A 72,089-nucleotide genomic window follows, 5' to 3' on the forward strand; every position below is an offset into this window, starting at 1 on the left:
GCCGTGTGAAGGTGGCGAAGAGGGAATAGAGGAAACAGAGGGAGGACAGTCCTTTACTGATCCGACTTCAGAAGAAAAATCAATGAACTCCAACAGGCCCAAAATAAAATGAAATAAAGTGGATACAGTAAAATGAAACAGTAGACTCCAATCCTCGATAATTCAAAACCGCTGAAGAGGCCTTCTTCAAAATTAATTTCAAAAGTTCAGCTCGGAGGAAAATCCCCCCCCCTTTTTTTTTTTTTAAAGACGACAGTGAAATCTTACAGCAGCATTAACGCACTTTAAGCGTGAAGTCGTGAAATTCATCGTTCCCCTTCTCAAATAATAAAACCCGCGGCCTGTTGGATTAACATTTACGCGCTATCCTGTCAATAAAAAAATTAATGTGCCAATAATTTGAATTCATCATTCATACAGGTAAAAAAAAAATCCGGCATTTAAACTATTCTGTCGGCGGTTATTTTATTTCCTGGCATGTAAAAATCATGATTATAATAATAACTTAACGTTCATTGATTTTTTTAATTCAAGTAAACTAATCAACCGTTTGAATGCGATTATTGAGCATTGAATTGCAATGCGTTGTGTTGTAGGCCTATTCATGGAAAGCGCAGATCAATAATGAGCCCTCTTCTTTTAATATTTCATTTAATTAAACATGAAATAAAAATAAAATACATGTGGACTCGTGTCGCGTTTTAAGCTCGGCATGCTGCGCGCGCAATGGGAATAAATTAAGAAGAAGACGAGGAAGGACAGTTAGAATAAAAGATAATCGAATATATACATGTATTTTTTGAATGTGAATATCTGGAATAAATAAAATGCATTTCCAACTGAATCCAGCTGAATGAATCGAGGCTTACCTGACAGTAGAGGCCGAGCCGCGGCGCGTCAGACTTCACGGGCTGTGCGTCGCCGAGGCAGGTGTCCACAGACTCACACTGACTGACTGACTGACTGCCAAGTCCAATAAATGGTCTAACACCCCCAAACGTGTCCGAGGTGTCTTTGAACCATGTGCGATTTACTGAAAACGTCCAGACAATAAAAAGGGACGCGGAGAGCAAATGGTGTCGTGCAGGAGGCCTCTCATCGTCACCATGAAGACCTGTACGTGACGCGCGACAACAGTAGCCTATAATATCAGAACATAACATCATTGTGTCATTGTGTTAGCACGGCTCTGATAATGTGAATGCATGTTAGATATTTTTAATTTAGAAAAAGGAAGACTGCATTTAAGTCCAGAAAAAGCAGATGGAGCACAAATCGTCAATTTTTTACAGATTATATCTGGTGTTTTTTTTCTTAATTATCTAAAAGTTTTATTAGTTTAATCAATATTTAACTTTGAGGCCTACTTTTGCCACACTGCAGGGGAACAATCAACTGTAACACAAGTAGTTTACACATATGTGAGACCAGTCTGAGGCCAATTAATAAATAAGTGTCCTAAAGGATTACCTCGACACAAACACAGAGTGGTTCAAACTCTACTTTCAACTTTCACTGAGAAACTATGTAAACCTGCTCACACCAGCGCCCATTTCTGTTTTATTGTATCTTTGTCTGACACCATTGTCCCTCAAACACACCTCGAGTGTGTGTCTGCGCGTGTGTACTTTGTGTAAGTTGTTCATAAAAGTCCCCGCTGTTCACTTTTATTTCAGAGTGTTTAATTTATTAAGGGTTAATGAAACGGAAATAACATCAGCATCAGGATTATTCATCAGCTATAATATACATCAACGGTGTGTGTGTGTGTGTGTGTGTTGTGTGTGTGTGTGTGTGTGTGTGTGTGTGAGGGAGAGAGAGAGGGAGAGAGAGGGAGAGAGAGGAGGGTAAAAAGAGAGTTTTATTAGGCCCATAACTCTTCAGACTCGAGAGGAAGCTGTAAGCATTAAAGCTGAAGGCCAAATCTCTGCAGCCTAATGTGAAACAGCTCAGCTGGGAGTTGAGAAAATGCTGCTGAATATTGGACAGATTCCACCGCTTCTCCTCATTTTATACAACGTGATAACAGTGGAAACACTACAGGAACACGCGGCTGGGTCTGAGGAGCTGCGATGGGGCCCCTGGTTTATTTTGGCCGCACAGGCCGGAGTGACTTTTTCTCCAAGGAGCACTGAAATTATTCATTTAATATTGTGGATGTTTATCTGAGCTTCTGCTACCTGAACCATGTGAAGATGTTCTCAGCAGCTGCTGTTACCTGCTGAGAGGAAGCGGGAGCGTAATAACCGCATGTCCTGCTGGAAAGGAAATTAAATACATTGCAAAAATGCCCTGTAACAAGTCTGATGACAAGATGAGGGCCTGCAATTAGCTGTTTAATTAAAGACTTAATATCATCACAGCTAGTGATCACCCAATAAAAATATATTATTGTCAGTCCCGCTCACTTTGAATGCCGCAGTGGATAATGAAGGCCCACGTGAAATAATAAAATTGCGACATCTAGTGGCGTAAACTTGATTTACAGCTATAAATTGCAGTATTAGAGAAATATATTGTATTTTTTCTCCCATTTATCTTTTCTTACCAAAGAACGTGGATTTCAAGAAATTTTCAATTTTAGTTCTCTTAATAACTCGTTTAAGATCAGGCGGATTATTACATTGTAAAAAAGGATTTTACCTGGAATATCTTCACCAGTTTGGCTACCTGTTTGAATAAGTGGGAAGCAAATTTTCTACGAAAATGTGACTTTTAATCACCTGTTAATAAAATCCCTAATAGGTAAAGGCAAGCACTGCAATAAAGACACAAGACATAAGAATTTCCGACTTTTGACCAATTAATTAATCAAACTGGTTGTTTGTTATATTAAAATAAATGTCTTCCTTTGCCCTTTTAATTTTAAACACTGTGCAGAAAATATTTATATGAATGGAGCAAATATATTTAAAGAGAAGTGCACCAACAACAATATTGGGAACACATTCAGTTATGTTGCTCTCCCTTCATGTAGGCTCGATGTTTTTAGTTGTCCTTATTCAAGGATATAAACTACAATAGATTAATACCTTATTGTGTCACTAACAAGCTTATAGGAGGCATCTTTGAAGATATTACATAGTGTGTGCTTGAGTTAGAAAGATTAAAAATGGATGTTGATTACAAGTTTCTGTGGACTACAACCTTTGTATTTGTTATTGTCTTTAACTGCATATAAATGTATGTTGCATAAGTTTTTCTAACTAATAATTTAGTTGATTTGATACACAAACCTGCCAAATTGTGTCTAAATGTACTCCTCATCTTGATATTAACACTTAAACACTCCCAGCATAGTGAAAATGCACAAAAACTCAAAAAGACTACAACGCAAAGGGTTCTGGGAATCAATTCGCCTCGCTGTTCCCGGGTTACGTCATTTTTAGGTTACGTCGGTTACGTCTGTTACGTCTCCACGCCGCGCCAACTCTCGCTTGGTGGCAGTTGAGATGTCAGTTCAGGGAGCAGCAAAAGTCTGCTTGTGTTCTTGTTCCTGCGCTAACTTCTGGACCAAATGACCCGCTAACAGAAACATTTCATCACCACCTGACGTAAGTACCGATGTGAATTAAAAGCTTATTGAAAATTAGCCCTGTTGAGAGGGTTTCTGTGTGTTACCGTCGGTGCTAGTCTGATAACTGTTATTGTTATTGATGTAGTAGCTACGTTAGCTAGGTCCAATAGTCAACACACACTTTTTAGCGTTATTGTGTTGAATTCACATTAAAGGTACACGTTAAGGAGAAGGTTTGGGTAACCAACGGCCACTCTCTCTGGTTCTACACCGCCATTGTTTCTTGCTAGCAGCTGCGTCAGGTGCCCAGTGTTTTGATGGAGCAGCTAACGTTAGCAATAACTCCATTAGCTGCGAGCGTGAAATTATATTACCGTTTTACTCGTTTCATGTGATTGAAAGAGCAATGCTTAATATTTGAATTGCTTACGTGCCTTCAAATAGATATGTGTTATAAGAGAGAGGTCTGAAGAGAAGTTAGTGAACGATAGCGTTGTAATGTTACTTGTAATATGTCTGGTCATCCCTATAAGGTGACACACAGGTTACACAGGTTACACAGGTTACACATATGTTATGCTGAAAATGTTGTTACCAGGAGTTTAAAGCATGCAGATGCGGTCCAGGATGTGTGTGCTATGCTATCAACTCTTTATTTTTCATGATACAGAACACACACAAGACTTCTTTATGGTTTCCTACTGTCCTTAAACGCACTGCTTGAATGACAGCATGATTTCACAACAGCTGCCACATGTGGACTTAAATCATGTGTAAAAGAAATGACTGAGTCATGTTCTGTGAGGTCATACCTGGTCAAAAGGTAAAGCATTGCAGGGTGACATCATAACTTTGGAGCAGATGTAAACGTTTATCCAGAGAGCTGTTTATAGTGAGTGTAGGAGCCATGTAGAGTGAACAGCTTTCAGTGATGGATCTTGCTATTTGATATGAACTATTTGACAGATTTCAGCAACAGAAATGTAGTGAGATCAGTATCATGCACCACCATGCTTGTTGTGCTCTTTAAGTTATATAAGGAGCCACAAGCAGAGACTTTCTTTATAAATCCACATTAACAATGGTGACCATTGTGTCCATATAGTCTATAGGCAGCTTGCTAAATCCTGTGATGACTTGAAATGTTATATAAATGTAGCACCAGGGCTTAAAAGTGGTATTTAACATAAGCAGCATGAAATGCGCAGCTATACCAGGAAGGATTACATGCTTTACTTCCCTCAGACATGTTGTTTTACAGAGACTTTCTGTTTCAGAGTGAACCAAAGGAATCAAAGAGGAGACGACTGTAACTTACAGATATGGGGGGCCTGATATCCCGGTGGAAGGTAAGTGCAACATGAGTGAAGAGGAAGAGCTGAGCCATAAAAGTGCTGGGAAGTTAAGTAAAATAGAGACATTAAGACACAACAAAAACAGCAAGACTAAAGAAGTATGACAGAAGACCAAAACAGGTTTCATGAAAGCTTAATAAAATTCCTTTTTAAGAAGAGATTTGGCAGATCAGATCTTGGCTTTGGCTCCTTAGGGAGAGAGCTGGGACTGACATCTCAAAGGTCACCTGTCATCACAGGGATTTAGGAGGTCTGGCGGATATGTAACACAGGGCCAAGTCATGCAGTACTTGGACCAGTGTTGGCAAAATCCAAAAACCGCTTCCAAAACATACAGGCAATGATTGTAGATAGACAGAAAAATCCATAAGACTGACCCTCTACCCTGACCAGTCAAGTTTTTGAAACAGGATCATTCAAACGTGTTGGTTCCATTCAGTGTTTGGTGTTATCACACTCCTGAAAATGTGCTTAACAAACAACCCATTCTTAGAGTTTCATTCAGCATTGAACAGAGGTGAGATTACTTATTTCTATACTATTTTGTTTTAATTATTTTGACAACTTAATCATTTTATGTCAAGTCTTGAACAGTGAGCCAAACAGTTACTTCTGAACCCTGCAGATAGCAGATATTGTCTTGTATTCTTCATATCTAATGACAGTGTTTTGAGACAATTTGAAACAACACACTGAACCCTGCACCTGAGCTAGATGAAATTCATATTTATAGAAACGCTATTTTTAAACATACTAGAGGAGTCAAAGGGAAAGAGAGAGAGACGGAAAGAGGGACTGAGCAATAGAAAGAAAGTGCCAGCCTTGATGTTTGCATTTATTAATTTTTCCAAGAGATAAACATAGGTACAGATGTCAAGAAGTGTGAAATAGCACATCATATGTAGCAGAGATATTTCAGTTAACCAGGAACTGGCCCTTTGATAAGTCAGAGGAACGGGGTTGATAGTTTACAGAGGATCCAATCAGTATTTAATGTGTTGGCTGTGTGTGACACTGAAAAGCTGTATGTTCATGTTCTTGATGAAGCTCATGATAATTCTCTGATCTTTATTCTCAATCCAGACAAAGCAAACCACAGTTGAGCAGCTGGAGAGCCTTGACAAGGTGTGTACTAAATATTGTATGAGATTTGCTGAGCTCTAATAATGCTTATAGCACAGAACATTTATTTCTAGTCACAGTTTGCATTTTAGTTTTTTATTATGGAGATATTAAGGACGACCAACTGGGGCCTGTCTCAAAGCAGGATGGAGTTGTGTGCCGATAACACTGAACATGGGGCGTGAAATCCACCTTAAACTCGACAAAAGATATCCAGCTAACACCATTAATCCTGCAACTATTATACTGAAGATGAGATGTGGAGTTTACTTGTTTCAACCTGAAATAATAACTGATACTTCAGTATTTTAAACAAGATCGAAGAGCAAGTAGAACATAAGTTAAAGCCCCAGTACAGACTTTTCATTTAGTGTTGATTTTGGCGGCCCCGCTGGACGAAAGCGGTAGTGTATGGAGACTGCATTTCCCATGAGCTCTGGCGCCCACTGTCGTGAAGACGTTTGTCTGGCCGGCGCGTGTAGATTTGTTTTGGAAACGTCGGAAAGACGACGGGACTTGCTTTGAAAGCTTTTTTTTTATTATTATTATTTTTTAGCAGCTACCTGCAGCGTGCATATGGACGAGGTAATGTGTCTATTTGTATTTCTACTTAATATAATATGCCGCCGGTGAAACAAAGTAATGCTGCTGTTGCACTGCAATTTCCCAGCTATATATATTACCCACGGTGCTTGTTGTCGTTTTCACGAGTGTAGTATCTAGAGCTAATCTAGTGGTAACGTTAGCCAGCTTTGTTGTAACAACATAAATTCATGTATTGCTGTAAACTACGTCCCGCATTACATTTCATAAATGAAATAAAATGTACAAACCTGTCTAGGAGGAATCGGGCAAATTCTGGATCCGACCCTCCCTTCAAGCCCCGCAACTCTCTCCATCTCTGGAAGGAATCGCCAATGTTTATCCGTGTTTTAGCCCTAGCTCGATCGGATTCCCGCTTGGCCTTTCGTTGGTCTTCGGTTCGAATTCTTTTTCTTTTCTTTGTCTCATTATCAGCCATGACAAAAGTTTTAGCTCGGTTAGTACTGGCTAGCGTAGCAACAAAACAGCTATGCCGTATCCTGAATGTCGTCAGTTCCGTCTGACTGCCGTAAATCGTTTCGTCAGTGGTCCGACCCGACCAAGGCCTTTCAGAGGTATAGAATTAGACTACTTAGAAAAAGCGTATCTTCACGCTGATGGGCTCATTTGCTGTTATAGGTAACAGAGACACATCAGCAGAAACCAGAGACTTTTCTATATCCAGTTAAAAACTCCGTACAGGGGCTTTAACATTAGGGAAATGGTTTTCCTGGAGATTTCACATGTGATTAGTTGAGATTCTTTGCACTGTCTGTTTAAATAACCTTTCATGTCTATGCTTCTATGTTGTAGGAGATTAAAGAGCTGGAAGAGTTTAGAGCCAAAAACCAACGACTCCAAAAGGTCAGCAGGATATCCAAGAAGTGGAATAATACTGTTGAAGTGTGATTTCTTTATCCTCATCCATCTCTGTGTGTTTGTGTCTGCAGCTGTGGGTCGGTCGGTTGCTTCTCTACTCGTCAGTCCTTTACCTGCTGACCTCTCTGATCGTGTATTGTCTGTACCTACCTGAAGAATGGTTGCACAGACTAGCCATGGCTCTGCCTTTCTTCATATACCCTGTGTTGTGAGTGCTCACGTTGTTCTACAATATGTCCTTTGCAAACCCTCTGCAAAGTTCAGACGTATCATTTTTAATCTGCTTTATAGCATCTTACATTTGTCATGTCATGCGTCTGCTGTACAGTAAGCATGAACAAGTGCTTTTGTTAGCTGAGGTTAAATCAGAAGTTGATAATCCAGAAAAACTGCATCTCTTGGCTTCTCTTTCTTATCATCAGGGTTTGGTTCATCAGGAAATTGTTGATCTTCCTTTTTTCCAAACGTACTGAGAGAAACGGTAAGTTGTCCATCAGTCTCTCCCTGTCCATTCAGCTAACAAAAAACACATCATATTTATTTTTGTTGATTTAAGGACTATTATTATTGTCACACTTTTACTGTCATACATTTTTACAGTGGTAAATTATTCATATACATGGAATAGTAACATATGAAACTGCATTTATTTTATAGCCTGCTCTTTAGAGGCAAACGGCTGCAAGAATGTTGTGTTCTAAACATCAAAAATCAATCAGAATGAGATATTTTGAAGTGCAAAACTACAACAACAAAAGCAGCCAAATAATATTTTAATCAGTTTTACTAAGTTATTTCTGCTTCTTTGTTTAGGTGAGAAACTTGAAGATTTAAAGGCTGCCAAGAAAAAGATTGTAAGTGTCCAATTCTTTTCTTTTATGTATCTTTTACTGACTCAAGGAGAGTTTAGGGAGAGTGTGACTGTCCTTTTCCTCAAACTCAAAGTCAAAATATCTTCTTCTCTACACTAAAATGAGTGTTTCCTGCCATCAACACAATGACTCATCAAACAAGAATTGCTGCTCATTAATTTCAGCTGCCTCCTCACATTCAATTTTCTTTGATTCATCTCAACAAACTTGCGTCAAACGGCGTCTTTTTTTGGTCTTTTCTCTGGTCGTAATTTAAAGTTTGTACTGAGAGAAAATCATTCTGGCCAAGTTTATTCCCAGTGCTCCTTTTGTGTTTTGACCAAAAGACTGTGATTAATTCTGCATGAAAGAATCAAATTCTCCCTGTTTTGTGTCTCCAGCTAGAGGAAGTGATGGAGACAGAAACATACAAAAATGCCAAACTAATCCTGGAGCGCTTCGATCCTGAAGCTAAGAAGAAAGCTGTGAGTGATGATATCTGTTTTTGCTTTACTTTGTGTTTGTTCAGTGTGACCTTTTATTGTATCTTTGTCTAATTGTTGTCTTTGCTGTCACGGTGTAGGAGCTGGAGTCTACTCCAGTGCGTCCTCAGATGACTCCCAGACCAGGACAAGGTACAGCACACATATTACTGACTGATTTATCGGCAGGCCAAAATTAGGCATTTTCCAAACTGTTGGTATCGGCATTTATAATGGCCGATAAATAAATATTGAAAAAATAAGATAAAAACGGACGAAACACCCTTCAACCATGTTCTGAGTGTTGCCGTTGCATAGTTTGTCCAGCAGAGGACACTCTACAACGTCCCCGTTGGCAACACTCATGTTTTTTGTTGTTATTGTGTTTTTGTTCAAAGGACTTTGAGTTTCATATCTTAAGTTTGTATTTTTATACATTTTATTTATCAGAACTTTGATATATTTTGATGTTTCTCTGTTCTGTTGCGACAATAAAACAAACAAGTTTATTTTTAAACTGCATTATCATATTATTTCAGTGAGGACTCATAAATAACAACTGTTACGGAAGTCTGTTTATGTTTCGTTGCGCGTTTCTGGATTTTTATATATCTGCCGATATATGGGAATATCTGTTTTTTAAATCACCAAATATTTGTATCGGTATCGGCCTTAAAAATCCTTTATCGGTCGGGCTGTAATATCAATACACAAAAAAGAGATAAGGCATCACAGTTTCAGGTAGTTGAATTGTATTTGATGGAGCTTGAGTCAGAGTTATGCAGAGACTAGAGCCAGAGCTCCAGAAGTGATTCCTTGTCAGTATAATACGATGATTAATGGATAGTTTTGTGATTTCTCTCCTCTGCAGAGATTCGACAGAGAGGCATGCCAATGAGACCCATGCCGATGGGCACCCCGGGTGCAATGACAATGACTCCTGTGGGAGCCCGGCCCCCTATGGGACCTGGGGGCACACCTGTGGGTAAGGGGTCACAGAGATACTGAAGATTAAGAATGATCAAGACACACAGTTTGTAAGTGCATCAGCTTTGATGCTGGGTCCACACAGGTTTGTCAGATGTGTTGTTCAGACAAGTCAAATCTCCTCTAGTCTGTCTGAGCAGACTCTGAGAACTCCAGGTCATGGGCGAAGTCTTATGCAACTGGAACGAACATAAAGTCCAGCTGCCTTTGACTGAGTTCTTTTTAGACATCTGTGTGTGTCTTTTTGCCATGTTGCTCTCCCTACAGAACCTGTCCCTCTCTCAGCTCCAGGAGGACCACCGGAGAGATCTGCTCTGTCTGCCTCTGTCCTCCACGGGTCGGTACCCAGGACCCCCTGCTCCCCCATACCAGGTGTAGGTAGGTTGTGAAGCCGGTGAATGCATCTTGAAGTAAATGCTGCTATATGTGTCTATCAGTCTTGTGTGTGTTTGAGTGTGTGTGTTCATTTCCATGTTTGTGGTCTGTCTTTACAGGCCTACACCCACCAGGTCCTCCATTAGCCAGACCAATCCTACCCAAAGACCGGGGAGCTGTTGACCGAGTCATTGAGTACCTTGTCGGAGATGGACCACAGAACAGGTGAAGACTAATTTTTTAAAATGTAAAGTCCTGTGTGGAAGTAGTTTCTGACTTCATCCCAGACTTGCAGTCATTCAGATTGTAGATTTTCTTCTGGGAAAAGGAAAAAAGCTGCAGTTGTAACACTCATTTACCACCTGCAGCACCAGTGTTAGAATAGCAGAAGCATTAAATGTCCTCTCCTGCAGATGGCACACATCATCTTCATTTGCAGATCTGCTGCTCCTGCAACTTTCCCTGTTTACAGGACTATTGTGGAGCCCGTAGTGCCCTTGATTACAAACCTCCTCTGCCATATGTTAAGCCTTGATTGAAAAGTAACGTACATTCTTTGGGGTAAAAATGTCTCATGGGATTATCAGAAATCCTATAGTAATCAAGCAACCATTGGTGGAAGTCGACAAGGAGCTTTTACCACATACCTTATGGAATATAAACTGCATATTATTAAAGTATGATACCAAACTGTCTCTCCTCCATCTGTTTCTCCTTCCTTCTTATAGATACGCTCTGATCTGCCAACAGTGTTTTTCTCATAACGGCATGGCTCTGAAGGAAGAGTTTGAATATCTAGGTAAGAACATAAACACACCACTGCATGTAATGAGAAGGACTGTCCTAAAAAAGATGAGTTTTGGAGATCATAAACTCCAGAGTCATAGTTTATGAAATGGCACAGTCTCTGATCTAAGCTCTCTCTCTTTCTATCTCCATTCCTCAGCGTTCCGTTGTGCCTATTGCTACTTCCTGAATCCTGCCAGAAAGACACGTCCTCAGGCTCCCAGGCTTCCAGAGTTCAGCTACGAGAGGAGGCTGAGAGCAGAGTCTCGTTCCCCTGGACCGACACCTCGTTCTGGGACTGAAACAGAGGAGAGTGCACCCCCTTCTGGAGGTACTGAAAAACACAGATACACACACACACACACAAGCAAGTATCCAAGATTGGGTCTCCTTGGGTCTGAATTTAGACTTGACACCTCATCCCTGATGGAGACGTACACACACACACAATCTCATTCTCCCACCGCTCTGTGCATCTTTATGTTACTTACTTCATGTTCTAACCGGCCGTGTTCAGTGTTTTTTTTTAGTACCGTGCTGCTGTTGACCTTGTTTATGTGTTTAATGTTTGATTCTTTCCCAAACTTCAATGATGTCAGCTTGTATCCTGTTGTAGTTGTTAGTGAGCAGTGAGCCAGCAGAGGTGAGACATCACCACCAGAAATATCACCATCTTTGCAACAGGAGGAAACTGAGTGTTTAGGACAATATTATTTTAAAACTGAGAAACTAGTGGATGTTTTGCCAGATGAAATCAGTTGAAAAACTGGATCCTGACAACCTCCTAGTTTGTTGTCACGGTGGTGCTACACAACCCACCTAGTAAACAAATCAAGTGCAGGAAAAAAATGTAAACTAATGTCTTTACTTAATCTCTTTTGAACGGATGCAGTTAAAATGCTAGTTGGTTGTCATCATTTCCTATGTCAGCCCTGTGAGCACACGACCGTGTTGCGTTAAAGTGACCAGTGGGTTTAACGGTGTGATCTTGCCTCTAGCCAAGGCTCCGGCTCCGTGGAATTTGGTCCACAGTTTCCGGATCCAGCAGAGTCCAAAGAACCCTCAGAACCGACCTCTGCAGAGTCCAGGTTCTCATCCTCTCCCTGCACTGTCTGATCTGGTTTAATTTGAACGATTTGATTACCTCAGAATGGGTCGATTTTCTTCGCTGTAGAATCCATAACATTGTAGAACGCAGACAATTGCCTATCACAAAATTGCTAACTCTAATCACACTAAAGCATCAATGGGTTTTAACAGTTACTGGATGTCTATGCCAGACCTGGGTGGAATGGTGTTTAGAAATATTAGATCATTAAAATTCATCCCGCTATTTAGAAAATAACATTGTCCTGACGATTAATCCTTAACATTTGGTGCCCCGATAAATTTAAGCAAATTCTAAATAAAAGTATAATAATAAATACATTTGTTTGACCCAGATCTGGTGTTCACTGTGTGTACAAAATATTTAGACAAGTTTTTTTTTTTATGAATGATTGATATTTGTCTCCAATCTACATTGTTAAATTGTCTCTTATGTCCTCACATCTTCACACCATCGTCACCTACACCTACATTAAGTCAGAAAGAGACCCAAGTTTGTGTCCGGTCAAATCATTTCATTTAAAAAAACAAAAGGCAAATATTTTGTGCATAAAGTGTCATTTTGTATGTAGATGTTGAGCCCCCATTCGGACAAGATGTGTGTCTTCTATGGGATTTTCAATCAGTTGTATTAATCCTACCCATAGCACATTTTTTACCAAATCTCAGTTGTAATTTTGGTGTCCAGTGCCTCCTTTTTTGCGCACATGCTCTTCATTCCATGCTTGAAGTCCCATATGTTCAGACACCTTGAATTTTTAAGTATTAATCAGAGTTGGTAACTGTTGATCATCCTGTCCGAACAGGGCTCAAATCTTCCTTTTTGCCACGGTGTGGATTTATGATCATTTTCTATCAAACAGAATGAATCTTAAAGTGTGCAAATAATGATGCATTTAGACACTTTGTCTGTGAATCTTGACTTTTAGGTTCACAGTGAATCATACTAAGCATTACATTCAGAAATAATGTTTGGAAAAACGTAGTTCCTGTAACACCAGATCCTCTGGCATTGATTTTCATGTTGACGGGTGTTTTAATTATCCTCTTGAACTTGTGTTGTTGGATTGGGAGTAGGAGATTTTAAAAGCCACTTATGTTCTCTGCATTCTCCCTTCTCTGTTGTTCATCAACTTTTGTTTTAATTATGTTCCCCCTAACTAAAGGAATGCTGCTGATTCTCTTTCAATGACCTCTGATTTTTAACTCCAAACACCCAATCATTTCTTGTATTGCAAACTATTCACATTATCTCAGATGCTCCCTTTATCTTTCAACCTTCCCTTCAATCATTCCCTCTCTTTGTTTTGTACGCATCTTATTTACTTGTCTTCTCCTCAGATGAGAAAGAGATGGGGGATGACGAAGGGACCACTCAGGAAGTCGAGAGTGAGACCCAATCAGAGGAGCAGCAGCAGCAGGAGGAGGAGGAAGAGGAAGTAGAAGCGGAAGTAGAAGCAGAAGAAGTGGTTCAGGAGGAGGAAGAGATGGAGACGGAGCAGGGTCACGGTGCGCCAGTCGAGACGGAACCGCAGCCATCGTAGTTGCAAAGCGTCCAGAAGAGGACCGGTGATGTCGGATCATTCTGTCCAAACAAACGGTGTTGGCCATGATAGACAGGTAGCATTTTATAGCAATATAGGTGGACAAGAATTTCACCAACATTAGTTCAATATGTTTCTTCCTTTCAACCAAAAACATCAGTCTCGGCTTTTAGATATTTGTCACGTTCATCATGCTAAGACAAAGGAGTTTATATCCTTAATGCGCTTGGTAAATGGTGTGAATTGTCAATTAAAAAACAATAAATTGTCCAGTTATACTGCCTAAAATGACGCCAGCATATCATGGCCTTATCAGTTTGATTGGTCGACTATGAAGGTGTCAGATTGATGATTGTAGTTTTAATCCTGAGGCTGTTTCTCGATAGAGTAGTTGGCTGCTGACGATGCTCTCTGCGTGGTTATTGATATGGTGATAATTTTTCAGTATTCTAATGTATGATTTAGACTTTAAGGTTCTTTTGGGTTTGAAGTAGTCGGCTGCTGTTTAAGGGTGAATGATTTTAGGCAGGACGGCTGGTTTACAAATGGTTTGTTCTCAGATGCAGCAAAAATGAAAACATGCTCAGAAGTAAATTGGTACATTTTGCTAAATATAAGTGTATTATGGTGCAAATTTGAGTAAAGTGCATACATACTATCTATTATTTTGCTGGGAAGTGTACAAAAAGTTCTCACTTATGCTTTGTGAGCAAACATTACATTTAAGAAAGTGCATCTGAAGACAAACGTGCTGTGGATCGGGACACCATCAACCGTGTTTACAGTTTATACAAGAATGCCATAAAGTTTCAGGGTCCCTGCTTTGGCTTTCATCAGCTCCTGATCTTCATGTGTACTGATGACTGATTTCATATGAAGACTTTTACATTTACACTGATGCATGCAAACATTTTATCCTGCTGAGATTTTTAAGTTTTCTTTTTAAAAGTATTTATCAGCTTGTCCCAGACAGGTGGTATCTGAGATAAGAGAGGTTTCCCAGAAAACTACAGTATGTTTTTGAACAAAACTAATGTTTTACTTGTCAGCTGCACTCAAATCTGCAGGTAGCAAAATGTTCTGAAGGGCCAATATGAAGGAATAGACGTACCAGTGCTTTAATCTCCGGTAAATGGAAGACGTGAACCAGAGAAAGCAGCAGCTGTTAAGTGGATACACCGACTGTTGTTGACCGTCCATGCCTTTGTTTCCTCCTTGTAGGCAGTCTGTCAGTAGCAAATTATTGTCACTAATGTCAAACATCGCACTTGTTACTGCAGTTACCATGGATCCTGTGTGTAGCAACGAGTTACTGAACTCAGATCAGCCATCAGTAACGCAGCAGAACATGTGTGTTTCAAGGATAGGTGTGTGTGTGTTTGTGACTCTTGTCACCGTTCATTATAAGTCTGCAGATTTTGTCTGCTCTCCCTGACAAAAGTCTGAAAAAGACGGATATACAGAAATGATCTGGGTTATTATTTTCCTAACCAAGCTTTTTTTTTGCCATATGGGAAAAGTAAACCTCTACGATGACATTTTTAGTTGTTAATTTTAGACATAAATTTTAAACATCTTTTCTCTTCTCGACAACCTTGGCTAACTTATTAGCTTGAGGACAACATTAGTGTTGATGAGCAATGCTAACAAAAACACAACCGAGCCTTTAAACATGTTCGCAAGTGTAGTGGAGCTAAAACTGCCAAATTCTCTATCTGGTCTTTTCTAATCATAATTGTCAGTAGGATTATCATTTGCCAAATGCACTGTTGTTTTATCTGTATTATTTGACTCCATTTGCACTGAGTTTCTCTGAATTTATTTATTTGGCCTTTTTGTGTTTTGATCTGTTCATGTATCGCTGCACTATTTGTTTTTTAAACAACTAGAGGTGTAATCTATAAATGCCATCGTACAGTCACAACTGTTTAAAAGTCTAGGCCTGGTTTGGGCTCTGTAGCCTTCAGGTTGCTGCAGATTTGGCGTTTATTGAGATTTTATGAGCTTACATTCATTTTAAGTGTATTAAATGTGGGCGCTCACAGTAGGAACCTGGTGCCATCATAATGCCTGCTTTGGATGCTGTCGTCATAATTAGTTTACTGTGTCTAACTCCTGTGGAAACATGAAAAGTGTCACATGGTTCATTTGGCCAGCACCAGAACAAAAACAGTTCATTCTGTTGTTAAATGGAACCAGATAAAATAGTGTCTATGCAAAATGTAAATATGTTTCACCGGCTGTGTTGCACAGGTCCGACCCTCCTCAAAACTTCACAACATCCCAGAACCATTTGGCGGGAGTTGGGTGTAAAGGTTTGGGACTCGCCTTCTGAATGTGCACATGGCAGCAAAAGTGCTTTTGGACGAAGCTCTGTTGAATGTTGAGGAGAGACTATGTCATGAATTTAAAGTAGCCTGACTCTTCGATTGCAGCTTGACATTTGGATTTTGTCCTGTTACTTCCCTCCACCAGGCATCATGGTACCTCTACCTGCTCACTGACTTGTGATTGGTGGTACCGGTGTTAACAAGCTTTGTGTCCACCGGTGATGAAATATAAAGTTTTGTCTGTAATATTTAAAAACTTCCTCCTCAACAAGTTCTCTTTTAACTGTTTGTTTTTCATTTGTTGCCTAGTTTTTTTTCCTGCTAGATTCATTAGTTAAGTTTTTGCCAGTGCTGGCTGTCGTTACATGTGCGCATGGCACGCCGAATAAAATTTTTCAACAAAGGAAAGCAGAAGTTCTGTTCTTGTTCTACCATGTTGCCCGTGCTTCATAGATTAATTTAGCTATCTACAAGGATAGAAACTACTGACGATGAGAGAACAAATCTTTGCTTATTGTGATTTGGTTGAACTTTTAAATTACTCAATCCACAACACCCACCTTTAACACATGTGGACCATCCCTGCGTACTAAGAAGCTACAGTGTTTTTAGCGGAAAAAAGTGATATGACCCCCTAAAAAATGAAATCACTACTTGATTAAAAGGACTCTATTTAACAACTTGTAGCAATTTAAATGTATTAATCGCTTTTTTTATTGGCAAAATGTGAGCTGATTGTAACGTGGCATGAGAAATTAGACATTCCTCGTCTCTGTTGCCTATACAAGCATGTGGACCATTTCTTTAAATTGTTTAATGCTGCTGGATTTCTTTGGAAAGGACTCGGGTCAGAATTCCTGCAACAGTCTAAAGTGTCTGTCTCCACTCCGCTAACAACAAGACAACACACACAACAAAAGCTCCACAGAATGGAACTTAATGCAATAATCATCAATAAACAACAAGAAATAAATAAAATGTCATTAAACAAAGGATCAATGACCTTTATTCTTCACTCCATTTCACATCTACACAACTGCAAATATAAAAAAAACTCACTCTTTCTTCATCAGGAATCACAGTTGCAAAATAAATCAAGTTGCCCTCAGCTGGTTGCTGTTGACCAGGTCGGCAACACCGCACCTGTGATATTATTGCCATGTAAATGTCATGGAATTTTTTTCACATCCATTGCTTAACAAAGTTCCTCTCTATGCCACTGTTCGCATTAATAAATCTACATAAAACACACAATCCTTTTCAGCTTTAATCCCGCGACACCGAAACGATCAACATTTGTTTGTTGCCTTTGTCGTCTCTACATTCACTGGTAACTTTACCTTCAACGCACCTGTTGTTTATAGGTTTTTTTTTTTTTACACATTTTCACTGAAAAATACACAGATTATTTTGAAAAGCAGCAAATAATTCAAAACTTTTTAACCACAGTCCTTCAGTGTGGTTGAAAATAATTTAACAACAGAGTTAAGAGGAATATAAACATCTCCGCTAACCCACGAACGTTTGCAGAATTCACAACCATAAAAAATAATCGAGACTTTGAGAAGATAAACGAGTGTCAGGCAAAACAAAGCAATAAAACTTCCGGGCGGGGGGGAAAAACATCTTGCCTGCACTCCAAGTCAACTTAAGCTCAGCCAATGGAACTGCTAATTAAATTGCATTAAATTGTGTTTGCATTAAAAATACAACTAAATTAGTTGGTCTTGTTTTGAGCTAGCTGAACTAATCGCCCTCCCTCACCTGTAACACCCATGATGGGTTTTCTACACAGACATTCACTCTGAGCTGAAGCCCTCGACTGACCTACAGTAATGGGATTTTCTGTTAATATAAAATATTTTTTCTAATAATGTAGCATTCACTCTCAGCACAGTGGACATGCAAACCTTCTCAGGGTTTTTTTTTTCTGTTTTAATATTTAATCAAGCTGCCAAAAGACAAAAACAAATCAATTATTACTGTCACGGTGTTCCACGCGGTAGGACTAAAAATACACTCATCGAGCCCACCGGAGTGAATTACAGCAATAAAAACCTGTAGAAAAACAACTACAACAATAGAAAACATTGTTAGTGACAACAGTAGCTTCAAGTATGACCCGTCAAGATCACAAATGCACAAACTTCACAGCGTTTACAAGTCGAACTGCGTCTGTTTGCGCGTGAGAGACCGAGGGAGGAGAGAGCGAACACAACCTGAACCAGTCCGGTGATGAAACTCCTCTGACGCATCTCCCCAAGTGAGAGAAAAAACCACAACGACTCCCTCGTGGGTCGGGCCTCTACAGCGTGTTGAGCTCGATGAGTCTCCCAGCGAAGACGGCGAGCGTCCCGATGATGCACACGGCCATGAACACGCAGAGCAGGATGTGGTCCAGAACCATGGCGACGAACTTCCACTCCTCCGCTGCCTGGAACACGATGAGACGAGAGAGCGGGAAGGTCACCTTTAAGCACCTGTTACTTTGGATGTACATCAATGGTTCAACGCTGATGTCATGAGTCATTCTGTCTCTCCTCTCCTTAATAAAGTCACGGTTGATTTATATTTGATTTTGCTGCTTTATATTACTTCAAGCAGACACACAATGCTTGACATTATGGTGAATTATCAATGGATAGAACTGCCAACACCGAAGAGGTTCTGCTTTTGGTCCCATTTGAGCGTCTCGTTAGCGTGATATTTTAGTTATTAGCCGATGGGACTCTGCTTTCACCGCAAACTTGCATGCAAACTCAACACTGTTGTTGCCTCAAAGTCTGTTGATAATGTAAGTTAATTTTTGAAGTTTTTGAAGCTAAAATTCTGGCAAAATCTTACATACTGCTCCTCTAAAGGAATAGTTTGAGGTTTGGGGAAATATGGTTACGAGAAGATCGTTCCTACACTTCCAAATACATTTAAGATGTAGCTGGTTATCTTAGCTTAGCACAAGGACTAAAGGTTTAAAAGAATCTCCCTTTCAGCACCTCTAAAGCTAATTCACACGTTATTTTGTTAGTTTATTCTTTACTGAAATCAAATATTCTGTACAAGTTGCAGTTGTATCGTAGATTATGTGCTGGATTATTTTTTCACTGGATGGAGTGACTTCCTGGATTTGCGGCTGACAGGAAACTTCACTGCTGCTCATCAGAAAGTCACTGACAAATTTTGCTATTATGATCACTTAAACACAGTAAAAAGAAAAGAACTTTTAACTCATGATTTGATGAATTATTCTCATTTTCTGATGCAGATAGCGAAGCATCTGAGAGCAGATCCAGAAGATCCAGATGAAGATGAATTTTGGATTTAATATTCATATCCATGCAGGTGTTTGTGTCTTACATTGTTGGATTCCTCGTCTGACTTCATGGTCTCTGCGATGTACTTCACCCCTTCAATGGCGCTGCGGACGTCAGGGTTTTTAGCGATGGGAGACTGGTAGGTGACGCTGGTGGGGTTGGGGTTACCTGCAGAGGAGAGAGAGAGCAGGGACAGGCTGTAGTCGTGGAGATGCGACATCCATCCTCTTTTCTTTCTGGGCTCACTTGGTATCATCTCTGTGACCGACTGCTGACATTAACTCTTTCTACCCAGAACGTGCACCACTTATTCCTGCTATGTCAAGATGTTTGTCGTTTAGCTGGAGCCTTGCCTGAGATGTCAGAGATGTCCATGTCAGTGGGGAACAACCTCTTCTGCCGGATCTCCTGACTGGGCCGCTTCATTGTCGAGAAGAACATCATGTTGGGAATGGTTTCGATGAAGACCTGAGAGGCAGACAGACGCAGATATTGATGTTTTTCACGAGTGATATGTATATATAAATGGTCACAGGCAGATAACACAAGCAAAACACGAACCTTGCGGATCCAGGGGGGCATGGTGTGCGTGCTGGGCGAGCGGTGGTGCGTGTTGATGACGATGACGGTGATGATGATGGACGCGATGACAAACACCATGGTGAAGAGCATGTATTTCCCAATGAGAGGAACAGCGCTGGAGGTGGAGGGGATCAGCTCCACAATAACCAGCAGGAAGACGGTGAGGGACAGCAGGACGGAGATGGAGAGAGTCATCTTTTCCCCTGGAGACACGGAGACGGACAGAGACGGACGTATTTACACCAAAAGTCTTGTTGCCAAACTTCAAATGTCTCCTTATATTGGTGTCACGTGGGGACAAATTAGCCCACAGGGATCTACGTACCGGAGTCAGTAGGCAGATAGAAGACCAGCCCGGTGAGAAAAGAGAACAGCATGCAGGGAATGATGACGTTGACGATGAAGTAGAGGGGCAGCCGCAGCATCAGGAAGTGATAGGTGATGTCCAGGTACGGCGTGTCGGGGCAGCAGGTGTAGTAAACCCAGTGTTTCCAGCTCCTGTAGTCCTTCAACACCCATTCGCCGGACTCCATGAAGTTACTGAGGTCAGGCCGGTCACTGTCCTAGACGACAGAAGAGAAGGAAATGATCCCTGCGATAGAAACGGGGTACCACAAAGGGGATAGAAGTGTTATAATCATCGACACTCACTGGGTTGATGACGACCAGCAGCCCATCGTACGTCCAGGTTCCCAGTTTCATGCTACAGTTCTGCAGGTCAAAGGGGAAATGGAGGACGATAATCTCACAGTAGCTCTTAAAGATGGCCGGAGGGTTCCACGTTATCATCCCCGTGTGCTCCAGCAGGACTTTAGTTTCATGGATGATGGCAAAGTCGCCGTCAGCACTGCAGAAGAGGAGGAGGAGGAGGAGGAGGAGGGACAGAGGAGAGGGTGACTGTGACAGCAACAGTGAGATGTTTGAGGACACACGAAGGAGACAGAAGACGTTTGTTTACTTGTTGTAGAGCACCAGGTCAGGTTTCCATATGTCGGTCGAAGGGACTCGGATCTTCCTGATGCCTCCGTAATCATCCGGATTCCACTTCAGGTTCACATCCAACCATTGCTGAGGGAAAGACAGGAAAACTTAAGATCAATGTTCTGCAAATGTACTGATACAACACGATGCAGTTGTTTCATTTCCATCTGAAAGAGGCTGATTTTAACTGCGTTAGTTGGCAGAACAAATACAAATAAGCATCCAACACGTGATTTCAAGATCTCAGTTAAATCACCGTCTCTTCATGAACAAATCAAGGCAGATGTTTAAAGGAGGAGCATTTATTCATGGTCGAATTTATGAGATATATCCCAGGTAATTGCACAGAATTTACTTAATGTATAACGAGAATACACACAACAGAATAATTGTGACAATCCAGGTAGTTGCAGGTGTCACAGGCCAAAACTTTGATGGCATTTAAAACGAGAAAATTAAGTTACATGAGCAGAAACTGTTTGGTGATAAAATCATCGACTGATACAAGCAAAGTTAAGCATATCTATAGAATTATTTACAGTAAAAAAAACACTGCATTTTAGTTTAAATTGTGTCACCTATTACTATTGTTATCAGGATTTCTATATAATTTACATGTTTTATTGTCTTTATGAATTCACCACACAACACTTACCTGTCTGAGACGGACGTTGCTGGTCACAATCTGGTTGACTTCATCCTGAGAGAAGACAGAAGACGGATAATTCACAGCAACATATCAAAAGTTCCTGTTACCCTTTAAAAAACAATATTTAAACCCCCTTTACTCGCCATTGACTTTTTAAATTCATTTTTTCGAACTTAAAATTAAAGGCTGGTGGATCAAAGGAACTTGTAGAAAAAAGTTTTCTGCGCCACATATATGGAGGCAACAAAGTTTTTGGAGACGAACACATTGGCCCTTAAATTTTAGGATAAAGGAATGTCTTCTTTAATCCAGCTTTGTTGTGTTCACTGTCGACAGCTTGTGCAAAACTCTGGATACTGAGCTCATTGACAGATTGTGGCTGAGTTCATAACAGTTTCTGCTTTTTGTCTTCACATTCACCCAAATTCTACCTGTTCTACATCAGGTTTGGATTATTTGGGCTGCCATGACATCACATTGGGGTTTACAAGCTTGTGACTTGCTGTCAGTATGTGACAGGTTCATAGAGGTAAACCTTGTTTGTTGAGTGAATTGCAGGTTAGCTGAGAGGTGTTGAACATTATCTTTCTCTTCACTTGGTCAGTAAATAGACGTTTTGATTGTCAGACTTGCCTTCTTTGTTTCAGTACCAAGGACAGTGACACTAGCTTTAGATTTGTTGATCCAAAGATCGATATGATTTTGTCTCTGATAAATAAATGTGATATATCTTACATGTATATTACTTATGACTTGTTAGCAGCCAGGTTGTTGCTAACCCACTGCTGCGCTGCTGCCTGGTGATTGCTACAGTCTGGCATGGAGAGTAATTTTTACTTTTTAGTCAACAACTTGTCTGCTGGATGGTTTATTTTGGACCACATAACGCAAATAGGATATTTCTTTAAGTTAGAATATTCATGAGAAATGGTTGTCTTTTTTCTTCATGTTAAAGGTGCATTATGTAAGATTTTTAGTTTACTACATTTATCAGCATAATGTGCTTCTAACAGCTTTGATGTGATGTCTAGCCGGCTCGTCCGTCCTGTAAAGTCGTCCGATTGAATAGTTCCTCCCTGTTCCACTTCCCGTCTCACCAATCTCTGCCCGAACCCACCGTGTCTTCACCCATTTCTTGCTAGATTCTCCGCCTGAAAACCTCCTCCAGCCGGCAATCCAAAGCTGCTGTGCGAGCAGCGTAAACCACACCAACACTCAGCGGGTGCTCTGAGCTCTCAGTCCGGGCAGAATCCGGCTAACTGAGCTAACACGGTTCCCCTGGTGATATGTTGCCCTCTTCTGTTTCCGGCATGAATTCAACAGTTGCCCGATTCTTACATATTGCACCTTTAAATGCAGAGAAAGCTCGATACTGTGAAGAACTTTTCAGGTTGTCTTCGTCGGACGCTCAATCGTGGCCATTTTTACAAATCGCCCAGTGAAGCGAGGTGAAGGCCCAGAGGGAGAGCTACAAACAGTGAGAGCATTTTTTTTTTAATTTGAAATGTGTTTTGTGTTGTGCTGCTTGTGTGTTTGGCCGCCGTGCCATCGAGCAACATACGGCCGCCGAGGAGATGTTTATGCCCCTGTTAGCTTGTTGCATTATGTGCTCATCGAGAGACAGTAGTTGAATCCAGGCGAGTTGTTGCTTCAGTCCTGCCTGTTTTGCAGTATGTTTGCATCATTTCGGCTGCCGTGCCATCACATGTTAGGAAGCCTTGTGACTTGCTGTCTGTGTGTGACAGGTGCGTTGCAATTAGATGAGAGATGTTGTAGAATCTGTTGTTATTTCACATTACTCGCGTTAGTGCGCAACACGTCACCCTTTCTGATTTGCCTGACATCGTTTTCAGACCTTCCTCACCTGCTTCAGTACCAAGGACAGTGACGGATGCAAAGCAGATTTATAGTTCTTGATGCACGTGTTGCTTTGTCTTGTTCTCTGATTGATTTGACTGTTTGCATGCATGTTTTGATGATGTCATTTGCTCCAACCTCAATTTGATTATTTGATATATTAAGCTTCAGATATGTGGGCAGCTTGGTGTCACACTCATGGTTGTTGCTGACCCTGTGATGTTGTGTTGGTTGGAGAGAAATCGAATTGCAACTGCCTCCAGGCTAAGAATCAACGGCTTACCACACTGATCAGCTGTATCAGTTGCAGTCCCACGGTGACCACTACCGCCTCGCTGAAGTGGTTAACAGGACGAACCACCTTGTTGTAACCAGTAAACAGAGTTTTCACCAGACTAGTCTCATCCGCCGAGCTGGATACTGGACCTGGGGCACACAGATCAACACAGAGAATCAGACTTTATTTTGTCAGACAGTCTCTGCTTGACGAGTCTCATCCTCCAAACACAAGCATGTCAGAGATCAGTCGGAGTGGGTGATTGATAGAAGAGGGAAGTAAATACTTGGGCTGTGTAGTTGGTGTGGAGTAATGAAAATATATGCTGTACACAAACTCGGGTTCACATTTTCATAACACATTTTATTTCAAGCTCACTTCGGCTGACGTACGCGGTCAGTGTGACACGTCTCCGTACCCAGCTGACGCCCATGTCCCCACAAATGTTATCGTACTGGAACTGAAATCACAGCTGAAGCGAGTGGGGAACTGTGATTCACGCGCCAAACATTTCCCTGGCTTACAACCAGCAACCCGAAACCCTTCAGAGCGACACAGGAAGAGAGGACGACAGGAAGGGGTTGGGAATTATCTCGATGAGAGAGAGGCAGGGACAGGCAGACAGAGAGACAGATCAACAGCAGCGAGTCGAGTGACTGGAATTCCATATTGGTGAAAAGCCGCTGCACTGAATGCCCCATGAGCTGTCTAAGCGCCGCGATCAAACCTGTTTCTCTATAAGTCCTTGGATCGAACCTAATCTGAGCGCTAAGAGGGAGTCGGGGAAAACCACCTTCCAGGCAATCCACTTGACATTAAGTCTGGATCACCCAGAGTTCAGAACAGTTAACCTGCAGTTAACACCCCCTCACAGCGAAGGTGTTTCCAGTTAACAGGCTTACTGGGTTTTTTTTAGACCGTGTCTTTATGAAGCCATAAATTATGATATATACAGATGGGATGCACAACATAGAAATATACCACAGCTTGAAGAAAAATCTAATAATTCAGTGATTCATTCTCTATTATTTTATGGAGGGACAAGAGAGGAGCTTTTGCTTGTCGGTTACATTCTGGCAGTTTGACAATCTTTGTTTATAAAGAAAAAGTTGGTGTTTTGTGTGGCGAGGATGGTTACTAACAAGGTGCCGACCACAATTAAGATGTTAAATTGAATATATTAAAAACAGAAGTAGATGACGGATGCATAAATAGTTGAAGTTTTAATTGCTTGTAGCGAATATTCATGATAATGCTCATAGAGTTGATGGTAAGATCAACTTCTTGATATAATTTTGACTCAGATATTTTCTCTGGCCTCTTTTTTTAAGTTTGCATACAATATTATGTCTTATCATCTCAATGTAATGTACTTAAATAAACGTATAAGTGGCACAAACTCTTTGGCTGGTAAAAAAAAAAAAATGCTTTGTTGGTGGATTTTGTTTTGGCCAGAGAGTCAAAAAGTTAATTTTGGAGGAGTTGGAAATGCAAGACTTTGAAAATTTTGATGAGTATCAGTCCAATCTTGATCCTGCCGTCATTACACTACAAGTGGACCGCTGCATCACCTTTTGTTCCCGTAATCGCAGTAAACACATCATGTAGTTTTGTCACAATATGACTCAGCAGATTAGCTTCGTGCTGCTAGCCAGGTTGTGACCCGTGTTGCATCCTTTGCATGTTATTTCTGGCATCCTGCTGGCGATCCACACTCAGCCTGAACTGAGCAGGCGAGGATCCTGTTTCATTTAGCCAGCAAGAGCAGAGGACACACACACACACACACACACACACACACACACACACACACACACACACACACACACAGAGTTTATCTTGGTTCCCTTTCAGGCCTTTTTTGGGATCTTTCTCAAACACGTTGAGGCTCAGTGTGGTGTTGTTGTGTACAGTGCCGATGTTCATTTCCCTGGCTGTCAGCCATTGTCTCTATCTGTCACTGGCTTCCTGCTCCCTGTCTGTTGTCCTGCGAGCACGCTTTGATCTGGCCACATACAAAAATAGAAAGGGAGAAGCGAGGCTGGCCACTTGGAGCTGTCAGTCACTGCCCACTGGACTCTAATTTCCGCATAAACCGCCACTGCGAAATAAAACAGCTGAACCGCTCTCCATTTTCCGCCACTTGCGAGCTGAAATGTAACAAAAGTGTGGCTGCGATGATTGTATCGAGTTCATGTCCATGAGGATGCGGGCGTGTGTCAGCTATTGTTCCGATGCCACTGGTATGACTCACATGACAGGCTGGAAAAAATGTTGTTGGGGAAAATGAAATGCTCCGGCTGAAGACGCATGTGAGCAGGGCTTTAAAAGGAAAAAAAATAGGTAGCCTGTCACCTTCAAATTGCCTCCTCTGTCTACTTTCCCAGTGACTCTTTGTAACCGTCAGAAAATGGGCACGAATTGTTGCATTTGAGTCAAAGTTGGCTGAATGGATACGATTGTTAGTTAGCTTACTCTGATCACAGTTTGTATCTGTGGTGACAGCCACACCTCATAATCAGAACACAAAACATCTTTGTCTGTTAAGGTTATCGTTAGTGAATAGATTAATTCCTCCTCCGACTCAATTAAAGGGCAGCTCCATCAATTTCATACATTTAAGTGAATTTACAGATTTGATGAAGTACTCCTGCATATGTAGGGGGAAACAAAAATGTATAAAACCGTTTCTGGCTCCAGAGAAGCTACATGCAATCTGATAAATTGTCTCCAGTGATGTCACTCAGAAGCTAAATAGCATTGTGGGTAATGTAGGCATCAGATTTCGTAAAAAGAAAGAAGAGAAGATTGTGTGAAATAAAGAACTGTCCAACAGTTTTATAGGAGTGCACTGTTAGACCAGTGGCTTTTCAAAACCTGGCATCTACATTACCCACAATGCAACTATCATGTCACTGAGTGACATCACTGGGCGATATTTATCAAATTATATGCCGCTTTCTCTTCAATCACAAAAGGCTTTATACTACTTTTTTCACATGTAAGCTAATACTCCCCATGACCTGAACACACAGTTAACTTTTTGTTTATACTTTGTAAAACAGGTAAAATTACCCTTTTAAATTCTCGTGTCTGTGTGATAATTAAACATTGGTGCAAAACAGAAAGCCACAAAATGAATCATGGCATGTTATTGTGTTTTGCAATGACACCAAGCCTGTATTTTTCTTGATTTCCCAGCTGCCGTTTCTGCAAGATTTAGTTTTATAGTGTTATCATCAATAGATTTAACCGGAGACAAAACAATCATGTTTTGACTGTTGAATAACCCGTTTGATATACTGACATACAAGATCCAAGCTAGTAAATATTTTTCAAAGAGGATGTGTAGCGACCGGCAATAAAGACCTTCAGATGATTTACCGAGCACCATTTTTATTGCACATCTGCAGTGATGCAGATAATGTCCAACTGGTGGCTCACAGGCCGCATCCATTCATCCTGACACACCACCTCTATCTGGCCATCTCATCAATTTGTCGCCACTATGTTGCATTTGCCAGCAACCAGATAGATCAGTGAATTAGAAAGGAAAAATAAAAGTAAATACGTGTGTTTCTTGTGCAGAATGCAGGATGTAGGAAGAACTAAATGATAAACACGAAACATTTGATGTGTTGAACATCAAAACCTGATCTGAAATCTAACAATTCAAACTCTGATCACAACTGCATGATATATCAGATAGAGTTCACTAAATCTGTTCTACCCTTATATCCTGGAACACAGTAAATCCTGCATATGAGCATAATATCCCTGCAAATATAATATTCTTAGGTTAAAGCCCTCTTAAGTGTACTAAAGTGCAGTGTGATCGACTAAGAGGACGCTGGGAAACCACACTGTCCTTGTTCCTTCTGCCTGATTTCATTTAAAGTTAATCTCAAGTCATATGTTCTCTTTGAGAGTCTGCCAAAAACCCTAATTCTTCACAGCGGGTATGAGTAGATCATGTAATTTGATGCGATTTAGGTGTTTTCAGTAATTGAAGTCCTCGTCTCTTTATTAGCTTTTTCGCCGCTCGCCAGATAAACCAGTCATGTTACGGTGTAATTACTGTCCTCCGTTTCAAAGCCGGAGTCTGAAAAACACGCGGTTACGAGCATTTAATTAATGTGTGAAGTGTGTTCATTTGCAGGAGTAAGTGGATGAGGATAAGACCACACACACTTTACGGGCAAAACATTTATTCAGATGATATAGAATATAATTGAAGAGAAGATAAAGAGAAGAAATATGGTTGTTAAAACCTGTAAACTGCTTCTCATTTTGACGAGGCAGCGGAGGCCTCTGGGTGTTAGGCTGCCCAATACTTTAAAGTTCAAAGGTTTAATCCTCCCAGGAGACGGCGTGTGCACCGTCAACCATGTGTACTGTCCAAGTGTCCTTGAACAAAGACCAACACACCCGCACCTACTCACCGATACACATAAATCACTCCTGAAGTGGACATCAGCGACGGTAAATGACTAAAATGTGAATGTGAATGTGGAGGAATGCTAACAATGCGGAGCCGCTTCTTTTAGGCTTCCTAAAGGACAAATACTAACAACACTGTCATCACCAGAGCTGATCACACAGAAGTCAACTGGATATTGATACAAACCCTTCATATCCGCGTATGTATAGATTTATCTGCCTGCTAATATTGTTTATACCATAGTAAGAATCCCTTTAATATCTCTGGTTGTGTGAGGACATTGAGCAGCTTTGATCAAAGGCTGTATTGGATTTTTGTGAGTTTTGTATCAGTGTGATGGAGCACTTTGATTTGCCAGGTATTGAATCTACTGAATTGGCCAGAAATAGACTCCTGTCTAGTTATTTTCTCCACAAACTGTTTCACAGTGTCTTTTTCTCTCCAGCAGATACTAAATAACAGCATTAATACAACAAAGTAAACATACGTCTACGATGATAGAGGATTCTAGTGTTCTCTGTGTCTTGTGTTGTGTCTCAGGCCATGTGTCTGGAAGCGTTCTCCTGTTTCTGAGCATGGCCACTTGACACATGAGTACAGTCTCTGGAGAGATCAGCACTTTATCCACACAGAACATGTATTTAGCAACAAGCAAAGTACTCTGCCTGAGTACTTGTACACAATCTTCACTGAAAATGCACCTGACAAGATAATGGATTTCCTCAAAAGCCCACTTTTATAGCTGTGTGTTAAATCTGGCATCTTTCTTCAGCCTTGTTTGCAGCTGTTTGTCTTTTTTTTCTATCCTCTTGGAGCTGTCTATAAGTACTTTACATCTAATGCAACTAAAAAAGTCAATACCGTGTTCGTGTGCACAGTTGAGAAGTTGTTATCTAAATAGTTGAAGTTGCTGGGATTGGATTTAGACTTGTAGAAACAGCAGGTGAATCCCCCTTTAAAAATGTTTTCGTCGAATCCCTGAAAAACACTTCTAACTGAACTTTATTGAGACATTTTCTCACGCTGCGCTGCTGCAGCAAGTTCCGAAAACGTAACCGAGATGGTTGAAATATCAAGACTCTCAAATTCACACACACAAATTGAACACACACGCACACGGAAGACTTACCGGCAAATACACAGAGAATCCATGCCAGCACGATCTGGACCATAGAGAGGTTCATATCTCCACCAGACGTTTATGAAAAAAAAACCCCACCCCTTAAATTTACAGCATCCGTTTAATAATGTGTTGTTAACCAGTTAACGGGCCGCGAGATAACTCATTCACTGACTTCACACAGAAGCAGACAGATGCACGAAAAGCTGCACCAGTCACTGTGGAGGTAAAGTGAGCGGTGGGAAGGTGGATCGGCCAGTAAGTGAGCTCTGGTTTCTTCTTTCCTCCTCCCCCAACCAACAACATCCCAACCTCTCAGCACACTTCAAGGCACAGCAGACAGCTGGTAGAGTGTGTGTGTGTGTGTGTGTGTGTGTGTGTGTGTGTTGAATATACACAAATCAACACTGCCATCATTTCTCACACACGTGGAAGTTTTTCTTGCGGTGATGACTCCAGTATAGCATGTTCTATCAGTGAGACAGAGAAGCTGAGGGCGGTGAACGGCATTGAGACACACCGCAAAGGGGACAAGAAGAAAGACAGGCAGGCAGACAGATGGGGGACAGCGTAGAGACAGACACAGGGAGGCAGACAGCTGAGAGCTGTCACTGACGGAATGAAAAGCATGTGCACACATGGTCCTTCCCTGCCACACACACACACACTGTGCCCACAGCCCTGCCAGCATGCGTCCCAGGACAGGAAAGCGTCCAGTGTGCATGTCGGTGTCGGACCGAACAGCTGACCAGTTATACATCTTCCAAAGACAACAAAGGTTTAAAGTTTCACCGAGGTTTTATGTATCACTTGTTTATTTTGTTCTCAGTCACACATTCACAATTTGTTGTTTTGAATATGCAGTTAAGAACGAAGTTAAAGGGAGACTGCACAACAAATGGAAACAACAACAAAAAACCCTACAATATGTCCTGATGCAATATCCTTTTATTAGTTTGTCATGCACATTTTTGAAAACAATGGTTGGTGATAGTTTATACAAATTGATTGACTGATCAAAAGACAAGTCGAGTTCAGTAGTAATAATAGATCCCTGCTGATCCCAACTGGCTCAGAATTGGATATACTGTCTTTGACGCTGTTCGGCTTGTCATGGCCGCTGATGCATAAAATCATCTCAGTCTGGACTCTGGCTGATTGATCGGTGCATTTCTATTTCTCAGTGCTTTAACTTTATGAGACATCCATGTCTAGTGAACTTTGTGTTGGCGAGCCTCCTTTTTTCTCTACATCCATTTAAATTCTTCTGCTTTTACTTGACATTAAACTGAAAATACTGTGGTTTTGACCCAGTTTAGGCTTTTGCAGCAGTTCTGAAATAGGTTACATTACCGGACGCTGACATGTTGTGGTTAGTTTGTAGTAAGTCACTCAGTTAAATCAGTTATTTGAATCAGCTGCTGCTTCCACTAGATGGCAGTACAAGACTGAGAACCAGCAGCGGTCACAGGGTTTGACGGCACTGTGGCCTATTCCAGGGTGGCTACGTTCATGGAATTTGTGTGTCTTTTGATCTGTTTGCCCTTTTTCTTCCTGTCAGTCTGGTGCTGTAAGGTTTACTTCTCTCTGCCGGTCTGTTTGCCACCAGTTGGTATCTCTTCCTCTCGGGTCTGCCTCCCTGCTCCCTTTCCTGGTTCTCTGTCGCTGTTCAGGGGGGGGACGCACACATCGACCTCCATTTTCGTCGTCTTTTCCCCCATCGTACAAGGAGCCAAAACCGAGACGGAGTAATAATAATAATAATAATAATAATAATAAGGAAATATGAAAGAAAGTCTTTGAGAAGAACGGTGTAAACTCATAACTCAAAATGTAATGGCACACAGAGATTTCATTATTTCCTTTCTCTGTTCTAAAATAATCCACGTTTCATCTGTATAACAAAAAAATATTGAAGATAATCCAGTGCACTGAGGTGCTGTCAATCAAAGACCTTGAATTACCAAATGTCCTTTTAAAAAAAAAAATCATTTCCTCACGGTGAGTGTCACATCTTTGAAATTGAAGATATCACACTCTGGCATAAAATTTAATTTTGTTGTTGATGAAAAATCTTATTCCGTCGAGGAAGGAAGCTTTTCCTGCATTCAGACATTCTGTTTTTGATCTGCTGGAGGTGCAGTTCAGAGATTACGCGTTCTGTACTTTTCTGTGTACGTCTTTAACTGCTAATCCTACTTGCAAATGAACAGACATGATTTAATATGTGACTGTATGCTTATTGAAATGTATTGAACGAGAGAATCCGATCCGCACGTTGGGCTCTAATTGGCAAAGACAAGATATAGGTTGGTGTGGAAAGAAGTTGGAAAGAAGTTGCAAAGTGTTGGTGTATCACAAGGGATTAATTTGCTCGTGCCGTGAGAGGAAGTGTCAGTGCAGGAGCTGTTCTGTGAGGATGACTCAAAGCAAGGTAAAGAAAACTTACTTTGTGCTTTGCTCCAAAGTATCATTGTGTTCTCGAGATGTTTCGGCCATGATTCGGGAGGTTTTGCTCTGTAAAAGATATACTTTGTGATTGCACGGTTGATACTTTGGGAAATCTTCCACATAAAGCAAATTTAAACCTCGTATTAACATCTGCTTTCAGCCCATCATGCAACTCTGCCCAAATATTGAAGAATATGTTGTAGACACTTAATTGAGGCAGACAACAAAGAAGTTTCCTGTATTGGACATTTTTAAACTGTATTTGTAATATTTGACATGTTTACTGTGAATCAGATGTCGTCTACTTACCAAAATTTGGTGTAATTTGTGAAATCAGATCCTTTAGACATGCTGGTACAAATGCCAAATTTACAAGAAGGCAAGAATGAGTTGAAACTTGCTGTAGCTGTTTTGCAAAATGTGCTTCTCGTCACCCAACAACTCTTAAAATCACAGGATTTGTAACGGAGTCCGTGGATGTTGGGGTTACGAGTTCGGTGCTTAGTTGAACCTGACAAACATCTGTTGCTAACGTTGGCAGGTGAAGAAAAAGGCCAAACGTTTACATTACAGTCGCTCACATGGAAGACAGACAGCGTGTGATCCATTCTTCTTCTTCTTCTTCTTCTTCTTCTTCTTCTTCTTTGTAGGACGTCAGTTGAGGAAGCGGTCCTTCAATGTGGACCTGACCACCGCTGAGTGATCAGATCAGGGCCATGGTGATACCAATGCCAGAACAGGGCCATACTCACATAGAAAAAAAGAGGATTGTCAGCCTTAAAGGGTTTAAAAACGTACTTTTATCTCTTTTAATTTACTTTCAGAAATGCAACGACTGCAAGGACGAAGGCGGCTTTTCACAGAGCAGAATGTGGCGGTACAGTTTAAGCCTTCGCTAGTCTGAACTGACAGTTATCCTTTATAAATACAGCTAACTGTCAAGGAAAAGGAACAGCCAAAGTAAATGAAGGATTTTATTTGGGCTGCATACAATTCTTACTTGAATGTTATACACTGGAGTCAAACTGCTACACTTTAATGTCTGCAATCTGATTACTGCCATCAGACTACTCATCTGAAAACACCTGAAAAGATTATCTTGGTTGAGATTGATTTGTTTTTTTGCTCTTAGGTACTATATTTACACTTGAAGCTGTAATCCAAGGACCCAAAAGAGTTCAATGACTACCTTGAAACTGATTTTTAATTGATTTGTAATATATCGAGATATAGGTTAGAAACCCAGTCTGGAACTCTGCAGAGGGAATAAGTGTAATATTTAACCCCATGCAGGATACCGAGAGATAAACTCTGAATGTTTTCAGATTTAAGAAAGAGCAGATTTCACCAGCTGGTTGAAAGATGTCTGGTAAAACGCTCACATTCCAGTGGGTGGAATCTGCGAAGACCAGACAGAAAGATGTTTAACACGTGTTCGCTGGAGATCTTCCCAGTTTGAAGTGTTTCGCGATGATTTATAGTGAAGTGTATGAGAAGGAATTAATTACTACGTGAATATGGAAAGTTAATAAAACACAGAAAGCAAAGAGAAAGGAGGAAAAAGGCTGACGTACGACGTACGATTTAAACCAAAAAGTAGCCTTTGGATCAAGTGAACGGCCTGCGTCCCCCTCAAATGATACTACATGTGGATATGTCCTCTTGAGAATTGAACGATGCATAGTTAAAGTGCAATAGAGAGCGCAAAAAAAGATGGAAGACAGATTACAGCGTCTTCCACGGAGTGTCTGTGAAGCCAGGAGAAATCTAAAGGCAAACGCTGTCTTGCTGATGGACACTTGAGCAGCAGCAGGTCGAACTCATGCTGTCAGGAGGAAATGGTGGGCTGCAGGGAGTGAAAGGAGCAGAGAAAGCTCGCTGGTGAAATGGAAACCGTTGTCATTGAGAGCAGCCAGCCCTGCTGTAGTGTCTTTGAGCAAAGCTTTGTATCTCTATCTCCCTCGGTGGTGTTAAGGACCTCTTTCTCCTCAATTCTAGGCCTATAAAAGTCTTAAATACGTCCATATTGTGCATATAGGTCTTAAATTACATTTAGTTAGGTCTTAAATATGTACGTTCATTTAACGCTGCCGTCGACGCCTTTTTTTTGTTGTTGTTTTTCTGTGTTTCGGAGAAATGTGTTGATGAGATTCACAGTCAGCTCCATGTGTTGTTCTTCTTTCTGAAGTATCCAGGAACGTAAGTGGCATTTTGTCAACAGCCCGGTCGGAATTTATCGCCGCACGCTTCACCAGTTCCGGAAAGACTTCGACAGCGGAATCTGCGACAATTATGGAAAAGTTTAAATTCAACAAGTGTTGGCTTGAACAACCGGAATTCAGTTGGTTACAAGCCGAACCTCATAATGAATTTGAAGCGCAGTGTACGCTCTGCAAGACGACCCTCAACTTGGGCACACTCGGTGTGAAAGCGCTGGTGTCACACACAAAATCGGAAAAAACACCAGTTGGCTTCTAAAAGTCTCCAGCGAAGTCACGCTATCACACACTTCTTAGTTATTTTTGAAAGTATTTCTAGGACTTTATTTTTCCTTACTTTTCGTACTTCGCGTAGGTCTTAATTTATATTCAAAAAGGTCTTAAAAAGTCTTAAATTTGACTTGTTCAAACCTGCAGAAACCCTGTTATAGTCACTCATGCTTGGAACAAACAGACAAAAATGGATATCTTCATGTATAACATTTGCTGAACTCAGAAGAGGGCTGTAATGTTTAAGAATATGTTGTAGGTAGTGTTTCCAAAAGTTTCTCCTAACCCAGTGAATCACATAATTGAGCAATTTCTTAAGGGAGTCTGGTGACTTTCTCCACAGGCAACAAAGAAGCTACCTGTATATCGGTTTCTGTTTACTGTGAATCAAATTTGTGAAATCAGACACTTTAGACGCAGAAGTAGACAGGCTGGTACAGCGATGATGAAATGATTACATTCATGACGACAGCATCCAGATTAGGTAGAAATGAAGTATTCAGATAAGATGTACGACTTTTCTGTTTAACATCTGCATTTATCTTCTGGCGTTAATGCCTCCACATGTGTATGAACTGCTTCCAAAGGTTTCCTGCTTGGTTTATTGGATATCAGATGTTCCCTAGCTTTTGTATTGTTTTGATTTACTCATGTCATCCGCACAATCACAAATACTTTATCACAAATACTTAACATTGAAAGTTTGTTGCCACATCTGGAAGAGAACTGCAATCTCTGGCACAGTAAGTCCTCTCTGTACTGTTACCGGCAGCTTGTTACAAGTGCGGGAAGAACGTCAAGGTTAGCCAAGGTGTAAAATATATAAAAGTGCCAATGGCGTTTAGACAGAACGCAGATGTGTGTGTTTTTTTCCCAGTCTGACATACGCAAGTATTCTTTTTCAAGACGAATGTTTTAACACTGTTTTAATAATCATCATCCGTGAGAACTCTAACTTGGACTGAACTCATTTGGGTTTTTACCAAGTGGATTAAACTTGATTGAACAAGTCTTTCACGTGCCTACACTCACACTGAACCAATTAAGCGCCGACTTAAATGCAAAACACCTCGAGTATGTCATTCCATTTAAAAAAAAAAAAAAGAAGTAACTGCTTAATATCTGTTAATGGGTGTCTGCTCGTCGAAAGCAACATTAACTGAAACTGACATCCCTTTTCTGAACTCCAGGTGAGACTGAACAAAATGGATTTCAGCGCGGGGTATTGAATACAGCACAGTTTGAAAGGAGGAGGAGAGCGAAGGACAGACGGGAGGAGAAATTTAATTTGTCGCTGTTTTCGGGGCATCTCCCTCGTCTTCGTCTCCCCATTGCGAGTTCTGTGCTGACGATTCTCTGATGTATAGCAGAAAGCCTGACCTGCTCTTCTGTTCGAGAGAAAGTGTTTGAGAGAAGGGAGTTTAAAAGACAAATGTCCCCTCGAACACGCCCCAGGTGAGAGATGATTACTTAGTATAAGTCCCTAAATGATAAGAGTCCTACTATATTTTAATTAGCCTGGATTCGTGGTTGAGATACTATATTTACTCGCATTAGGTCCTTGTAAGACGAGAGCACTGATGTGTTTTTAATTTCCCTACATTTATGTTTTGGTCCCTGATGGACAAAAAGGTAATACGACCGGGTCCCAGGAAGCAGAGCACACATTCAAACATGAAGGTTGTTTGTTAAGATTCAAACGGTTGGATATTAAGCACAGTATGCAAACAAGAGCCACATGAAGTGTTAGAAGTGTTATTGCCGGAATTAGTTTTTTTGCAGCGTGGAGAGAGAAATAAAATCACGTTTTACACGTTCAGACTTGAACTGAGCATTTTGTTTTTGTAGTTGACTCTGTCTGGTGTTCTGAGCAGCTCATACAATGTAGTCAGCAGAGAGTCTTGAGTCTTTGTTGAGTGGATGTTAACATGAAGAGTCGACGGCAGCTCATCACAAGTGCAGCAAAACGGCTTTTAGAGACCGGCCTCAATGACGAACTTTCACCGAGAGGCAAGTGCGTCCCGGACCTTTTGTCATGCATGTAAATGAGTTTAGACAATTTGTTTTATAAAGGAGGGTGTCAATGGCCATGATCTGATAAACCAACTGACTACCTTTTCCAACTCATCCTCACACCTTTTATTATTAATTATGTTGTTTGTCAGCGTCTCCTAAAACAACATATTTCACCATTCTCAAAAAACATCTTCGTTGTATAGTAATTTGTTGAGGTTTTTGGGAAGAGAAGAGAAGCTCCAAATGTTCCTACGTCACCTAAGTTGTTTTGGAGGATTTCACCGTTGACCTCCCCCTTTATGTCATTTGTCACTCTTTATACTGCTTCTCTTCACTTCCTCCTCCACCCTGTAATGAAACTACAGCCACTAGAGGTCGCCACCTAACAACAAAGGTGAATATGAGTAGATGTTTTCGAACTTTGTTTTTCCGAGAACAGGATCAAGTTGACAAAGTGACTCGCTGATGATGAAAGTCAGAAAGAAATGCAGGGAGCGGAAAATGAAATTAGACTGAATATTTGACTTCAGTTCGACAGAAATAGAAGTCCACTCGGATGACAAAGAGTTCTTTCTCAAAACCTTTAATCCATTAAAAAGAGCACATGACGAAACAGAAAGTTCCCTTTTATATTTTATCATATCCTGTATCTGCTTTGGATCATGCACCACATTCCCGTTCACATGAGAGAGGATGGATCCTCGGCTGATGTGCACCAGCTGTAAAACTGTCCTGACTGAGTGACATGGTGCTGAAATGTATAATCAGTGTGTCTTGGACCGACACAAAGGGATTCCATTAACTCAATTTGGATACCCCGACATAAAAACAGTTAATGAGTTCATCAGAAAGTTCTGTCAGGCACTATTGTTCACTAACTCTTTTATCTCCATCTCTGTGTTTCATTTTAGAAAAAAAAAACTGGAGGAACAGAAAACTGTAAATTTGCCACTGCACTTCAAATTGTCACGTGAATTAGATGAAACTAATTAAATGTCGCTGATGTTCAACTAAAATTCTAATCTTTATTTTCTCTCTTTCTCTTCACCTTCTCACATTTACGCTCACACACACACACACACACACACACACACACACACACACACACACACACAAGTTGTGTCATCCACAAAGTGCACAATCAGACCACACCACTCCTATCAACTCTCACACGGCGGGGCCAGTGTGTGTGACCTGTGTATAATGGGGTCGTGACCCCTGCAGCCACTGTGGAGAACCCATCAATGGGCTCTGAGCTAACTACACCTGACAGCTCTGGTATTGCTTGACACACACACACATGCACGCACACACACAAACTTACAGCCTATGATAACACACACATATGGACAAACACATCAAATACTTTCACAGTTTGTTGCATAATCAAACACACGTAGGGACAACACAGAGTACGCTCCAGATACCAGCAGTCCTCTGGCGAAGATGCATCCTGTGTGTGTGTGTGTGTGTGTGTGTGTGATTGGGATTATCAGTGCTGCTTGATGCGTGTGCTTTGATAGAGAAGGGCAAATCAATCTCTCACCCTCCTCTAAGAGACGATCATTCGCCTGGAAACTGCTTAAGCTTTGCGGCAGACATCTTATAGTATCAGACATCTTATATTATAGGATCACGGTGCGGTGAAGAGGCAGCCGCAAGATACGATCTTAGACACCAAAGAATCCATTGTGTAAATTCCAGCCAGTGCAAGAATGAGCTTTTGATATGTGTAATAGAGAGCGAGGCTGTGGTATTTATAAAAGCTCCGGCTGAAATAATATCGTTTATTTGGTTTTGTATGAAGTGGAAAACACCATAAAAATGGAAAAAATATCAGAAATGCTGTGACAGAAGTTACATCTTGTGCTGAAATCCACAGTAGTTTTCATTAATAGCTACTTTATATTCCTTATTTTGTTTTTTTGTATAGTGGTGAAATTTTAATAACATTTAATTGATCTGAGGTGTTCACCACAGGGATGAAGAGTGAAATGCTATTATCAGATCTTATATTACTCTTATAATCTAGTAATGATATGCAGTGAATGTCACGACTGCCAAAGTAGAAATGCACCTGTTGGATTTTATTTAACTTTTCGTATGAAGGATCGCAACAAATATGTCTTTCAAAATATCCCTTCATGGCTTTTGCTGGACGTCCTTAACAAACTAGTGCTGTCTGACATTTTTCATCAGCTTAATCTAATGTGTCTTTGAAAAAAAAAAAAAAAAAAAAAAAAAAAAAAAATATATATATATATATATATATATATATATATATATTCTAGACATCCTTACCCATACATCATGCTCTCCCTTCATCCTCATCTGTCTGTAGTGGAAATGCTTCTAAAGCAAAGAGTCCACCTGTAGACGTTTCAGACTGTATGAAAACACACAAATGATGCTTTTGTGTTTAGTTTTTTCTTGTCATCTCGCTCTATTGCATCTTTTCTTTACCCTTGATGTAGCACTCAAAGCATTGATAGAAAAGTTTTTTTTCACCGGTGAATATCGGTTTTTCTTATTCCTCTTTGATGCTTTTCTGTGTACCACCTGTATCGCCACCGTCTCACTCTTTTGTGCTGGATGTTTACATCTCTATCTTGTACTTTTTTTTTTTTTCCTGGCCTTGGTGTGACCTCTGTTTTGGCAAAGACATTAACATGCTGTCAAAGGAGAGGTGGGAGGCGTAGACGTACTGTACTGAACCATATCTGAGTCATTGTATTGTGCAATTACAGTAGCAGCACTCATTCTTCACATTTTAAAAAAAAGCACTTCAGTGCCAGGAGCTAAGGAATGACTAAAGCACCCTCTGCCATCTGGACACAGGGCTGAGCTCAGTAAAGCTCATACATATATCGTTGAAATCACTTGGACACTTTGAAATTCGTCAAATATTCAAACTTTAGATACTTAAATATGGAGCAAATCAAATCAAACAGTGAGTAGTACTTCACTTGGCAAAAGCTCACTATCAGAGACATTAAATCCTTTAAACCGACTACTTCCTATTGACGGCAGGGCTTCATTGAACACATCACATCTACCACTGACAGACAGGTGGCTGCATCAGAACACTTTGTGTCCACCAGGTGTGCAGACGATAGGTAGTGCGTATGTGCCACGTCAACCGGCTCTACAAGCATACAGAAATACAGAACAGAAATGGGTCACAAAGTCTCGATTTTTTTTCCAAACTACCGTTATCAAAGAATCGACTGTGCGGTGTGGTTTTGACAGTTTGTTATTACTTGTTTCCTGTCACCTGTGTCCTTTGGTAGATTGAAATAGCAGATTGAATGGGAAAAAAAAAATGGATTGTATTTTCTTTTCTCTCGATAGCTTGTTTGTATTTGTTTTCTATGTTTCTTCCGGATTATTTATTTTTTTCTTATTCTTTTTTGATTCAGGGAAGGAACGCGGGGAAATTCTAAATAAGAGCTTTTTTGTCGTCAGGTTGTTGAATATTTTCATATTATACGTGGATTAACAAGAGTGCTGGTGTAGTTAGGTTAAAAATGATTGATGTTAAAAATGATAAATGTATGTAAAGGCTGATGGCTGTCACAGGATTAGTCCTAACCTTCAGCATCTGAAAAATAAAAAGTAAACTGACAACAAAAAAGGAAAAAGAAAAGATAAGCAATTGCAGCACTTTGGGGTCTTGATCACCCTATCGGCATTTTACTAACAGCTGTAGGTTGCTTAGTAACCACAGTTGCCAAGTCCTGGAACTAAAACAAAAACGGATCACACCATATAAAAACAATAATAAATACACTGATATCTCTGGATTCAGGGTGATATCTGTGTGTGTGCAAAGTGTAATAATCTCTCTCTCTATTTTTTTTTTCACCATGAATGGAGAAGTCGCTTGTTTCGGGCTTGTTTTCATAGGCCCGCTTGCTTGTTTCTCTCGCGACATCTGGCAACACTGTTAGTAACTCTAAGTCCAGATCACTTCAGTCTGTAGATGTCACGTTACACATTTTAAATAAACTCTAAGGTAAACCAAAAGCTGGTGGGATACGCTCATTTTTCAATAAAGTTTCACAGCGCTGCGTTTGATCCAGAAAATGAAGACTACACAGTCCCCAAAAACAAAGCTTGCTGTCTCGTTTTGCCTGCAACTCACAAACACTACACTGTTGATATAAAAAAATATATATATCGATCATCACTTCAGCTCCGCGAACAGTCGACATATGTAATGTGATCAATGTAGCCAGATTACAAGAGTCCTTCTTGCTTGCAAATTAGGGTTTGTTGAGATTTATTTGTTTGGGATAAAGTTTAATTAAAAGAGACAAATACCGAACTTTTAATTTGCAAGTTTCACATCTGCAAATTTGACGCGACATGTTACATTTTCGCACAGTAAGAGAACTTCTGCTTCTACTTATCCGTCTCCTTTCAGCCGTATACAAAGAGACAGGTGTGACAGGTAAACAAAAGGTGGCAGACAAGAAGCGACTGCAGGAAAGATTTGCAAGGAAAACATGTGAGCAGTAGAGAGAAAGAGAGAGAGAGTGAGAGAGTAACTAAAAGGACGTAGAGGACTGAACAGAGCTGTTGTAGGAGCCCTCTTGATGTTTTGATATGGATGTGCGCTGATGTTCCACATTGTAAAACCTCACGTAGACACAACACCTCTCTGGGGCTTCACATGTCTGCTCTCGTCTGTCGGTCTGTTGATCTATTTTTGTTCAGCCGTCTGCTTCCGTGTGTGTCTGTCTGCTGTGCCTGAAAGATGAGGCTTTCTGAAGTCAGTCAGCATGTGGCCGAAAAAGGAGATTCACGAGTGCCGATCGATAACCTCATCAAACCAGTGCTATTCTAGCCGCATAGCGCAGAAAATTTTAATAAAGTTAAAGCTCTGTTGACTTGCAATTGATCTGGCAACTCACATGATGGAGATGAAGATGGCGTACAAATCGATGTTTTAATCAGAGCCTGCCTTTTTGTGTCTTCTGGGGATACAAAATACGAGCAATGTGTTTTTTAAATATGTCGTTTGCAGCTTGTTAGAGCCGTGTTTAGCGCTAACTCAGAGATGTGACACTGAAAACATGTGTTGTATGTGTTTGTTCGAATGTGCCACAGATCTGGTCAGAGTGTTTCAAAATAAAACCCCTGAAGATGTTTGCGGCAGTGCATTTTGACTAGCTGGGTATCTGCCAACAAACTGTCATCTCGCATCTTTGCGGAGAGCACTGGGGGCCGATGTAGGCCATCACCCGCCATGTTTGCCCTCAGTCTGTCTCACGGCCGACACAGGCGCAGGACATGTGCACGTCAGCTCGGCGAAACATGCCTCGTCTTCTGTAAACAGCTGGAAGCTGTAGGGCTAAATACTGCGTAACCTTGAGGAGTTTGATTCCAGTGTTATGTATGCCTTCACCCCCGCAGTGAGCATAATTTAACTGATTCCCCCGGAGCACATTAGCAATGCGCGGTGGGTCAGTTCGTTTGACCCGAGCCGTCAGACTCGCAGCGTGTGGCAAAGAACCAGAGGAAAAACTCTCAGAGCGAAGACAACAAACAGCCGACAAGACCGATGTTTTCATCTTCAGCGCAGAAACATGGGAAGAGCGAGGGAGAGAACAGAGGCAGCAAAAAAAACCGGACTGAAAAAGACGAGAAGAAAGAAAAACCGTATGATGAGCAAAGAAACAAGCAACACATCCTCCCATGTCTGTCACTTTGAAGGGAAAGACTGATGAAGACTGACAAAAGGAAGTGAGGAATGAAAAAACAACATCGGACAGAGGCAGAGACCACAGCGGTGAAGGCGGCAGACGGACAAATTTTCACGTTTCAGAAAACAAGCTGAGAGAAAATGGAAAGGGGGAGAAATCAGAAGCGACATGAAACAGAAACGGTGAAACGACAAACTTGTTGTCTCATCTGTGAATCGCTCCTTTGTATTCTGCAAAAGGAGGCGCAACTACGAGGACAGAGCAGACAAAGCAGGAAGAGAAGAGAAGTGGAGCTGGTAAAAAAAAAAGAGGGAAATAATAAGCGCAGAGTGGAGAATTCAGATAAACGCTCCAAATACTTGATAAAAAAACAGAATGATTTTCTGTTTCCTTGTAACACTGCCTGTATGAAAGCTGTTAAAGTGGCACAAAAAAAAAAAAAAGAAGAAATCCAGCTTACCCAGAGGATCATGGTCAATCTGAGCCTGATCATGTTTATTTTTTAAATTCCTGAAAAAAAAGAGACTCTTTTGAGGACGGACGATTTCATGTGAAAGCAGCCGTTTGTGATTTCTGTGCAAGACGTACGGCTGCTTCTGGCTGTCATTTCCTTTGTTGTGTGGAAGAAAGCAATCAAGCCCCCAATCACGGCTACAACAGACTTACCCGAGCCAACCCTTGTAGTGTGACTTACTGTAATGCTTGTTCCATCTGTTGCCGTCAAATGATGTCCCGGCAGTAATGGTGTTCGCCCTCTGAAGCTCACCGAAGCAATCCCCAGAAAATCCCCATTTTTGTCATGGACTGTTTGGAAAATACCTCCCAGTAGCTGCCGGGGACGACCTGCCGTACCGTGGGCGCTGAAATCAAAATCAGTCAACTTCAAAGGCTACTTGACATCTTTGAAATATAATAACTATATTGCTATTGAGACGTTGGTGAAATTACCGAAAAAGCGTGGAGGACTGAATGAAAAGCATCCGGCAGGTTTCCTTTTTCTTATTTCATCCGCTGTGATGCCTGTCTGCCTGCTATCAGGTTGGGTTTTAGAGGATCAGCAATAAACGGGAACATGGTGGTCTTCTAGCACAACACTGGCAGGGCAGATAAAGAAAAAAATTGCTTCTACATTATTATCCAAAGACGGTGTAGAAAACTGTGTTCTGCTGGTAAATCTGACAGCGACATCAATTGAGGCTTTTAAGCGATTGTTGGGCTAAATCCCATTTCCAATTTTTAGCCCTACCCCTTGTTTTCGACCGCGACCTCGCCCCTCAGAGCAGACTTACAAAGGCTAGTGATTGAAAATGACCCCCCTATCAGATTGAACAACGCTTCAAGACCCTCATGCATCACCAGTTGTTGTCGATGGGGTTTATTTAAAGTGACGCGACCGGACATTTCCAATATACTGTCTTTAGTTGTGACACCCTTTGCAATTCATATGATGGAGATAGAAAAGCACGGACGCAACAGCAATCTAACTTTGGCTGGCTGGCTAGTTAACATCAGCAAACGTGTGATTGTTTTATGCTTGTTGGAAAGAAAAAGGACTATAGTGAGATGGAACAAGTTCTCAATACGGCCAGATTCCACCAGGGACATCTGCATTGCGGTACGGCCGTGATTTGGTTCCTGGAGCTGATCGCAGTCATTCTGAAGCAGCTCAATACTACTCTTGATAAAAGCGGAAAGGAGCAACTTCAAGCAGCAGAGATCAGACCCAGGAATGGCACAAAAGCAAGTGGTAGGGTGCAAGGGGCTTTTTTTAGATTGGGCCTTAAACTTGCCCCTTGCTTTTACCTAGATTCGGTTATTGCTTCTCCACTGATCTATTGTCCAAATTATGCAGATTAGATCAGATATTCTACCACATTTAACATCTTTGTATTGTCATGAGTAAAGCTGTTATAATCTTGACTCTTCTAACGTGGTTGTGTTGTAAACTGAAGTCTGAACTGCCCGAAGACGCACAAACAAGGTGCTGATTCTTTAAAGTCAGAGTTGTTCCCCTCGGACGATCTTTCCATCGCAAAAGGAATTGATGCTGTCAAATGATGTCAGGACTTTAATAGCCTTCACCTTCTCAGGCTGAGTAAAACTCTGAATGGCATTTAGCTTCTCAGAGACTGTCAGCGCAGAGATTAACAAGGAGAGAAAAAACTTATTTGCTCAAAGCCTCTTATAAAAAGGTGGAATAACTACAGTATGTGTTCATAACAAGTGTCTCATTAGGGTGAGGAGAATATGAGCCACACTGAAACTTGCGACAACCATAACTCTTGATGCTTTTAACAAGCCTTATCCTACATTTAAAATAAGATGGAGGGTTTTATTTTTCTTCGAATGAGATTTCAAATTAATATGGCTCAGGCTTTTATTAGATAGATTATTCTACCGTGAAAGCCTCTGTCTGTATATATATATATTTATGGTCAGTGAACACATTAAGTGATTATAGACATTTACTTCAAAAATGGCATCATTCTCATTATTTACCAGGATTTATACATTAGACTTTAAGTCATTAAAACCATCAGTCTCACTTGAGACTCACTTCATGATGGCATTTCTTCTCAGCCTAGTGCGAAGAAACAATAAGCTAAAAAGTAGCATTTTATTGAGTACTCAACTGTAATGTAGACATAAAAAGATTTGAGAATTTATGTCAGGATTATGCAGGCCAAAATAATTGCGATCGAAGATATTATCCCCGTAGTCAGGCTTTAAACTCTTAAAACACATACTGGAATCACTACGAAACAAATACTTTTATCACATCACAGATAAATTAAAACTTTACATTTCTTTAGGTTACATTTCAGATACTGTATCTATGGCCTTGTTATATTTAAGTACAGAAAACACGTGATAATTGTTTTGGTCACCACAAAAAACAGCTGGAAATGTCCTGCCTTCTCTTCTCTTCTTCTCAGTTTTTTGACAAAACAAACACGGCTGGAAATTGCTCCGAGGCGTCCTTGTAAATATCCAGTGGCGTGATTTTCACGATTATCCAAATTAATGATATTCCTGATAATGGGAGTTCACCATGGTCAACTTAGTTTTTTCATCCTGATCCAAAATAAAGTCTTACATCCTCGTCACGCCAATGAAATGACAGCCGGTCGGTTTCCCCCGTTGGGAGGAAGTTTCCTGACCACTTGGTCTTTTGGGAGAGCAGCACTGTAGCAGACATGTGGAGATTGAAACATCAGTTTCAGTTTACTTTTTTCTCATCTCATCGTCTCTTTTTTACGTTACTCCCTTCTCTTCTCCTCTCACACTATCTGTTTGCGGACCCTTCTCTCTCTCGCTCATCCTCCCTCTGTCTCTGCTCTAATCTAGCTGTCAGTCATCTTGTCATTGTGGTTCCAAAGTCTCATTTCCTGGGCAGGAATACATTAGCAGAGGGCTGCTCTGCTATTACCTGCCGAATTACCAGGCTGTCCCTGACAATTAGTTGGGAGACAGGGGACAACGGGCTGCCTCGGACACGGCCATCCTGACAACTGGCACCCAGCCAGACACTCACACAGAGGGTCTGGAAATAAAGGGCTTTTTCCAATAACGTCCATTATGTCTCCTTATCCCCGAGAATTGTGATGGGAAGTTGTCTGACTTTATCATGACCTATGACATCTGTTAACAAGTGTGACTGCTACATTCCACCTTATTTCCAAAAACGAAAATATGTTATTGCAGCCTATATAGTACGTCTGGAAAACTTTCAGCCCTGCTGGCAGCTGGGCACGCTGATAACAATGTCAGCAGGTCGATTGTCAATCAGTCTGTTCGTTCGTCCTTTTTTTTGCTCAGGAGAGCTTCACACTCGCTGATCAGAATGCAGGGAAATTTAGTTTGGATAGTCACAGTGCTCCTTAGGTGCTTCCCAATGGTAGGGTTTTAACAACTAGTAGTTATCTAGAAAACTTCTGGAAATATTTCTCGTTATTTCATAAGAGTAGCGTCGACATTTGATGATTAAAAACATCACAGTGTGCACAATCTGAGCCTTTACTGGGACAGGTTGTGAGTGTGGGGCTGATGACCGCGGGGCTGGTTCAGTTTTCTTAAACTATACAGAAAAAAAAAATGAATGTTGAAATTAAATGAATATCACTGTCTCCTTATAATTGAATTTGGTGTCCTGATGATCACAGAGGCTCACGTCGTAAAGCAAAACAAATTAAATCATCACACGCAGCGGTCGAAATACATCATGCACACTGTGGAGTGTTTGCTTTTGTGTTTGCATAAAGATCATAACATCCCAACACAGCACATTGCGGTCTTTAATTAATATTTTAGAAATGACTCCGGATCCTTGGCCTTTTTTTTCTTGTAGGGTTTGGCAACAACACTAAAATCAATCTCTCTGAAGCAGCGTTGTCATTCTGTTTGAAATCAGATTGTGACAATCCCATTAACATTGGCTGTAACCTCTGATATCACTTCTCTCAGCTATGTGTTGATTGCTTGTTTTCTCCGAGGTGAGGTGAGATGTTTTTATAAGCACTTGGGTTTTTTTTTATTTTTTACTTCACCTGCATGAATAAGTTTCTTGCGTTGTTTTTCTTCTTCTTGTTGTGTTTTGTCTATAATAACTTTATAATTATTAATGATGATTCGCTTCAGTGGAAAACGGCAGCTGAGCTTTCTGAAAATGACGCTTTAAGATCTGTTTTTTTTCTTATAAATTGCTTATACTTTAACCAGCTGTTATGAAACAGGGTTCTGACGGGGGATGTAGGTTAACCACCGAGAATGTTTTTAACCCCTGTCAGTCTTCAGGTTAATTTGCATGCAGGCGCACTGTCAGTCGATGTCGTTGGCAGAGCAGTCTGAGGTCCAGAAGGGCAACAAAGTCCAATTAATTAAAGTTAAGGGAGACAGCGTGGTGCGCTGGTCCGAAGAGATACGCCGCCAATAAGTGTGGTAGAGGTCGAGGGATTTAAAGAGATATTTCGGTACTTTATGCCATCAAGAACTACTGTGAGAAGCACTTCATGAAGAAGAAAGATGAGCCGAACGTCATCTCTCTTGTCTCAGCACGTCAGACAACCTTGATAAAAAAACAACATTACGCGCTGGAGCTCATTGACTGTTGGACTAAAAGGAAAGCGCCTCTTGCTTTTTATCATTTTAGTTTTTTTACTCAATACTTAGCTGATTAGCTACTGATTAATGCATTTAAAGCAAAACTGACATCCCTAGTTCTGACTTTCCCAGAAAAGATTTTTGTGGTTGTTGTATTTATAGATAATTACCAGCATTTCTGTGACTCTAGATGGGGATGCTGCTTTCAGGCAAGATGCTGTGATTCATCCAAAGCAGCTTATGCTGCACTTTAAAGAGGCCCTCGGATTCCTCACACGAAACTCTGTTTATTTGTCACAGGAAGTAATGCACAGCCTGTCAAAACTGCTGTGTAACGTCGTCTGAAAGGAGGCTCTCAAAAGCCCTGAGGAAAAAAATGATGACGCGATGATGTCATTAGGGGGTTTGGGTTTGGAGACTGCCAATTTTTAGCAGAAAGCCTGTGTGACAAAACTGAGGCATGAGGCAGAGATTTGTGTTTTCACAAGAGTTTCTATTGAGTCAAATTTGCGGGAATTCAAGATCCAGAACTCAGAATTTCTCAGCTTCTGCAGCATTTGTTTTATCCATCTGTGTCTGTTGAAAGTGTCTGAACCAGGAAGGAAGTGCAGGACTAAATCCAGGGTTCTGTACAGCGCAGTGTAAATGAATGTTTCTGCATGCCTTCTGTTCGTTGAAAGACATTTTCTCTCTCAGCTCAGCTCCCTGGCCTTCATTGTCAGGTCTGGACTCAAGTAAAAAAATCAGTGACCAACTCCTTCTTGTTCAGGATGCGCTGTACCTGTAATTGTCTCTGAAGGCGTGGCTGTGATTATCAAGGCATCGAGCGGCAGTCACTAGCCGTTTTTAGACGGAGCACCAAGCCGCCAATTTGCCCGTCCTTTGGGCGGCTCGGTCCGCGGTTTTAGACAGAGGGCGGCAAGTTAGGGGTCTGCTTTGGTCCGCCGATGTTCCACCTCGGAGGGTACACTTATTGCCGCCTTGCCTGCTATCTAAAAACGAGGCGGCAATGTGCCGGCCTCTGCGTGAGATGGGCGGAGGTGTCGATGACCTGCACTGTTGTGCGACCCACAGCCGGGAAGTTTTCAAACCAGGAAACAGCTGATCACAGCAGTCAGTCCATCATTTCATCCGCGGACATTGAGATGAACAACTTGACAGCCGCTGAGATCCAGGAGATGCTAGCGTCTCCTCGGTCTCTGTAGCTGTTTTGTTGTGTTAGCTTGTTGTTGTGTCGGCAAGCTAAGGACGGTCGCTACTTTCAAATTAAAAGCCCCCCCGCTAAGAACCCAGTTCTAAACTCCAATGAGGTGCAATGTAAAGCTCTTATTTTGAAGACAAATTCTATGTCACCGTTCACAGCCCAACTTCGAGCTTCACGTCACGTCACATGTTTACGCCTACCTCAGAGGCAGCTTTTGGAAAAGGAGGAATATTACGCCTCGGTTTTAGAAAGACAGGCCAGCACATTGCCGCCCTTTCCTTGGAGCAAATGTGCCGCCTTTTCTATCTAAAAAGGGCTACTGTCGGCTCGAGACTCTTCAGCCTCTTCATCTGTCCTGTCTGTGGGGACAGCAGCAGCAGCAGCAGCTCCCTCTGGGCTCCTGCAGCCCAAGCAAGACTGAATAAGTAGTCGCTGAAAGTGTTAATGTAGATTCGGTTCTCCGCAGTAGCGTTCAAACAGTCCCTTCTTTGCATGCAAGAACGGGACGGTGCATGGATATAACAGAGAGGCGTCCGTATACAGTGGTTTGAAAATGAGATATCCAGAGTAGATCTCTACATCCGGAACACATGTGTGCACTGACTTATCGAAGAAGGCGCTGTTTTGCAGAGTTGCCGTCCTTTAATATCTGATTAACATTCTAACCCAGGCTTGTTCTGTCAACATGTGACTGTTTGAAGCTGGATCAGACAAAGAGAGCCGGCTGGACATCAGACCTTTGATCTGACTGTCCTGTGTGTGCATGAGTATGTGTGTGTGTTCTCAAGTGTGTGTGTGTGTGTGTGTGTGTGTGTTTTCTGCTCGGACTATTCCACATTAAAGAGACACACTTGAGAGAGAAAAAAGGACAGGTAGAAACTCTTTTGATGCTCACCTTGGATGAAGAGAGTGTGTGTGTGTGTGTGTGTGTGTGTGTGTGTGTGTGTGTGTGTGTGTGTGTAAGCTGCCATGTGAAGAGGTCCTCGAGCCTTTTTAAGTGGTGGAAATGCAAATGAAAAAAACAGAACAGGTCAGACCACGCTCTTAGAGAGAGAGCACAGGCTGCTATCACTGCGATAGAGTCCAGAGAAAAAATACATGTAGTGCATGGAGAACCAAAGAGAGGAAGGGGAATGCACAAAAAAAGACAAGATTGGCAAAAAGCACCCATGCCATCAGTACAAGCTAGGATTGTGGAGCAGAAGTTTTCACGTAGCCTTAATAACAGAGCCAGCGTAGCAGGGTGGCAGTATGAAGTCCCACAAAGAACAATGTTAAACAACAGGTTCCCCATTTCTTAACTAAAACTCTCATTTCTTTGAATTGGCTTCAAACGAGCCTTAATGTTCACGTAATGTCTCTCGACTGTCCCCTAATAGAACATTTTGAATAACGATTGCTCCATTGTGCTACAATATATAGAAAAAGGCAAAAGTTACAGCATCGAAGTGTTAACTCAGTAACGGTGTATCCTTGAGCTTGAGTTTTGAAGCCTCATCCTGCTTTTTATGAGGCTTGTCAGTGTCTGAAGTAAAAAAAGTTTGTTTTCCAGTTGTTGTGGTGTATCGACTCGGTCTTCAGGTGGTCGTGGGTGAAGACGTGTCTGATGATTCTTGCAGACAAAAACTGAGAAAATGTGTTTTTGGCTTTATTGGATGTAAATGTTAAACCTTCTAACTTCATGTTGTTGCTGCCAAGAATAACACATTGCTTTTAATATGCTTAAACACGGCTGGTAGAGCGTGTGCCCCATATACTGAGGCTGTGTCCTCGCTGCAGGTGCTCTAGGTTCGATTCCAACCTGTGACCCTTTACTGCATGTCGTCCCCTCTCTCTCTCCCGGTTTCCTGTCACTCAGCAGCTGTCCTACCTAATAAAGGCACGAAATAAACCCACTGAAAACCAAACAAAATGAAAAACCCTTCTGGCCGTGATGCAAAATCGTAACCGCTCAACGTAACACCGGTGACGGGGATGAAACCGGTATACTGCCCACCCTAAACCTCTAATCTTGGTCTTGATTTAAATCTCTCGACTGGCTGCAAGACTTATCAGCCTGACAGGGAAGGGCAAGTCTGCTTTTGTGTTTTGAAGGCACAGAATAGAGACGACCAGCGACCAAAAATATAAGACTGCTCAGAGAGAGCTACAGCGGAGGTCATTTTCACCCAGCCATATCCAATTGGCACTCTCAGTCAGTCGGAATCCATTCCCTTAACATCAGCTTTGAAATACATCATACTGCAGCATGTACACACATACTGACTCCATTTCCACTGGAAACATTGTCGGGGTGTGTGTGTGTGTGTGTGTGTGTGGATATGTGTGTGTGTGTGTGGGGGACACCATTTGTACTGGTTTTGTTGTCAGCAAGGGAAATAAGCATTTTCATCATGTTGTTGTCCCATTCCGTTTTAAAATGATATCAGGACGTCATTAAGAGCCTACCCATTCTATTCTGTTCTATTGCATTCAATCCCCAGACATCAGAGAGATTGATGGCACAAACATTCTCTCCCGTCTCTCCCGAATCCAAATTACACTTCAGGTAAAGCAAAGGCAATGGGGTCAGCTTGTAATCTGCTAAAGCATAATCACTCTCATGCATAATAGAATGGTCCTGCGGTGTAATAATAACGCAGACATGGAGATAGCTAGTTGCCTGAGCAATCAGTTATTTGCTGCAGACATTTCCATTTTGATGTTTCGGGCATTTAACTGATGCTTTTATCCGCGGCCACTTACAGTAAGGACACGGGACGAAAAACAAAAACAGCCTTTTTAGGCCGACTGTCTTCCTCCTAGCCTGATTAGTAACTTCTATAAGCCTGTCAGTCAAAAGTTGGACTATTTTTAAGTAGTTAAAGCTCGGGATGAGGGGTGGATTTGGATGGTTCATGCTTGTAGTCCCAAGCAACCTTTCTCTGCTTTTGGAAGAAGTCCCATTATGTTCAAAACCAGAAAAAAAGTAGGTTTTTCCCCAATTACACATAACTGAAAGTCTTTCCAGGTCAGCTTTCCCAGTACGTGGTGTTGCATGTTTAACACGGTGGTCGGATATACACGACTACATTACTTTCCCACTACCTCCACTGTCGTTTTGCCTTTTTAATCAATAGTTAGACAAAAGATTCTACAGTTACAAACTCATCTGTCCTGCACAGAGCAGTAGGAGTTAGGTAAGCATGACGGGAGTATAAGGAGAGTTCACATACAAGATGATGCCCAATGCTAATTGGGAACCTAATAACGTTGATGAGGAACACATTGATATAAAAGTCAATAAAAGTTTCATAAGTTAAATGCTTTTATTGTGAAGCTGCATCAGTAGGAAGTGTTTGGTTTGCACTAGCCACATATACATGATAACACAGTGCTCTACTTTTAGTGAGCATCTTTTGTGGTTAAAAGCCGGGTGTGCAGGGTAACACCGGTGTTGTCACGAGCATAATAGTCGGTGGTAAAATCTCTGCACCATTTCTGAGCAGAGCACCTCCACCCTGTATTGGCGGATGGCTGACCCTCACAGGAAGCTACTGCTCAGAAGTTGGAAGTCGCTTTGGTAAAATAAGCTCAGCTCGTAGGTCAGCCATTCTGCTGGTCGGCGGTTGGAAAGCTCATACTTTGTGATGAACAGCGGTGCCGTCTTTAACTGGAGGCCAGACATGCGGAGGCAGAGCTTCTTGAACTCCAGTCTGCTCATCTCTCTATCGCTTTTAATGTGTGTGAATGCTTTTCCTCCGCGCAGACACTCTTTCCCGCGTGTTGGTCAACTTCTTTGCTTGTGTTTGTGTGTGCGTCAATATCAGACAGTCTGCAGTCGGTGTGTTTTTTCAGACGGCAATCAGGTTTGCTTGCGTGTGTGCGCGTTTGCCTCAGTGCGTGTCTGCTTGTGTGTGCGCGCATGTGCGGCCTCAGTCGCGCACTTTCCCTCATAGCCATTTCAGTCTGATAATTGCAACCCTCAGACTCAGACTGATTTCCACTTGTCTGCCCTGAATTTCAATATCGCTGCTCTTTAACATCAAGGTCTTCTATATGACTAAGTGGAAGAGAGTTGGAGAAGGGCAAAGTGAGAGGCGACCTAAAACTTAAAGAGAAAAGCTTCATGAGATCATCATCTTGATTGTGCGTCTGTCCTCTTGCCGTCTCGGTTTGTCTCGTCAGAAGAGACGGCGAGCTCAAGTTCGTTAATGGAGCCGGCGAGTGCTTTTTATTTAAAGCCATTGATTTGAAGGATAAGGTAGGTTCTAACCAGACAGCAGTCAAAGCGGCGGATAAGTTTTTGCTTCACACTTTATCTCTTTAACTTATTTGATGCTTGCGGTGGGTGGAAGCCATCATATTTATTTATCTAATTAAAATGTGGCAAGAATTATTTTATTATTGCTAAAAGGGCTGCATAGTTAATTAAAATCTTAGATGTGCAATATCCTAATAGCAAGAAGCTGCACTTTTTAGATGAAAAGGTAAAGCGTTTGACAGAACAGGCTGATAACGAGGAACTGTAGTGCTGTGGAAATGTCCTGGTCTACAAATCTTGTCGTCCATTTGTAAGAAAAACGTCTTTGTTTGGTTCTGACCAGAGGCTGTCGCAGATAACCGCTATTCAAAATAGTTTCTGTTTCATTCTGTTCTCCCTTTGCGTAGTATTCAGGGTGGTAATGCACCTTAAAGGAGAACTTCGGTCGATTTAAACATGCAGCTTCATTGCTCAAGCTACCCTTGACTTGCCAGTACCGAAGACGCGAACAAATTTGGTCCAGCCATTACAGAGCTCCGTGAACGGAGACTTCGCATTGAACGCTAACAGCATGGGGTCAGAACTTTGCACTGTGTTTTAAGCGTCTTAACATGCTCCACATCTCACACCAAAAGTTATGCAACATCAGCAGACACCTTAGCATACAGCACTGTAGCGTGTATGACTCAAAATGAATAAAAAAGTAGTTAAAACAGTGTGTTTGTGCAAGCAGCTAATTACCTGTTTGTTGACATCCGTGTGTTCCGGTAGCTAGACCAAACTAGCATATCCATCGAGTGTGCACTTAACAGGCTTAACAGGCTATTGTAAGGCTCATGGCTCATGACAGGCTGTAACATGGACATGTACATTATGAACATAAACACGAAAATGCTGGATTACGTTTCCGTCTCTGCCAGTGAGGGAGTAAGTGCACGCTCGACGGATCAGCTAGTTTAGTCTAGCTACAGGAAGACGCCGATGTCAACAAACAGGGAGGTAGCTCCTTGCACAAACATATTTTTTTAACCACTTTTTTATTCAGTTTGAGTCATACACGCTACAGTGCTGTGTGCTAAGGTGTCTGCTGATGTTGCATAACTTTTGGTGTGAGATGTGGAGCATGTTAAGATGCTTAAAACACAGTGTAAAGTTCTGACCCCATGCTGTTAGCGTTCAATGCTACGTCTCCGTTCACGGAGCTCTGTAATGGCTGGACCAAATTTGTTAGCGTCTTCGGTACTGGCAAGTCAAGGGTAGCTTGAGCAATGAAGCTGCATGTTTAAATCGACCGAAGTTCTCCTTTAACACTAGTTGCCGATCACCATGCAACAGACAGAGAAAAAGAAAAAGCTGCAGTAACCGTTAACTGTTAGCTAGCTAGTGTGTGGATCTGGTGTTTGGCTGCTACTGATTGATTTACTACCACTGTGCAAAATCATGTTGAAGCAACAGACATTTATGGGTTCATAAACTCTCTCCACCTCCGTACACTCGTATAACAAATGTTACCCATTTGACAAAAGACGAAATACACATCAAAGTTAAGATGATGAATTTTTTTGTCCACATTTCTATTAATAACGGAAAAAATGTCTATCGTGAAGTGTTTTGGCCACAATAATCATCCAGTAAAACTGATATCATGAATGATGAATATCACTTTTTTATGCAATCTGTGGATTCTTCCCACTAATAATCAGTCATACCACGATCACCACATCTGTCAAAATAATGGATATATATATGTATGTTAACATATTGTGGAGCCCTGATTATTAAGAGCAAAAGTTCTGAAGAGAGAGAAAAGAAAACGATGAACATGATGAGTGTAGTTTATTCGTTGTTTCAGCCCATCCTCATCAGAAAAATGTTACCTTGGACCAACTCTCTGTGTATCTGTGGGTGCTCTCAGTTTATTAGGGCCAGGTGGTCAACTTATCTCTGCTGCGGTCAGCCACTCTGCTCCTTACTCAGTATATTATCATTGTCAATCACATTCTCCACATTTCTTTTCCTTGAGCCGTGGGTAAAGTAAAGTTGCAGTGGTGAGCCACAGATGCAATTCATGGTGACAAGAGAGAATATTTTGAGCCTTTATTTGGACACTGAGTCAGCCTCCAGTTTGTATCGCTGCCAAGAGAGACTATATCCTCAAACAGCTCTGAGACACTTGAAAGACGCCTTATTATTAGAATGAAATTGACCTCTCGGAACGGCGGAGACAGTAATCACAGCAGAGAATAAAGCGCCGCGTTTCTGGGGACAAAAGGCAAAAGATCATAAACAACCATCAAAAACAGCTGCCGATTCCGATTGGCACAACTCGCGTTGGAGTTCTTTGTCGAAATGTTTATCACGTTCAAACGCGGCGTAAATTTCCCGTCAGAGAAAAGTCTCTGAACTGTTTTTTTTTTTTTGTCTATTCTTGTTTTTCCTCAGCTGTTCCTTTTCATGCGGGTGTGAGAGGGAATCAAAGCTGAGTGCTCGGCTCCCAACGCAGTGATCAGTGTTTTCACGGAGACCCTCTTTGATGCTGTAATGAGCCCGGTGTGGTAGGTTATTATTATCCAGAGAGACAGCGAGCGGAGAGAAAGATAGATGGAGCGACGTAGAGGGAGAGAGGGGGAGGAAGTGAAAGCAAGTCAGTGGGTGGCATGTTTGATACCGTTTATCTGAACTGTGGAGCACTTAGTTTGACTCATTTGAGCAGATTTGCGAAATGCCTTTTTAACACGCAGTCGTCACACAGAGACGGCTTGAAAGTCTGTCCTTTTTTTTCCAACTAGGTTGAATAATGGGAAATAAAAAGGGCTCTCTAAAATGGCCAGTGAGCGTATTCGGTGTGTTCTCGCCTGATAAAAGAGGAGCTAAATGAGTTCCCATGTTTATCTTCTCACCAAGCCCTGGTTTTGCTTTGTATTGGTTAGCGTGAACAACTATATAAACTTTGCTGCGGCTCAGGCGAAAGCAAACGCACTGTCGGGGTGAGAATCTTTTTAGCACCGGCGGAGCGTGATGATCCCAGTCAGCATTAAGAAGAGAAATGGTGGGCATAAAGGAGAGGGAGAGAGACTTGACACTTGGGAGAGACCGAGAGCAGGAGAGAGACAGAAATAGTCATTTCGAGAGAGGCAGAGGGAGGGAAAGATGGAGACGGCAACAACTTTGTCTCGAAATCAGTCCCGAGCAACTCTGTGATGAATAGCCGTGCACTTGAAAAGGAACTTGAAAAGAAACCATGCCTGGTTTCTTCAGTGTTAACGCACAGAGGAGGGCTACCATTAGAGGATCACCAACGCTACCATAAATGCTAAATAACCTGTAATTTGATAAGAAAAAGAAATACGGACCATAGGAGCAGTCGGCGCTTTTCACATGGATTGCGGTCTCACAAAAGCCCGACAATCACGTCATAAAAATTGGCTACCTGTGTCGTTAAGTTTCCCCGCACAAAACCTTGCAGCTGTATGATATTTCGTCCAATTACCTCTTTTGTGTATAGTATATTCAGCGATCTACTTAGTGGAATCAAAACCTATATTTTGAAAGCTCTTACAAAAGGCAAGAGTGCTTCATAACTTCCGCGCCCGGTAGATTCATTTAGTACTTTGCGAGAGGGAAAATGCTTTTCAGAGTTTAAAAACTTGTATATCAGTGGTTGAGTTAGAGTGAGGAGTTCTGTACTTTCTGAGGTCTCTGAGGCAAACACAAAAACTGTGGAACATTACAGATTAAAAAAAATGAAAGGAGCATCGCCATAACCCCTCTTTTTATTGGCTGACAAATCAATGCATTACGAGCGAATAAAGATGCAGATTCATGCATGAGACTGTTGTAAGTCAAGAGCTACTCAGCGCAGAAGTAGTCAAAAGCAAGTAGTTTGCCCTTTTTCCTCGCACTGCAAGGTTGTGGTAATTAGGGGTGTTTTTCACCAAAAAGCAGGCAGCGTTTTTATTCCAATTGGAGTGCTGAAAAATCACCCAGTAGCACTTTACAACGTTATGCAGAGTAGGGAAAAGGACAGGGAGCGCGAGCGAGGCTTATCTGAATGAAAAGCTCTTATCGTGTTGTTTCCGCCTCTCTGAGCCACCGCCGCAACCCCCAAGGTCAACAGCTAAATAAATGTCTTTATGTGGGATGTTTGCCAGTTTTATGCAGAAATCTTCCCCCAATTATGCACTTTTTAACTCTGTCAAGTGACGTGCCACCCTTATCCTCACCTGCAACACACACATACACACTCACATTCACACGTGCAGAGGCGTGATTCTGACTCCTGGCAAACGCATCAATCTTCGGGTTCATGTTTTCAATGCATTTCTCTTTTTACAGATCTTATTTAAATCCATAGAACTCAGTGCTCGTTGTTTGTTAGTGCCGCAAAACAAGAAGGTCACCAAAGACATTATCATTTATATGTTGTTTGGTTAAAAGTTATGATAACCTTTGCCTTAATGTTTCTTGTTCACACACTTTACATTGGAGTTTATGGTTCTTTGTTCAACTCCGTTATCTAACGAGAAAACGGGGAATGATGCCGAATGCAACTCAAACGCTCATTATAATCATCAATTGCCTTCAGTAAGTATGGTTACTGTACGTGGCGGTACTGGCAGGATGCCCAATGTCAGCTACTTGGACTATAAACCAATAAATAAATGTCTATTCCGAGGTCAATCAAACTGAATCGTGCTCCTACAAGCCCTACATGTTAAAACTGAAGGTTTCCTCACTAGAATGACGCAGAGCAGCTAAGAAGACCTAAGCAGACCAGAATTTCAGACTGGCAATCTAATGGGATGAGGTGAGTGAGAGACAGTTGCTGTGTCTCAATGCAGGGTCTGCATCCTTCGAAGGACCCGGCCTTTGTGGTCTTCGAAGGCGAGTCCTTCGGAGAGACCTTGATAACTGCGTCAGCCGTTGCTAAATGGGACGGCCTAGCCTTTGGAGCATTTCCTGGTTGCATCACCAGATGTTTTACCCTTATGTCACGATTTCTGCTGCCCAGGCCCGCGAAAGTGACGATCTACACCACGCGATGTCGCCATTTTCTCTCTTTCTGTCTTTTTTTGCGGGCGCGCAAAAATCTTGGGATATGTGAGGCCACAAAGGATAGTAGCAGGGCGTCTTCCTAAAACAGGGGAAAGAAGGAGCGTTTGGCGGAGCCTTCAAATTGGGACAGCCTTCACATGGCGTTGTGACGTAATTGGCCTCCAATGCGGCCTCTGAAGGATGCAGTCCCTGAATTGAGACACAGCAAGTGTGAGAGTCACCTGGGTGCCATTCCCCACCTCTTTTAAGCCTTCACAAAAGGGCGTTGTCACACCATGATTGGCTGTGAGGGGAATGCACCAAGCTGCTTCCACTCCTCATTCAGCAGTCACCACCGTGCAATCCCCTGCAATTAGCCCAGAATCAGCCCAAAACAAAGAAAGATGGCGAGTCTCAAACAGTGGGACTGCCACATCACATCTTCAACAAGTCACAATGAGACATGGCAGCGTCCGCCACACTATCCATAATGTGAAATACAAGGCTGACCAGAGCAACACGTATAACGCTCTTATTAAATGTATGCATTTCTGAACAAACCAGGTATGGTAAAGCATGCAGCAATAAGCACTCACTCCACCAACAACTGATGGCACCAGAAACAGCCCCAGATGACTGAAGACGAGACATTTATTCATGTGAACTTTTTCTATGAACACAGTACGAATCCCCCGTCTCTCACTTCCCTTTTCTCCCCAGGATTTGTTCACTTCATCCTCCTCATCAATCTATCCTTCGCTCCTCTATCACGCTACAGATGTCTTCACAAAGCAATAATACGCTCACACACACACACACGCAGGCACACACAAAACAACTCGCACATACAGAGGAGCCTCACAGCTTTCATAGCTTAGCTAGCTTTGCTAAATCCTTCCGCCTTTCCCTCAACATATCCACACATACCTACACGCCTGTGTATAAACACACACACACACACACACACACACACACAAGCTCTCCTCCTCCCGGTAATCTCTCCTTTTAGCGTCTCCTCTGTCCTATTATGTGGGGATTTTCCTTCTGATGGGAATTCCAGCAGCAGCCACACTGAGAGACCATCTAATTAGCCATAGATGGACGACTTCCAATACAAGTAAATGAGCAGAAATCTGCCAGTGGACAAATCATTTTAACCCTGACAAGAAAGGGGACATCTAGTAGTGCTAATCACAATCACAGGCAGCCATTCCCTATACGAGAGAACACACATCTGCCTTGAGGCTGCATTTGCATTCGGGAGGGAAAGAAATGTGTGTTTTTTTTTTCCTCTCTTTGTGGCTTAAATCTGCTCTTTTCATGGCTGTCTAAACAGGTTAGGAGGGTCACAGAAGATGTGTGCTGATGTTGTTTTGTTATTTTTCTTCTGTTGCCATCACAATTCATCAGGAACAACTTTAGAATTAAAAAAAAAACTAACAGATGACTTTTAGGGCAGTGTTACACAGATGTTCATCCCCGTATTGGAGGTTTTTCTCTCCCAGTAAACGATGGCTGGAAAAGGCTGATTGTGGTTGTGAGCTGAGCGCAAAGGGGCTTTTAAAAAATAGAGCTCAGCACAGCCACATGTGTCAGTTTAGACATGGGTTTGATTTGAGGGCAGGAAATCATCCCAGGTTGGCCCTGCTGCAAAGTAAACCACGTGAGTTTAAAAGAGTACCACCAGTACCAAACAATACCCTAACCCACTATTGCAATACCTTATTATAAGAGCTTAATTTATAGAAAATAATTGCATGATATGTAAATCCTTAAAGGGATATTCCGGTGTAAATTTAATCCATGGTCTAACACACAATGAAACTGTGCTAGACTCCCTCTCGAGAGATCAAGTTAGCAGACCGCTAATTTACGGAGTTTTATCAACCTCAGAAACGACTGCATGACAACAATACACTGCAGGAAATGGGTCCAAATATAAACCGCCACCAAAAAGCCACAAATAATGCTCAGAACAGCACCAAACTTCAGCAACAGTACAAATAGGGTCTCAGCACATAGTCCGGGGCATCTAACCTCCGCTAGCTTAGCTGGATTTCTACTGAAAGCTGACTAAATTTACCACTCTTCTGCAGCAGCTTCCTGTTGACGGGAAGTCCCTGACGAGTCGATTACCGAGTGCAGTAGAGTTCCGCGGCTCATGGATGAAAATGTATGATTATGACTCCATGGAAAAGCAATCAAAGTTCATATGTGTCTTACCTGCCAGTTTATAACAGTTATTATCGAGAGCAGACAGGGAAAAAACGGAATTGAGCATTTCTTACCGCACTCGGTAATCGTCGCATCGGGACTTCCCCGACCCGGAAGCTGATGGAGGAGAGTTGAAATCTGTTTTTAGCTTCACAATAGAAATCCAGCTAAGCTAGCAGAGGTTAGATGCCCCGGACTATGTGCTGAGACCCTATTTGTACTGTTGCTGAAGTTTGGTGCTGTTCTGAGCATTATTTGTGGCTTTTTGGTGGTGGTTTATATTTGGATCCATTTACTGCAGTGTATTGTTGTCGTGCGGTTGTTTCTGAGGTTGATAAAACTCCGTAAATTAGCGGTCTGCTAACTTGATCTCTCGAGAGGGAGTCTAACACAGTTTCACAGTGTGTTAGACCATGGATTAAACTTACACGGGAATATCCTTTTAAATATTACTGACATATTGTAGTTGAGGATTTACTGTAACTACCAACTCCGCCAACATCTGATATGTTAGGTTTTTCTTTTCAAAGATCCTCGACGGATTTGTTTTTGCAAAGGGTTTACTTTTATTGAACTTCTATCTTTTGTAGTTGATGTCGTTTGTAGCCTGCAAAAATCCACCAGGACAAACTCGAGCTGTTTGGAAAATGTATAGGATAGTTGTCAGGACATATAACCAATGATGTGTTCATCTTTACAGAACTAGACGTGATAGTCGAACATCATCGGCGTCAGTGCTGAAAAAAATGACCTTTAACATTGAAAATGGAATAAAATCTTGGATTTGCGACACCCTTATTGTTCATCCAGTGACACTGCTGCCACTTGGCAGCTCTGCTTCTCTAACAAAGTAATTAAATCCCAATAAACCAGCTTTTAGAAACACAAATCAGATGTTTTGGAAATGCACAACACAGTTTTCTGGCAGTCGTCCTGCTTGGTCTCTGGGACTTTCGAATAAACAGTAAACAGAGATGTTGTATTTTCTTAGTTTACAGAGCAGCATTGCAGCACGGTCATTTCTTAGGTGATGAAAATCCTTCTAGAGAAGTGGAATTAAGCTGAATTAGCCGACTGTGAGCAATCATAGCGGTCCGCAAAGAGAACCAAAAGCTGTTAGTGGTCCTTTGGCCCCGATCCACTTCTCTAAAGAACTGTTTAATACCCCCTCTCTCAGCCTTTATCCATCCATCTTTCACTTTATTCCCCTTTCTCTCTGCCTGCCTTTTATACCCCTATCCTCCTTTATGACTCCCTCTTTCCCTCTGCTCATCCATTACTTTATCCTACATTCATCCGTCCTTTGACCTCTGTCCATACTCCTGTCCATGCATCCATGATAGAGTGTACAAAGCCTTGAATCTCAGGGATTACCTCCACAGATTCCTTCTCCTCTCCCCGACTCCATTTTCCTCCCTTCATGCCTCCTTTACTCTCCATGGCTGCTTTTTTCTCTACGATTTGAACTCTCCGTCTCCTTCTTGCGGCATCTCATTTTCTTTTTCTCTCCATCTTTCTGCCCCCGGTGTATCCTTCAGGGAATAATCCCTCGGCCCGTGGTGGGATTGCTAGGCTGACGGAGAAGACACAGAGCTTTTTGTTTACTCTCAGCGAGGTAATCTATGCGGTGAGGTGAAGAGTTTGTCCGTGGCTAAAACAATTGGACAGAAGGAGGAAAGGAAGGCGGCCGGAGACGGCAAGAGAAGAAGAGCCAAGAAGTTGTCTTTCGTTTTATGCAAAGTAGAATCAATACGCCGCTAATGCAATGCAATCAATACATAGACACTGATTTGAGCAGCCATTTATTTGGCAAGTTAAAAGTTTCATCCCAGGAAATGTCACTTTAAGAATCATGTTTGTATCACTTTTGACAGTTCAGTGTCGACTTGGGAAATTGAACAAACGAACAAGATTTGAAAAATGGAACTTTGTTTTTTTATGGTTGTATTGAACACAGTCAATGCCAGTCGACTTTCAGCTGAATTTATTTTGGAAAAAAAACACAGCACAAACATGATTTACAATACAAACCAACGTGACAAGCAGTCTGAGTCTCAATGCCGAGTAATGTGATGTGAAGCACTGTAAACAGTGGGCAGAAGAAGCGTGTATTTCTATGGAGCTCAATTTTTTTACTGAAAAGAGATTTTCGTCTCCGCTTGCATTCGCCTGTTTGTGCGTGGAGCAGTCAAGTGTAATCGCCTCTTTGTTCATACACACCCACAAGTCAAAGCAGACTCAAACACAGCTCTCTCTGTCTCCAGAAATAAATAAGTCTGCCGTTGTCAACGTCTATTCAGTTGTTAAGGCGTTAGAAATTTACCCAGGGAATGAAGGAACCTGAACTTTGATTAATGTAAAGTGATGGTTGTTTCTGCAACTGCTCGGCCCGTCTGTCATCTGGAATTTATTCAGAAAACTGACTTTGGTGGAAGGTTGATGGGAAATTGTAACAGCAGCCTTGATTTTACAACTCGACAGTTAGACGCAAAGACCAAAGACAGGGGAAGGACAGAACTGTCAGTCATCTGTTGTTCCTCCTACTTGGAGTGAAGACAGTCCAAAGCAGATATTCAGCCTCGCAAGTTCGCACTCAGCGAAGGAAACCAACCATTTCACCTGTGGTCTGGCTGTGATCGGCCCGAGAAACGCATTATTTACAAAAACACAGCCGGCAGTGTGAGGAAGCACAACGGCTAATGGGCGAACAAACTGATTGATTAGGATCGTGGGGAGATGCTGTAAGTGGATAAATGTTCTCTCCCTTACTTTCACTTTCCTAAGCACAATCCTGAGCACAATCATTAGAGATAACACACACACACACGCACACACACACACACACACACACACACAATGGCCAAAACATGCACACACTCTACGCAGATTTCGGATGTTAATTTTGCATATGTGAGCCATGATCGATATGTGCTCGTGCTAATGGTTATAAATGCATTAGCACCAAGAACTAATCAGCCAGACACATGCGCACAAGCACACACATTCCTGCACACACACACACACACACACACACACACACACACACACACTCATTCTCTCTCTCACCGCCTCTAGGAGAGGGCTGAGTGCGGCGCCTCTTCCGATTCAATTTCCTGTTGAGTTTCATTTCATTACTAAGTCATGAGCAGCCATGTTTACAGACCCACGTGCCGGTTCTCCATCACCATTATAAAAAAATAAGAGTGGAATCGTTCGTCAAAGGAAAAAAAAAATGAAAAGGAAGGGAGAGATTTTGTTCTCATTAAAATTTGGTTTAAGTTGTAATTCATCAACACAAATGGGAATCCAGACCAAAAACAATGAAAACACGTAATTGAAAAAATGAATCCAGAGCTGCCTACGGTTTTATGTTTCCTCGGCCTGTTCAGGAGTTTACGAGGTCCCCTGCCGTCGGTAATAGAGCTTGGAGAGAGAAGTGTACTCACCGCTGACCTTGTAATTAAATGAATCCCATGAACAACTCACGGTTTGATGTGTTCGCTCTCGGTTCTTCGTAGTTGTCTGATATGAGGAAAACTGATACATGTACGATGTGATCTTGCTTAACATGAGTGTTTCCCACACGTACATCTTACTTAGGCGGTCCAGTCAGGTGTTTTAACGGCTGCACAAGTATGTTTTGTGACCTATTTTGATATGTATCTCGCCACCCGTGACACAATCGTCCCTCGCTCTTACCCTCCCGTCTACTATCGTTCCTGTATGCTCTTCAGACGGAGAGAGAGATGCTCATTGGTTTATATCCCTCTTGTAACCACACGACGATGATTTCAATATACTCAGCTAATGGTAAGTATAATGGTATTCTTGTCACTTGTTTACAAGCAGCTATCTTGATCAGTTTTTCCTACAAGACAACATGCATCACATGATGTTACAGCAGGACTATTGTGTTTCAAACATTTAACATCAACAAGTGCGATGAGCGAACAGATGAGTACAAGAACCAGACAATCTGTTCACAGAATGTAAGCCGTAAAACATAAATATTTAATTTTTGCCTAAATGTAAATCCAGTGTTTTCATATGTGAATCAACAGGGTATTGCTGAAAATAAATACGATGTTTCCCCCCCCCCCCCCCCCCCCCTTCTGCGGCAAAGCTGGATTTTTTAATATCAGACTTTTGTTTGCATATGTAATGCCATCTAAGCTCATTGTGGAAAGTTCAGATTAATTTCTGAGGCTAAGATGAGGCTTGAATTATAACCGAGAGCAGAGGGGAGCAAAGAGAGATAAAGAGGGAGAGAAACAATGCAGAGCAAAATAAATGAAAACAAGCCAAGGGACAGAGACGGGGCATTATCGGAGGAGTATTACTGTACCTCATAGGCTTTAAGGCACACAGCTGTGGCAGCTCGTGTTATTGATAGAACAACAAACTCAGCTCTGTGCCAGAAAGAAAAGGTCACATTATGCAACGTATGGTTCAGAAGGCGAATGTGTCACCTCTAAAAGTACAGTGAAAATGCCAGAATATCATTCAGCATGTTTGTTAGAGCCACTGTGTGCCCTGCAAAACACTCTGCGATGGCACCTTTTTTATAATTGTGGGAACTCAGCGTAACAATATTTGCAGGATAATGCATTTGCGAAAATTGGTAATATACTGCAAATAGTTAAATAAGATAATTTAGGAAATTAAGTGACCGAAAATGTTGAAAGAAGTGGAACATTTTAATGGATATTTGTTTATTTAAATGTGAACAAGTCAGTTTGCTAATGAGACCGACTCTGAAATGAACTGATTTAAATTCAGGCAGGCTGCTTTCCAAAGATTAGTTTAATCAAACAGTGCATGTGTTGCTGTATTTTCGAGGAGATGGACACAGAAAGAAGAGGGATGAGGGAAAATGATCACAGAGATGCTATTTAACCCCTGAAACTCCATCGCAGAAGAAGAAGAATCTTTATTTATGTCACATTTCATACAACATACAACACAGTGAAACTGGTAATCTGGAGAAATGACCTCGTATGCATGTTTTGATGATGATGACATGCTTAATCTGAAGTTCAGAGGACAAAAAGTCCAGTTTGTGTCTTGTTTTTTTAAACACATGCATAAACTGAAAGGCGATATGAGCTGCAGAAGCGGAAAAATTGAAAACAAAATAAATTTGTTGGTTCTCTCGAGCTCAGCCTCTTAACAGCTCTCACAGTTTACGACCCTCCCATAAAGTGTATGAATTGGTCCTGGGATCAGGTACCGTTTTATGGACCCAGTGAGATGTAAATTGGCAGTTACGCAACCCGTGATGTGGTGCGATTTGAGCTCGTTGCAGAGTCGGTGCACAGAAAAAATCCTGACTTGAATGACAAGAACTTGACATACAGTGTGCATAGATGAGTCCTTGTGTGTGTGTGGTTTGTTTCTGTAGAGGGAAATGTAACCCCGTGCTGAATGCATTAATCATGTTTAACACAAAGCATCAAAACATTAATCATTTTTCGACTCACTCAAACACGCAGTCAGGTTCTCAGGATGCTATTTAGCGAAGTAATTAACATTCTTGAAATCATAAAAAACAACTACAATAAACAAACAGATGGTTGCACAGGGAAACTGTGCTGCAAGGTTGAGTCTGACTCAGAGCTTTTGTCAAGTCAGCTGTACAGAACCATAAACTCTTCCTTCATAGAAAGTCTTGAAAGTAAATAGTTTGTTTGTCACTTAGTAAAAGTCTTACCCATAACGCTGTCGGTGAGGAAAAAGAGGAAGAAACCTCTCAGAGTTTAATAGCCGATCTGTACAGCAGTTATGATACAAGCGCAGGAAAAAAAAACAAAAAACAAACAAGACAAAGGAAGATAGATCGTCCACTCAAACTCTACACGTATGGTCGTCTCCAATTGTTTCAGTTATATCAAGAAAAAAAACAGACGAAGACTTTAAGGTTAGTTAAATTGAGTCATTGGAGAAACTCCAATCTGGCTGCAGAGCTCTTCATTGCACTCAGACAGCTCTTCTCACGGTGATGAATGAATGTGCTTGTTTTAGCGATGGATCTTAATGTAGCCGTTGACAATGTTAATCATTCCCCTCCTCCTCATCTCGCGCAAAAGCATCAGATGTCTCAAACTCTTGACTCAGCGTCTCACATTATATTCTCCCTGGACCCAACTTCAAGCCTGTCTGCACAACTTACACTCCAGAAATCTTCTTGACACCCACAAAGTGATAGGGATCGGACAGGTATGCAAAGTATTTACCTGCAAAATCAAAAATGGATGCTTTTACTTCACACTCGGTTAAACACTTGACACTATTTTTATTTATTTTTTTTTTTTTCCAGCTCAAACCCAAATGTATTAGACAAACGTGAACAAAAACAATTCTGTCATCCAATTTCTCAACGCTCCTCCTGCTCTGCCTGTTTTTGTATTTTCAATTAATGCCAAATTAATAAAAAAAAGATTCATGAATAAATCTACTCTCATTCCTGGAGGACTTAAATTAAAAAAGCACGTTAAACATTCTGATATCAAAGAACAGCTTGTGTATTTCATGGAAATGTTTCGTCTTGCTGATTGCGTATTCCTCTATTTATTTACCTGTAAATACTTTTTTTAATTAACCGATTTGATTAACATTCTTAATGGTAGATGAAGCATTTTTAAAAAATGACGTTCCCTTCAGCGTTCACGTCATTTTGAGCATTTCTGCTGCCTTCATTCGAGCAGCTCGACGCTCTCCGTCTCATCCGTCTCGAGCCGAACGTGTTCCTTCATAATAAACAATGATCCCGTCTTGTGTAACACGGCGACAATTCCCGCCAAGGCGATTTACCACGGAGCTACCGTGTTCGCTGCACGTATTGGTTGAAAAAACAATCATCACCTTCTTTTACATAAGGCCTTAATCTTAGAAAATGTATCTGCCTTATGGCTCATTGTTAAAGATTACATGCAGCAGCCCGGCAGTGACTGACGGCGTCGAGCTCCTCCAGTTGTTTACATGCCGGCTGTGTTTCATGTATTTCGCTGTAAAATACACATTTAATCTTGTGGTTTGTGAGAATATCTAATTTGAGTAATGCCCACGTGTTTCTGTGTGATGTGTTTTTTTTTAACATATTCATTTCTCCGCGTTACCATTGTAGGTCGGATGGGTTAATCATCTCCATTGATTGCGACCTCGGAGGAGTAGGCGTTACGCTTGAATGTATTTATTCATGTGTATACTGTTATTGCATTTTGCATGTGCGGCGCCTTTATTGTGAAGGGTTGGCAGGTTTATTTTCCTGAGGAAAACATCAACATGCATAAGACATTTTCATAGATTTGAATTGAAGCCCGTAGTCGTTACAGTGTGGTGACATCACAGGTCTTTGCATCACTTTTCTCAGCTTCAGATATAAAACCTCCACGGATCAAAAAATCTAAATCTAAATATTTTTTTTGTCTCATTTTTTGTTTGAGATGTCAATTTTGTTTAGACTTCTCTTTTATAATGATGCTCTTTGGGGAAAATACTTTTTTTCTGCTGCAATACTGCAAGTGTCCACCGATCAAGTCTGAGTGACACTGAAGTTTTATACATTTATGGAATTTTTGTGGAGGGTCAGGTCCTTCCACTGCCATCACCAGTGTTGTTTCCAGAGGCAACAGAAAGCCTTTTTAGTTTAAAAGCTCAGATAAACTAACTGTAACGTGGCCGGCAGTAAACAGTAGCCACAGTGACAAGTGACATAATGGAATGTTTCGCAGCTAAAAAGGCCAAATGTTTCCATCAAGAGAAATCAAAACGGAGCCAACAGGAGAGCACTTCGATTCACCTGGTGGCTGGAAATACTTCTCTTAAATGAAAGGGACAAAAGCTTAAAAAAAAAACTGCACACCACAAAGTACAAATCAGAGAAGGAACATTTCATTAGGAATGAAGTCTGATGTAATATAGATAATTGCAGTTTGTATGTGGAGGTTAGATTTAGGAGATTTAGGGTGTTAACAGTTAAAAAGCAGCAACACAATACGTCACAATCTCCAAAGGAAACCCTCATAATTTTAACCCTGATTAATTTTAATAACCACTGACCTGTCTCTTAAATATATTCATAATTCTTGACAAACTGTTTTAACTGTTCCGTCTTGTATGACGAAAAACGGTATCACATGTACAGTTCAGCCTCCGCAGTATAGACCCACACTGAAGTGATATTTTCACAAAAGGCCTGTGATTTTAGTTCTTCCTCAGTGGGACCTCGTTGCCGCGAAACCATTGATCACACTGTGTTAATTGATCGCCTCGAGCAGTAGGTGGGTATCTCCGGTTCAGCATGAGTTTGCTCAGGTCCTATCTGTCAAACAGAATCTTTTTCTGTGAAAATAGGCGATTCCTCATCTTCCTCAGCAGGCGTCCCCTCGTGGGGTCCCTCTGGGCTCTTTTCTAGTCCCCATCCTTTACTCTCGTTACATGCTCCCTGTTGCTCGTCTGATTCAGAGATTATCTTCCTGCTGTTTCATCATTCTCAAGAATGGCAGGGCTGAAAGTAAGTGTCAGATGTTTCCGGCATGAATCGGCAAATTGTCCCTGTGTTTTTTTTTTCAGCTGAAAGTCATCGGCTTAAAGCTTTTGCTGTCTTGCTCAAAAATTGCCCACACGCATTAAACTGGTCTGAACGAAGCATGTTTTTCACCAGTTTCTTCGGCGCTCGTCGGCAGTTTGTACTGTTTCTTCTGAGAAACTCAACTTAAAGAAGGAGAGAATCATATGGGAGAACAATCTGTAACTGACAGATGAGAAGTTCTCTGATTACATGAATTAATATGATTTAAAACAGGCGCCCCGGCTTGGGACGCGTGATGAATGAATCAATTACTTTTTGAGGGGTGCCTACTTAATCTTAGCACATATTAATATTCAATACACTGTGAATACATGTACCGAACTGGACATTTTATTTTGTGTTTAATAATTTAATTATGAGGACTGTGAATATCATAAAAATGCATCTTTTCTGCATCCTTTTCATCACTATACACAGCAGGGTGATAAATCTGAAGCGCATACCAGCTTTGATATGACATTCGATAAGTGACAAACTTCAATATCAGGCTTGCTAAAACACGGAGGTACACAGTCTTGTTGACTGCGGTCTGGCTTACTGAGCAGCCTTGTTTCTCCATGAAACTCCAGCTGTGAGTCATCTGAGTTCGCCCCACGCTCGGTACAACGTGGGTACGGATCCGCCTCACCATGTTCAACGCTTGACACATTCTCTGCCAGCAAATATCCGACAGACGGCAGCTAACAGGAGGTGGCCAAGTTCGAAATCAACCCAGTGGAGGATTTTCATGCTGATACTTTGACAGGAGAAATTATACGTGAAAGGATAAATTCACCCTCTATCACTCAGACATCTCACCAGTGTGACGCTTTCAAGGTGCTGTGTTGTAGATGGAGTCATATAAATGACTTTTTGATGCCTCCACTTTACGCTAACATCCACTGTCTGTTCCCATTTCGCTGTGTGATTTCCTGCATTTCTCCACAATGACTTTGAACAATCCCTGGTAATGGATGGATACTTGTTTCATTCAGTTGCGATTTCCGTGCGTGTTACGGATGGTGAGAGGAAGTGAGAGAAAGTTCTTCCAGTAGAGAAAAATAGTGGTGGAAGGATTAGTTAATTATTCAATGATCAGAAAATGAATCCTCAACTATTATAAAAGAAAGTGAAATAATCTAGTCGCTGGTTCCAGATGCATGAATTTAAAATAATTTGCTGCTTTTCTTGTTGGTACTTTATCATCATTTTAATCCTTTTTGGTTTAGTCAGGCAGAACAAACTCTGGAAAGAAGCCCGAAACTTAAACCAGCTTTCAGAACACAATTTTAATGTCACCTCTCTTTGCAAATCATCCTTCAGCAGCGAAATAAATCCAATGTTCATCATAAGAATTTAACTGTATTTTCCCTAAAGCTTGGACTGTTGAATAGATGGATTGTTCAGTTTTCACATTAATAAGTCAGCCAACACAATCGGCAGAATAAATGTTGGTAATGTACGTTTCTGCTAACCATATGTTGATATGTTGAAACTTTACGTTTCTTTTTGTTGCAACTTTACCTTCTTTTAGATTTAGTTTTCTTTTGTACGTTGTGACAATGCTGTGACTTGTTTAGGGATCAGAAGAAATCTTTTGGCTCCGGCTTCTTGAAAAACTATGTCGTTGTTGTCGGCACGAAAATCGCTGTAAATCATCCTGTAAATCAATCCACTGTTGTCACGTTTACAAATGTTGAATCATAAATGTTGAAACACAGTCTTGAACCGCAGTCACTGGCTTGGCAGCGTTCTCCCCTGTAAGATGACCACCAACCCTCAGGTCATAGCAACGTAAATATGGTACGAAGTCATGCACAAATGTGAACGTATGTTGTTTGCTGAAACGTTAAATGCCAACTCTTTATCGTAGCGACTGGTCTGGGTCAGCAGGAATAATTGACATCCAGCTGTTTCAATTTTACTGTTGACGCTTGAGTGTGTCGTACATTTGTGCTTTTTTTCAGTATTTATAAAACAAGTTTGCTAAGTCTGTTTTACTTACTGCGCTCTACGAAATACTACCAAATAACAAAATCGAAATGCAAACAGCGAGCACTAAAATAAGACAAAGGGAACACAATAAGTGAGTCATCTGAGCTCAGCCACTGCATGAATCCACCTTCATAAATGTTGTTTCTTCTGAGGAACGCAGCAATAACAGGGCCGTTTGGCTTTTACTGCTGGCAATAACTTTAAAAGCCACAACAGAGAGCCTGACATGCCGGCTGTGGGTGAGAGCTTCAATTCACTGGCACTACTGACAGAAATATCCAATTTGCATGTATTTTGTGTGAGCTAAGAAATGAAAGGTGAGGGGGCAGACGGAGAGACAAAAAGGTTGAGGAGGAGGAAGAGGAAGAACAAAATGTTCACGTCTTTATTTTTGCCAACCTCTCTTGTGCGTGAGGAGAGCGGCGAAATTGATGTGGTTCTAATTCAAACCAAAGACGGTTTTGGCAGTTACGAATCCAGATCTGCTGAACTGGAGGCAGCAGGCGGTGAGGAGCGAGAGCAAAGAGAAATAAAAGGCAAGAAATACTGTGAGACACCTCTGCTCGTCATCTCAAACAAGCCAGTATAGATTGAAATCTGTATGTTGTTTGTCTTAATAAATGTTTTCTTTCTCTCTGCCGGTTTTGCTGCCGTAGCGCCCGTTCTTGGTCGACAAGGACTCAAAGAGCTCTATAAGGGAGCCTGACGCGGAGTCAAAATCATTACTCTGAGTGATTGTGATCACAATTTGCCTGATTGTTTTATTCTATCTTTAAGTTACACAGTCAGAAATGTATACAGATATTGTGTCCAGCCTGTGACTCCCTCTGTGTGGAACTGATTGATGGTTGAGATCATTATTCTGAAATTATGCAAGGCTTTTCTGAGACGTCTTCAACCCTGTAACATCACAGCAAACCATCAGATTCCAGCCCAGTCGACAGGATATAATGTTGGGAGTCACCGTTTCTGCAAATCGCATAGAAGTTTGTACGTGGCACACAGGCTACCTACTCAGCTGACATCTGACTTTCACATTGGGTGGTGCAAGAGACGGTGGTGCTGAGGAGATTGCCAAACAGGCGACCGCAGTTTGAGTCTGTGTTGTGGCATTTGTAAGTGTGACTCATCTGGATGTTTTTAATAAGACCTGGGGATGGTTACAGCTGTGTCTGTGGTGACCAATAAAGGATATCTGTCATGGAAAGTTTGGCCATCCACAGCCTTGGTTGCGGCAGCAGAACCTGGTGTTTTTGAAGGCGATCACGTGACATTTGGACCTGTGTTGGTGGCGACCAAAACAGGTATTTTAAGCGAGACCTTGATGTTTTTCTAACCATAACCTTGTGGTTTTTGTGCCTAAACCTAACCAGATCATGAGCACAGTGTTGTGCCGAGACAACATTGCAAATTAAACCTAAAGAAACAAAATGTTGCAGAGGATAAAGAAGCTTCCAGTTTTAATTCATCTGTGGTTTTGCACAAACACACTCTGCTAACATATATTCTGACGATTGGGTTTACAAATTTAACTTCTTAACTACTGCTTAGTTCACGCCGTAGAATTACTGGTACTGTCTACAAATACATCTAACCTAGAAAACGGCACTTAGCTTCTGTAAACAAGGCTAACCAGAGTTGATGCAACATTCACTGTCCTATTTGTATCCACATGGAAAGCAAGTAAAATGGCTTCAGTCAGAGTAATTACACGCTTCTGCATCTCTGCTAAACCACTTGATCTGCGCCTGGCTCTGTCTTCTTTGTCACAAAACAAACTCCAGAGTTCTTCAATACACGCCGAACCTGTGATTATGAGAATAATACAGCACATGGTCTCCGTGACGGGTCCTGTGTTTAACCTGCACACCTCACATTTTAATCCTTTTTTTCTTCTTTAAGATCTATTATGCGAAGACTTTCAAAAATAG

At 41.5% G+C, this 72,089-nt stretch overlaps 2 protein-coding genes across 4 annotated transcripts; one reads left to right on the forward strand and one right to left on the reverse strand.

Annotated features, from left to right (window-relative positions):
* Positions 1-3,403: 3,403 nt before the first annotated feature.
* On the forward strand, positions 3,404-16,325 carry lnpk (lunapark, ER junction formation factor). 3 transcript variants are annotated; one of them, XM_030441815.1, is made up of 16 exons: positions 3,404-3,554; positions 4,795-4,866; positions 5,956-5,997; positions 7,390-7,440; positions 7,527-7,663; positions 7,878-7,936; positions 8,269-8,309; positions 8,708-8,791; positions 8,890-8,941; positions 9,660-9,773; positions 10,043-10,153; positions 10,270-10,375; positions 10,879-10,949; positions 11,097-11,267; positions 11,935-12,024; positions 13,385-16,325. In XM_030441815.1, exons 2-16 carry the CDS (start codon positions 4,840-4,842, stop codon positions 13,585-13,587), a joined length of 1,359 nt encoding a protein of 452 aa, XP_030297675.1. In that variant the 5' UTR covers positions 3,404-3,554; positions 4,795-4,839; the 3' UTR covers positions 13,588-16,325. The 3 variants fall into 3 exon arrangements, with proteins under 3 accessions (XP_030297675.1, XP_030297676.1, XP_030297677.1); XM_030441816.1 differs by having other exon boundaries at positions 10,061-10,153; XM_030441817.1 differs by lacking the exon at positions 11,935-12,024.
* A 575-nt stretch (positions 16,326-16,900) lies between these two features.
* chrna1 (cholinergic receptor, nicotinic, alpha 1 (muscle)) lies at positions 16,901-29,414 on the reverse strand. The gene is made up of 10 exons (XM_030441814.1): positions 29,145-29,414; positions 23,581-23,723; positions 21,447-21,491; positions 20,769-20,878; positions 20,462-20,657; positions 20,136-20,373; positions 19,790-20,013; positions 19,582-19,696; positions 19,272-19,396; positions 16,901-18,351 (listed from the first exon to the last, which is right to left on the reverse strand). The coding sequence occupies exons 1-10, from the start codon at positions 29,197-29,199 to the stop codon at positions 18,223-18,225; spliced, it is 1,380 nt and encodes a 459-aa protein (XP_030297674.1). The 5' UTR covers positions 29,200-29,414; the 3' UTR covers positions 16,901-18,222.
* Between the last annotated feature and the right edge of the window lie 42,675 nt (positions 29,415-72,089).

This window comes from Sparus aurata, chromosome 15, assembly GCF_900880675.1.
Source record: "Sparus aurata chromosome 15, fSpaAur1.1, whole genome shotgun sequence".
In the NCBI taxonomy this organism is placed as follows: domain Eukaryota; kingdom Metazoa; phylum Chordata; class Actinopteri; order Spariformes; family Sparidae; genus Sparus; species Sparus aurata.

Bases quoted from the DNA above. Each gene is read 5' to 3' on its own strand.
- lnpk (XM_030441815.1), top strand. From the start codon at position 4,840: ATGGGGGGCCTGATATCCCGGTGGAAG. The intron at 7,441-7,526 runs GTCAGCAGGATA...TTGTGTCTGCAG, and splicing joins AAAACCAACGACTCCAAAAG to CTGTGGGTCGGTCGGTTGCT. The intron at 9,774-10,042 runs GTAAGGGGTCAC...CTCTCCCTACAG, and splicing joins ACCTGGGGGCACACCTGTGG to AACCTGTCCCTCTCTCAGCT.
- chrna1 (XM_030441814.1), bottom strand. From the start codon at position 29,199: ATGAACCTCTCTATGGTCCAGATCGTGCTGGCATGGATTCTCTGTGTA. The intron at 20,658-20,768 runs GTAAACAAACGT...CCTCTTCTGCAG, and splicing joins GACCTGGTGCTCTACAACAA to TGCTGACGGCGACTTTGCCA. The intron at 18,352-19,271 runs GTAAGACACAAA...ATCGTGTTCCAG, and splicing joins CAGACGAGGAATCCAACAAT to GCAGCGGAGGAGTGGAAGTT.